This window comes from Hypanus sabinus, chromosome 8, assembly GCF_030144855.1.
Source record: "Hypanus sabinus isolate sHypSab1 chromosome 8, sHypSab1.hap1, whole genome shotgun sequence".
NCBI classification, from domain to species: Eukaryota; Metazoa; Chordata; class Chondrichthyes; order Myliobatiformes; family Dasyatidae; genus Hypanus; species Hypanus sabinus.
In genome coordinates, this window is record NC_082713.1 from 24,565,092 (window position 1) to 24,637,180 (window position 72,089).

Genomic DNA, 72,089 nt, shown 5'->3' on the forward strand with positions numbered 1-72,089 from the left:
AATGCGGGTTTATCGGCACGGAACCCAGAGGCTCTTAGTGAGGGGCAAACAAGCCGGTTTTCCAGAGACGCCCAGTATAAGGGGGTTTCACTATTAAACATTGAAAGACCTAGTGGATGTATACAGAGGCTATTTCTTATAGTAGGGGAGTCTAGGACCTGTGGGTGCTGCCTCAGAATACAAGGATATCCCTTTAGAAAACAGATGAGGTGGAATTTCTTTAGCAGGAGGGTATTGACTCCATTGAATCAATTGTCATAGATGGCAGTGGAGGGCAGGATATCGGGTATATTTAAAGTAGAGTTTGAAAGGTATTAAAGAGTATGAGGAGAAGACAGGAGAATGGGGTTGTGTAGGATAATAAAACATCCATATTGGAATGGCAGAGCAGACTCAATGAGCCATATGGTCCGATTCTGCTCCTAAGTCTTATGGTTCTGTTCAAAATGTCATGTCCCCGTGTGTTCTGTCACTGGAGCAGAAGTCAAAAGTCAAATTTATTGTCATCTGTCCATATACAATTATGCACAGGTGCAATGAAAAACTTACTTACAGCAGCATCACAGGCACATAGCATTAGAAATGCAACATGCACATTTTACTTTCAAGAAACAACACAATGAGAACAAAACTAAACTCAGAAATGTTTCCATTCGTCATCATCATTATGTGCCGTGTCTCATGACGCAAGCGATCAAGGTCTTATGACCATGGTTGCCCTTGGAAAACTTTGCTCCAGAAGTGGCTTGCCATCGCCTTATGGGCAGTGTCTTTACAATCCAGGTGACCCCAGCCATTATCGATACTCTTCAGAAATTGCCTGCCCTGGTATAATGGTCACATAACCAGGACGTGCGATATATACCAGCTGCCCATACGACCATCCACCACCTGCTCCAATGGCTTCACATAACCCTGATTGGGGGGATAAGCAGGTGTTACATCTTGCCCTAGGGTGACCTGCAGCAGAGGGAAAAAGCACCTTACTCCTCCTTTGATAGAGATGTATCTCCACCACCACCCCTTTTCCCCATAGTTTCCATATTGCTGCCAATATCCTGATGGAAGTCTGGGCCCCTGGATTATCATTCCCACAATGAAACAAACGACATGACTGCATCTTGGTTAAATGTCATTGGCATTATCTCATTGACTCTTATCTTCACTCCTGCCACACTGATCACCAGTAGAATCGCTCTACAGCGGGTGCCATGTCATCTGTCATGCTCCTGGCCCTGATGCACCTAGAAATCAAAGACACTTATGACAGAATGCTATTTCTAGATTTCAGTTCGACATTCACCACTACTGTCCCACAGACCATGGTGGACACACTCCTATTCCTGAATACTCCACTGGGTTGGACTTCCTAACCACTGACCTCAGGTAGTCAGGACGCACAACTGCTCCTCCCACTCCATCATTCTCAACATGGGTGCCCACTGCTCTACACTCTGCTCACACTTGACTGCACCGCTAGGCAGCTGAGCAATCGCATTGTAAAGCTCGCTGATGGCACGACAGTTGTGAGGTTTATCACCAACAACTATCAGATGGCCAATAGAGAGGAAGTGCAAGAGCTTGAGGCCAGGTGCCAGACAAATAACCTCTTCTTCAGTGTCAACAAGACAAAGGAGATGGTTATTGACTTCAAGACAACTCACACCCCCTTTACATTGGGCGGCACAGCAGTGGAAACTGCGAGCCTTTTCAAACTCCTGGAAATGCACATCATATACCACCTCTCGTGGTCCCACAACACATCCTACCTACACAGTCAAGAAAGCTCATTAATGCCTCTATTTTGCAAGAAGGCTGAGAGAGCTGGACTTTGCACATTCATAGTCATGAAATTCTATAGGTGCACAGCAGAGGGCATCTTGACCAGCTGTGCCATTGCTCCGTGTGGAAACTGCACCGTGGCAGACAGGAAGCCTCTACAACAAATAGTCAAAACTGCCCACTGACACAAGCCTAACCACTATCAAGGGCAATATACAGAAAGGTGCCAGACAAAGGGCCAGCAACATCATGAAGGATCCCACACACCCTGCTCATGGACAGTACGTTCCGCTCTCATCAGGGAGGAGGCTACATAGCACCTACGCCAGGACAACCAGACTCAAAAAACAGTTACTTACCCCAAAAAGTAAGGCTGATTCAACACCTGCTTTATTATTTCCTGTCAGTCACCTTACACCCTAGTATTGCTTTATGGACATACAATCAGCTTATGTTTATAAGCTATTTTATGTATTTACATTTACTGCCTTTTTTCATTATTCCTGATGTTTTGTAGGTTTTTTTTTGTGTTGCATAGGATCCAGAGTAACAATTATTTTGTTTTCCTTTACACTTGTGTGCAGGAAATGATATTAAACAATGTTGAATCTTGATATAATGGAAGAAAATGTAATTTGCATTTGCTGCCATCTACAGGTAATGCCCATACTGCAGCTTACAACAAAACTGCTCCAGAAATTAATGAGGACTGAGAGCGACAGGGTTTAGGAGGACAGACTAGGAAACATGGGGAATAAGCTCATGAGGGGAAACAAAAACGAAGGTGTGCAAGTGTGTGCTTGTCAACTTGAGTGTCTTCAAATGGGTCCGACCTCAAGTGAGTGCCATGACTTTGTTTGCATAAGACCATAAGGCAGAGGAGCAGAATTAGGCCATATGCTCCAGCGAATGTGCTCTGCCACTCCAGGCTTACATTTGTGAGTGCACGTACTGGAAGACATGGATATGTGTGCATCTGTGTATGTTGGGGGCATCTGCAAGTGTGATGTCTACTAAGGCCATGTAGATGGGCCAGGTCTGTGTACAATAGACAATGGATGCAGAAGTAGACCATTTGGCCCTTCGAGCTTGCACCGCCATTCTGAGATCATGGCTGATCATCTACTATCAATACCCGGTTCCTGCCTTGTCCCCATATCCCTGATTCCCCTATCCATAAGGTACCTATCTAGCTCCTTCTTGAAAACATCTTGGAACCGTTTGCCACTGGGCCCTGACCTTACTTTGTTAAGTACCTGTGGGAGGCGGCATACAGCAATCACCTCAGTCTGGAAGCGCAAACAAGTGATGAACCCCATGGGATTGCCCAAGATGATTTAAGGTGAGATATTTGAAAGAATGTCAGCCAACAGTTCTGAAACACTGACACTGAGGATGATCGATTTATTTTCACATTTTTTGGTTCTAAGTGTGAGGCTCATAAGAATTATTTTGCGATAAAAGATTAGGTCAGACACTGAACTGATGATGAGGCAAAATAGAAATGCTATGTACTCAAAAAAGTCAAAAAGTCAAAAATAGGAGTTCAAAGTTCAAAGTAAATTTATTATCAAAGTATGTATATGTCAACAGAAACAGCAAAACAGAGACAAAGCATTTGATTTATTTAAATTCTGTTACTAGTTAATTGCTACATTAATACATCTAGGATCAACTTTAATCACCACATCCATTTACATGTATTAGTAATTTGCTGTGACATTGTAACCACAAGAGATTCTGCAGATGCTGGAATTCCAGAGCAACACTCATACAAAATTCTGGAGGAACGCAGCAGGTCAGGCAACAACAGTGCAAAGGAATAAGCAGTCGACATTACGATGATGGTGGTTATCAGGACGATGATGCTTTTTTGCCCAAAACATCCATTCCTCTCCAGATACGCTGCCTGAGCTGCCGTGTTCATCCAACATTTTGTGCGCGTCACGCTGTGACATTTTGTCCTTTTCATTTTTGAAGCGTACATGTGAATGCACTACTTGGATAAAAATCACCAAAAGATTTAAGATAAGCAATGTTAGAACATTCAACTTCAGCTGCCTGTAAAGGATAAACACCAGCAAGTTTCTGTTAGACCAGAAAGAGTTGCGATGATGATCTGTGCAGATGTGTTAAAAGTACAAGGATTCATCACAGTGATTACAGAAATGAAGTCATTATGCTAAGAGAGATGCCATCATTGTTTTTAATCGCTAATACCTATTATGTGAAGCAATGGCCTTCTGAACCATGAACACAGAGAGAAGGTTGTTCTTTAGTACCAACATCCATTGTCCTTCGGAAGCCTGCTGACGTGATGCCCTTTGAAACTCTTCAGATGCGAGACTGGATCATTTCACAAGATTCCTGTGAGAGATGACACAGAAAACGTTGAGTTAGTAACAAAGTGGTGTGGGATTCATCTCAAGATGCACCCGGGCTCCGGGATTCTGTCTCTATTTCTTTAAATTCTAGTTTTCACTTCAGAATAGCTTTGGTGAATCTTGGAGCCTAAAGATTCACTTTATTTGTCACACATACATTGAAACATACTGTAAAATACGTCATTTGTGTCAATGATCTGCACAACCCGAGGATGTGCTGTGGGCAACCCGTAAATGTCACCATGCTTTTGGCTTCAACACAGAGCACCCACAATTTATTAATCCATATACTTTGCAATGTGGGCGGAAACCAGAGTCCCCAGAGGAAACCCATGCAGTCACAGGGAGAATGTGCAAATTTCTTACAGGCAGCATCAGGAATTGAACCCCGATTGCTGGTACTGTAAAGCATTATGCTAACATCTCTCCTATCGTGCTGCCTATGAATCTTATCTGAACCAATAAAGCAGCTTTGTTCCAAAATTTGCATTTGAGTGCTTGTAAGTTCAATGGGGATTGTGCAGAAAAAGGACAACCCTTTTTGGAGAGAATGGAAGAATTACAATAGACCCCTCAGAGCACAGAAGCAAGCTCTTTGGCCCAACAGGCTAATGCTGACCCAGGTTCCCCATTTTGCCCATATTCTAAGTCTTTCCTACCATGTACTTGTCCCAACCACTTCATCTGGCTCATTCCATATAAACAATGCACTTCCTGTTAAAATAATTTCCCACTCTCACCTTAAAACAATGCCCTGTAGCTCTTGATTCCCTAAACCTGGGATGAAGACTGAGTTGACCCTAGTTATGTCCTTCATGATTCTAAGATTACCCCAGACTCCTATAGTACCAGAAAGAACAGGCCTAGCTTATCTAACCTCCCTATAGCTTAATCCTTCAAGTACTGGTAACATCATTATAAATCTCTTCTGTACTCTTTCTAGAGAAGGAATTCCCAATCTTCTTTATACCATGGACCAATACCATTAAGCAAGAGGTCCATGGACCCCAGGTTGGGAACCCCTGTTCATGATTAATAAGTACTCCATGCCTTGCCTATGTCCTGTGTCCTGCATCACAATCTCTCAAATTTATACTCAATGCCCTGAACACTGATTCACCTTCTACCTAGTTTTTAACATTCAAGAGAAAACGGTCCTAGACACAATCGTTCATGAGGGATCTTGGGGTACAAGTCCATAGCTCACTGACAGGGGGCATGCAAGTAGAAAGGGTGGCAATGAAGTTTTATGGCATACTTCCCTTCATTGGTTGTGTCACTGAGGGTCAGAGCAAGGAAATCATGTCACAACCATATAAAATGTTGGGTTGGCCACAGTTTGAGCATTGTGTGTAGCTCTGTTGGCCCCATAACAGGAAGGATGTGGATGCTTTGCAAAATGTCCAGAAGAGGTTTTGCCGAGATGCTGCCTCAGTTAGAGGGCATTAACTACAAGAAGAGGTTGGACAATCCTGGAAAGATTTCTCTCAACCATCAAAGGCTGAGGGGAGATATGATCATTTAAAGAATTATCTGAGGCATAGATAAGCGTAGACCAGGAATTCCAAACTTTTTATGCCATGCAACCCCTACCATGGACCTCAGGTTGGGACCCCCTGGTGCAGACAGTCAGAATCTTACCCCCAACCCATGTCAGGTTCTAGAGGACATACATTGAGGCGAGAAGAGGAAAGTTCAACAGAGATCCACATGGTTGTTCTTTACTTAGGAAATGGTGCCTGGAGCAGGTCAGCAGGGAAACAGATATGAAAATGGCAATTAAGAGGCTGCTACATAGACACATGAATATGCAAGGAATGGAGGGATGTGTTTTGTCCAAGCAGAAGCGATTTAGTTTAATTCAGCAGAATCAGAGCATTACAGCAAAGAAGCAGGTCCTTTGGCCCATCTAGTCTGAGCTGAAATAGTAATCTGCCTAGTCCCATCGACTGGCCCCCAGACTATAACCCTCCATACCCTCCCTATCAATGTACCTGTCAAAGTTTCTCTTAAATTTTGAAGTTGAGCCCACATCCACCTTTTCTACTGGCAGCTCATTTCACACTCCCACCACCTTCTGAGTGAAAAAGTTTCCCTTCTAGTTCCCTGTAAGCAGTTCACCTTTCACCCTTAGCCAATGACCTCTGGTTTTAGTCTCACCTAACCTCAGTGGAAAATACCTGCTTGCACTTATCCCATCTACACCACTCATAATTTTGTATTCCTCTATCAAATCTCCCCCACAATCTTCTACGCTCGAGGGAATAAAACCCTAACCGATTCAAACTTTCCCAGGAACTCAAGTCCCCAAGTCCCAACAGCATCCTTGTAAATTTTATTTGCACTCTTTCAATCACATAGATATCTTTCCTGTAGGTAGGTGACCAGAAGTGGGCAGAACACTCCAGACTGAGTGTCACCAACATTTTATACAACGTTAACATAGGTCAGAGTAGACAGTGCTCTGAATATTCTAAGGTATGAAGAGGGCATATCACATTTGCAAAAGATCCATACATGCTGCCAGATATGAGAAGGCTGGAAAATCATTGATATTATTAAAAATATTCAAAATATTTTTTGGAATTATGAATGTCACTCAGACCTTGAGATCCCACTTCTTAACTTTACCATAGGCAGCGCTAAGGGTGTACCCAACCAAATTAACTTCTATTCCTCTGGAATTATAAAAGATGGATTTATAGTAAGTCACATGAATAGAGGGTGACGATACTCCTATCCGTTGTGAACATCCTTGACTGAGTAAGAACTGTTCTATTGACAGATCAATAACCAGACATCACAGATTTAAGGTAAATCACTAAATTTAAGAGGCACTTAAGCAGACAGGGCCTAGATAGATAGAGCCACAATTTTAGCAAATGGGATTAGTGTACATGGGTAAAAAAGCCCGCACAAATGTGATGGGCCTAAGGGCCTGTCCCTGTGGTATATCATCCTATGACTCTGTGACAAAAGAAGCAGAGTGAGGAGCTGCAACCTCAGTTCCCCAATCCCACGTTAAAAGGCCTGTGCACCAAAAGACCACCCCACTTAAACTTAGTAACACACTCAGAATGCCCGAGGTCATGGAGTATCTATAGAAAGGAATAAAGAAGTGATATTTCAGGCTAAGAACCTCGTAAGTCCCGCTGAAGGATCATGGGCCAAAACATTGTCTCTTTATTCCTTTTCATTAATGCTGCCTGGCCTGCTGAGTCCCTCCAGGTGTTGGTGTTGCTGTTACTCTGGATTTCCAGTATCTGCAGAATCTCTTGTGTTCACTTAAACTTGCCTCCCTTTTATTCGACAAAGTTCCCTCTGACTATCCAATCAGTGAGACTTGTCTTTTCAAAGCCCCCACTCTCTCCCCAAGAACCTGGGCCATTAACCCAACCTCTACACTGAATCCTCTCCACTCCTAAACTGGTCCAGTTCAAAATGACCACTCCAGCTGATCCAACCTTCTTTCTATTGGCTGCTAATAATTAATTAGCCAATAACCTATTAACTAATAATTAGTTTCTTGCTGCTTTTAAAGTCCTGTACAGTGAAAATCGCAAGCAAGCACCGAGACTCACCTTTTTTAAAAACCTTTACTTTTCCGCCGGAAATCCTGACACCTGCAAAGAGAAACTCAGAGATAAGTTTATTTGAGCAAATAAAATATAAATATTCCAGTCTTTGGGAATTATGCTTTACATCAGAAAAACAATACTTTCTGAACTTGTGAGAAAATTCAGTTTAAAAAGAAGTTAAACCACATGCAGTAAAACAAAGCAGACACCCTTCAGAACCCGAAATGTCGACTGTCCTTTTTCCCACAGGTGCTACCTGGCCTGCTGAGTGTACGTGTTGATTTGACCACAGCGTCTGCAGTGTACTTTGTGTTTCCTCCAGCATTTTGTGTGTGTTGCTCGGATTTCCAGCATCAGCAGATTTTCTCTTGTTTGTGACCCTTCATAACATATTTAAATATCTAAAGGTTTTAAATGTGCTTGTACTGGAGGGCAGGAAGCCATAAACAGATTGACCACAGTAGTTAGTATATAATCTTAGCTGGGTCATCTTTTTAAATAGGAAATGGCAAAGGTCAGCTGACATAGAAGATTCAACCACAGGTCCTTCATCACACACTGCTGTGCTGACATTTTAACCTACTTCAAGATCAATCTAAATCTTCCCTCCCATACATCTGTCCGTTTGTATTTCATCCATGTGCTAGGTGTTAAATGTCATTAATTTTATGAAGGTGAATTGTAAAATGATTACGTGCCACTGAAATAAAAGTTGAAATTTTCACCTACTTGAGGAGAAGGGATCCTTGGCCATGAAGGAAACAAATACAGACGTATAGAAGAAATAAATTGGAGCAGATATTAAGGAAATACATAATTAGGGGAGGAAGAGTGTTCTATTAGAAACAGGGAGCAGTGGAAGTATACCAGTATTTTAAAGAGAAAAATACAGAGCAGGAACAAAAGATAGTAAATGGAATATAGTGCAGGGAAGCATAAGGTCCTGCACTTTGGTTGAAGATGTGAAGGCGTAGACTATTTTCTCAATGCGAAGTAAATTCGGAATTCAGAGGTGCAGAAGGAACTTGGGATCCCCTAAAGGTTGAATCAACTTGCAGTTGAATCGGTAGTGAGGAAGGCAAATGCTGTGCTAGCATTCATTTCGAGAGGACTAAAACATAAAAGCAAAGATGTAATGCAGAGGCTTCATAAGGCATTGTTCAGACGACACTTCAGAATCAGAATCAGGTTTATTATCACCGGCATGTGATGTGAAATTTGTTAACTTAGCAGCAGCCATTCAATGCAATACATAATCTAGCAAAAAGAAAAAAAACAAGTAAATCAATTATGTATATTGAATAGATTAAAAAACATGCAAGAACAGAAATACTCTATATTAAAAATAAACGGAGGTAGTGTCCAAAGCTTCAATGTCCACTTAGGAATCAGATGGCAGAGGGGAAAAAGCTGTCCTGAATCGCTGACTGTATTGTGAGCAGCAACCCTGGGATTCATTTTCTTGTGGGCATTCATAGTAGATACAAAGAAAGACAATAGAATCAATGAAAAGCCACACACAAAGACAGTGTGCATAAGACAAACTGCAATGACAAAAGAGAACAAATAATAACACCAATAAACAAATATGTAATAAATACTATTGAGAACATGAGTTGAGTCCATGAAAGTGAGTCCATATATTGTGGAGCAGTTCAGTGCAAAGGTGAGTGAAATTACCCACACTGGCTCAGGAGCCTTGATTGCTGAAGTGTAAAAACAGTTCCTGAACCTGGTGGTGTGGGACCTAGGGCTAGTGTACCTACTTCTCAATGGCAGCAGTGAGAAGAGAGTGTGGGGTCCTTTGATGATGGATGCTGCTTTATTGTGGCAGTGCTCCTTGTAGACGTGGAGGCCAGGTTATGAATTTTATGTAATTAATACAATTCTTGGACATCCAACTAAGATGGAGACAAAGGACAAAGTGCTTTGCTGCTGGGCCTTGCATTTTCAATTAAAATTTCCTTATTTTTTTAAGAATTATACTGGTCTAGGAAAAATGTTGAGCAGGACTTAATCAAAACAGACTTATGATTATGAAAAAAATGCCGAAAACAAAATATTTGAGGATCAAGAATAAACTTCATTTGCCATATATGTTTACATGTGTTAGAAATTTGCAGGAGTGTTTTGGGGTAACAAGCAACATCAAACATCATTCAACAATTACAAAGAATTATTTAAAAAATAAAGTTTGAGGTGAAAATATGAATATGAAATAAAATATAATATTCAGCAATTTCCAAGAGGACCACAAACTTGTCGTATGGTTTGGAGGCTAGCTTGCCTCAAAGACCCGGACAGCTAGGGTTTTGTGCTTTGGATCTTGGTAGGGTTACCCATGCCAAACGGGTCAAAAGGTAGAGGCCAGAGTGGTCACATACATAACAGCACATGCAAGAGAAAACTCAGCACCTCTGTACCTTTGGTGAACAGGCTGGACTCAGTCAGCCAGATAGAGACCGAGACCATGACCCTCAATGTAGAATCTCCTTCTCCCGTCAAGGCACATGGTGTTGACAACCAGCACCAGCAGATCCACCTGCCTGGGCTGCATCATTTGGCAAGATGGTGGGACCAAGGACAGCATCCGGAGCAGACTCAGAAAAGATAAAATCTTCTTCAGATCAATGAGCAACATAAGGGGATTGACCAAGTACAGTGTCCACACCAAGGTGAAGCTGTACCAGAGCTGTGTTATGTCCATACCCTTGCATGACAGAGAGTTACCTTGTCAAGCTATTGTCATTCCACACTATGAGTCTCCGGAAGATCCTCCATATTTTCTGGCTAAGAAAGATCTAACCACACCCTACTCCTTCAGTGTCACCAAGAGAACATGGCCACAATCATCATGAGGAAACGTTGGAGATGAATTGGGCACGTGATGAGAAGAGAGGCCAACTCCATCAGCAGAACAGCACTTCATTGGATCCCTGACGGGCAGAGGAAATATTGGAGGCCAATGACAATTTGGTGCTGTGCTGTAGAGGCAGAAATGGGGATGCCTGGGTCACAAAAGAGAAGATGACTAAGGACAGACAGAGATGGAAAAATTTCATTGCTGCCCTAAATGCCAGCAGCATAAGTAAATTCAGCAAGTTATGTATCACCTATGAAAAGTAAAACAGAGTTAGTGCTTCTGACCTAAGGCCCTTTGTCAGAACTGAGTCAGAGCTTGTTTTAACTTGTAAAGTGTATGGAATGAGATAGGACAAAGGAAATACCACCAAAAGGGTGAAATCAGGATTACCTTGGTGATGTAGTTGATGAAGTCATCTGATAGATGGGTTAGTAAGAGTGTGTCAAAAGAGAACATAAAGGAATATGTAAACGCTGTGAAATGTAGATCAAGCATTAGGAAATATAAAGCAGATCAGTGAGAAGAAAAGAACTGAATTAATATTGTACAGATTTGATGGGCCATATGGTCTAATACTGCCCCTATGTCTTCTGGTCTAATATCACTGATAGATGACCACAGGCAGAAACTGACAATTCTGAGATGAAAAAGGGAAGTGAGTTACCCAAAACTGTTGATATTTATGTTAGATCCAGAAAGCTGAAACATATCCATGGAAGATGACAAGATGCTTCTTGGGCTTGTGCTGTGCTTTGTTATGCAAACCCATGTCCCTCTTCTGCTATTGTAACTTGTATTAACATTGCATGTCTTGTACTGGACTGCTGCCACAAAACAACAAATTTTGTGGCATATGTTAGTGGTCATATTTGATACTGCTTCTGACATCCTTTCAAAACTTTTCTATCCATGTACCTGTTCGAATGTCCTTTAAATGTGGTAACCCATCAGCCCTGCAGTAGGTTATTGATCTGTAATACTAGCTGTTTGTCTTTCCACTGAACTGATCTGCCAGACATTTCTTCCCCTTCCCCCTTCTCCTCCCCCTCTCAAATAATTTTTTTTTCACTCAAGCATAGACTGAGCTGATTGAAGCAAAAAGCATTTCACCATGAATCACAGAGAAAAACAACTTGGCACATTAAGTAGTAAGCCAGTGCCTTGTATCACATAAGGAAGCATCACAATATGTAACCATAGTACTAGATCAAATTAAACTTGCACGCACCTTTTATATATTAGGTATGTTATCAATACAAACGTAACCAAAACTGGTACAATGGCAAGTAATTCCAATGGGTTGAAACTTTGCTCATCTTCTGAAAAATAAGAGTCGTCCATTATTTCTTCAGTTTCAACCCAAGGTTCTACCTCAATATGTCTGAATTGAAAACATCGAAATCAAAGTCCAAGTCCAGCTGAATTTTTATGCATGTATGTACAGATGCAATGAAATGTTCACTTGTAGCTTTCACAGACACTAGCATCACATAAGCAGCACTCAGAAGATAAACATTCTGTATATTAAATATAAACTGTACACAATCATTACAAGACAGCATAATGAGAGGAAATCAGTTCATTTTAATCCAAATTGATCAAAGTAGTCCTAGTATTGCTAAACTGTACAGATTAGGGATTTTCTGGCTGGTTCAAGAACTGACTCGTTGAAGGCAAGTAGCTGTTATTAATCCTGGTGGTGTGGGACCACAGGCCTCGCCACCTCCTGACCGCTGGAGCTGCAGAAAGACAACCTGGTCTGGATGGTGAGGATCTTTAATGGTCCTTTGCTGTTGCTGGGTCTAAATCCTGGAAATCCTCACCAAACAACACCAGGCTTTGGATTGGGGGTTTAAACCAGATGAGAGGGTGGCCATGGTTCCTACAAGAGAGCAGAAAGCCTTCCAAAATCGGGACGTGAACTGTGGCCCACGGCCAGACACCGTGTCTTGAGGGAAGCTGTGGAGTCTGAACACATGAGTGTGGTAGTCTCGCGAGCCGACATGAGCTTAGGGAGGGCAATGAAGCAGACAGCCTTGGAGAATCCATCCACAATGACCAAAATGGAGGTGTTTCCATTAGACAGGGGCAGCCCAGTGCTGAAAGCTACTGAGGGGTGCTACCGGGGCAGTGGATACAGCAGACCCCCAGGATGTTGGCGTGACGTCTTGTTCCAAGCGCAGGTGGGACTGATAGATACAAAGCCGTGGACGTAGGTGGCCATCAAAGTTGTCTGTTTATAAACTCTTGGGTCCATTGAATTCCTGGATGTCCAGCCAGACGGGAGGAGTGACCCTATTCCAAAACTTTGGAAAGCACTGCAGCAGGGACAAACAGCCGGTTGGGAGGTCCCCCTCCTGGGACTAGGTCTGATTGTTGGGTAGACCTCATCTCTGCCTCTTTTCCCCAGATCACAGGAGCAGCAATATACGAGTGAGGAAGAACGGGCTCTGGATCGGCATTGTCCTCAGATCCTTCGAACTACCAGCTTTCGTATTCTTGCTGCCGGGACAATAAGTGAGAATGAAATTGAACCATATGAAGAAGAGAGCCCACTGGGCTTGATGTGAGTTGAGTCTCTTTGCAACTTGAACTTGGGAGAGTCTCTCGTGATCTGTCCAGGCCAAGAATGGATGCTCTGCTCCCTCCTGTCAGTGTCACTATTCCTCCAGGGCCTCCTTGACTGCCAGTTCCTGGTTCCCAATGTTGTAATTTCTCTTGGCCGGAGTCAATCAATGGGAAAGAAAGGCACAAGGTGCAGCCAGCTATCCACAGAAGTGCTGAGAGAGGACAGCTCCAGTGCCAACACTGGATGCATCCACCTTGACTATGATGTGTCTGGGTGTTGCAGCAATGGGGCAGTGGTGAACCGTCTCTTTAACTCCGAAAATGCTTGGTCCGCTCTGTCTGTCCAATGCAATCCCACAGAGGCCTTTCTGGTGAGTGCATTGATGGGAGCTGCAATAGAGCTGAAATTCCGAATGAAGAAGTGATAAAAGTTTACAAACTGTGGTGAACTATGTGCCTGTCTGGACACGCCCCCTTCTGACTGCTCCTGTGGCTCCTCCCACAGGCCCCTGTATAAAGGCGATCGAGGTCTGATCATCTGCCTCATTCTCCAGGATGTAATATGATGGTCACTCACTGCTGGTTCCTTCTTCAGTCAATAAAAGCCGATATCTCGCCTTACGTCTCAGAGTGAGTTATTGATGGTGCATCAATTTTATTGACTGAAAGTTTTAAAACATGGAAACCGTTTTACGTCCGGAAAGATTGGATTTGGACCCTCAAGACCCTGAAGCAGCTCTTGCTTTTGAACACTGGCTTGCATGCTTCCAATCATACTTGGCGGAGCTTTGTGCGACTGACCCTGCCGTTATGTACAGAATTCTCCTCTCGAGGGTCACCCCAAAAGTTTATTCCATTATCCGGGACCTGCCGACCTACGAAGGGGCACTGGACGCTCTCAAAAGACAGTACCGGCAGCTGGTGAACACCGTCTACGCAAGACATTGTTTAGCTACCCGGCGACAGTGGCCTGAAGAATCGAGCGCCGAGTTTCTCCGAGCACTACAGACACTCGTCCGAGCTTGTGACTGCAAGACGCTCACGGCAGAACAGCATGCGGAGCTGCTAGTACGAGATGCCTTTGTGACGGGACTGAGGTCAGTGTACATGCGCCAGTGACTGCTGGAACACTCCGATCTTACCTTACGCTCGGCGATCGAGACGGCCAACGCTTTGGAAGCTGCGCTGCACTACGCCGACGCTGTCCAGTCGCGTGATTCCCTGCCGGTTCCGTGGACACCTCAGACCCTGCCACCGCCGGCTCCCGCGAGCGAAATCGCCGCTGCCAGTCGCGATTCCATAAGCTCCCCGAACCCAACCACAGTGGCAGCCCGTCAGAAGCCTGTGCTTTGTTATTTCTGTGGCCATAAAAAACACTCTCGAAAACGCTGTTGTGGTGAACTATGTGCCTGTCGGGACACGCCCCTGCTGACTGCTCCTGTGGCTCCTCCCACAGGCCCCTGTATAAAGGAGACCTGCGGCCTGAAGATCGGCCTCAGTCTCCAGGACCTTGTATGATAGACACTCACTCCTGGTTCCTTCTTCCAGTCAATAAAAGCCGATATCTCGCCTACGTCTCAGTGTGAGTTATTGATGGTGCATCAATTTTATTGACTGGAAGTTTTAAAACATGGAACCCGTTTTGCGTCCGGACCGGTTGGATTTGGACCCTCAAGACCCTGACGCAGCTCTCGCTTTTGAACACTGGCTTGCATGCTTCCAATCGTACTTGGCGGAGCTTCGTGCGACTGAACCCGCCGTTATGCACAGAATCCTACTCTCGAGGGTCTCCTCCAAAGTTTACTCCTTTATCCGGGACCTGCCGACCTACGAAGGGGCACTGGACGCCCTCAAACGACAGTACCTGCGGCCGGTGAACACCGTCTACGCAAGACATCACTTAGCTACCCGGCAACAGCGGCCTGGCGAATCGTGCGCTGAGTTTCTCCGAGCACTACAGACACTCCGAGCTTGTGACTGCAAGACGCTCACGGCAGAACAGCATGCGGAGCTGCTGGTGCGAGACGCCTTTGTGACGGGACTGAGGTCAGTGTACATGCGCCAGCGGCTGCTGGAGAACTCGGATCTTACCTTAAGCTCGGCGATAGAGAAGGCCAACGCTCTAGAAGCTGCGCGGCATAACGCCGACGCTGTCCAGTCGCGCGATTTCCCGCCGGTTTCGTGGACGCCTCAGACCTTGCCACCGCCGGCTCCCGGGAGCGAATTCGCCAACGCCGCCGCCAGTCGCCATTCCACGAGCTCCCCGACCCAGACCACGGCTGTGGCCCGTAAGAAACTCGTGCTTTGTTATTTCTGTGGCCAAAAGAAACATCCTCGACGATGCTGTCCAGCGCGAGAAGCGACCTGCTCCAGCTGCGGAAAGCGGGGCCACTTCGCCAAGGTCTGTAAGTCTCAACCTCGAGCGGAGTGCAGCGCTGCGGGTGAAACATGGGGGCCGCCATCTTGCATGCCGGGATGTGGGCGGCCATCTTTGTCGACGTCAGCACGCCCCGCCCCCGATCCTCGGATGCTGACCGGGTACCCCGGATGTGAGCTGCCATCTTTGTCGGCGTCAGCATGCCCCGCCCCCGACCCTCCGATGCTGACCGGGTACCCCGACGGCGATCCAACTCTGGCCACTGTGACTCTCGACCAAAGCGCCCCACACCAGCTTGCAAGATCCATGATGGACATCCAGGTGGAGGGGCATTGGACTGGATGCCTGTTTGACACGGGCAGCACTGGGAGTTTTATTCACCCGGACACAGTGCAACGCTGCGGACTTGCAACGCGGCCGGTCAGTCGGAGGTTCCATTTGGCCTCTGGGTCGCAGTCCGCAGACATCCGGGCGGGTTGTGTAGCGACTTTGGTGGTGCAAGGCACAGTATATCGGGACTTTGAACTGCTGGTCATGCCTAATCTGTGTGCACCTGTGCTATTGGGGCTGGACTTCCAGAGCCATCTCGAAAGTGTGACCATGGTATACGACGGGCCCCTCCCACCACTCACTGTCAAGAATCCTCAGTTTTGTGGGACTTCTTCACATACCCCGCTACTGACCACACACACACACGGACACACACATCCCATCCAGAACCAGGCCAACAGCTGCGCTACCGACACTTGCAGCCTCTCCACTCTCAAGATCCCTCCCCCACCGCTGTTCGCCAACCTGACCCCCGACTGTAAACCTGTGGCAACCAAAAGCAGGAGGTACAGCGCGGGGGACCGGGCCTTCATTCAGTCGGAGGTGCAGCGGCTGCTCAGGGAGGGGATCATTGAGCCGAGCACAAGCCCTTGGAGGGCCCAGGTGGTTGTTGTTCGGACTGGGCAGAAAAATAGGATGGTGGTGGACTATAGTCAAACCATCAATAGGTTTACGCAGCTTGACGCATACCCCCTACCCCGCATCGCGGATATGGTCAACCAGATTGCTCAGTATAAGGTGTACTCGACAATAGATCTGGAATCCGCTTATCACCAGCTCCCCATCTGCCCAGAGGACCGCCCCTACACCGCCTTCGAGGCGGGCAGCCGGCTCTATCACTTCCTGCGCGTCCCTTTCGGTGTCACGAATGGTGTCTCTGTCTTCCAGAGGGAAATGGACCGGATGGTGGACCAGTACCAACTGCAGGCCACATTTCCCTATCTGGATAACATCACCATCTGTGGTCATGACAGGCCAGATCACGACGCCAACCTCCAACGGTTTCTCCAAGTGGCCGCAGCTCTGAACCTTACTTATAACAGGGACAAGTGTGTTTTTGGTACCACCCGCCTTGCTATACTTGGGTATGTCGTGGAAAACGGGGTTATTGGGCCTGATCCCGAACGTATGCGCCCCCTGTTAGAGCTCCCTCTTCCCACCACTCTCAAGGCCCTCAGACGGTGCCTGGGGTTTTTTTCCTATTACGCCCAATGGGTCCCCCATTACGCAGACAAGGCTCGCCCCCTGGTCAAGTCTACCTCGTTTCCCCTCTCTGCTGAGGCCTGCGCGGCCTTCAACTGCATTAAAGCGGACATTGCCAAAGCTACGATGCATGCAGTGGACGAGACCGCTCCCTTCCAAGTGGAGTGTGATGCCTCCGATTTCGCTCTGGCTGCTACCCTTAATCAGGAAGGCAGACCAGTAGCATTCTTTTCTCGCACCCTCCAAGGCTCTGAAATTCGGCACTCCGCAGTGGAGAAAGAAGCCCAGGCCATAGTGGAGGCTGTTAGGCACTGGAGGCACTATCTTGCTGGCAAAAGATTCACCGTGCTGACCGACCAGCGCTCGGTTGCGTTCCTGTTCAGCAACCAACAGCGGGGCAAGATCAAAAATGATAAGCTTTTGCGGTGGAGGATAGAACTCTCCACCTACACCTATGATATCCTGTACCGGCCTGGCAGACTCAATGAGCCCCCTGATGCCCTATCCCGGGGAACATGTGCTAGCACACAGCTCGACCAGCTGTACGCCCTTCATGCACAACTTTGCCATCCGGGGGTCACCCGATTTTACCATTTTGTGAAAGCTCGGAACCTGCCGTACTCCCTGGAGGACATCAGGACGATGACCAGGGACTGCCAAATTTGTGCCGAGTGCAAACCGCACTTCTACTGTCCTGACACGGCACAACTTGTCAAGGCCACCCGCCCTTTTGAATGCCTGAGTGTTGACTTTAAGGGCCCCCTTCCCTCCACTGACCGCAATGTCTATTTTCTCAGTGTTATTGACGAGTTCTCACGGTTCCCCTTTGCCATCCCCTGCCCCGACACCACTGCCACGTCCGTCATAAAAGCCCTGCGCCAGCTCTTCACTCTGTTCGGGTATCCCTGCTATATCCACAGTGATAGAGGGTCCTCCTTTATGAGTGAGGAGCTGCGCCAGTACTTGCTAGCTAGGGGCATTGCAACCAGTCGGACCACGAGTTATAATCCCCGGGGTAATGGCCAGGTAGAGCGGGAGAATGCCACAGTGTGGAAGGCCACACTTTTAGCCCTCAAGTCCAAAGGGTTGCCGGTCTCTCGATGGCAGGAGGTCCTCCCTGAGGCACTGCACTCTATCCGCTCTCTGTTATGTACGTCCACCAATGCCACCCCTCACGAACGCCTATTCTCTTTTCCCAGGAAGTCTGTCACTGGGACCACCCTACCAGTTTGGCTGACGTCCCCGGGGCCAGTGCTGCTCCGGAAACATGTGAGGAGCAATAAATACTCCCCGCTGGTGGAGAGGGTTCACCTTCTCCATGCGAACCCCCAGTATGCTTACGTGGTCTTACCTGATGGGCGGGAGGACACGGTCTCCATCCGCGACCTGGCACCCGCAGGTGCAGCAGACCACTACCCTGAAGGCTCTCCGGTAACTGTGAACCCTGCACCAGAGGTGACACCGTACTCACCAGGCCCTACACAGACTCCTCCCGACACTTGTATACCGGGCGTTTCGTACACATTTATACCAGGCGCCTCGCACATGCATGAGGGATCACCGGCGCCTAGTGGGCAAGAACACACGCAACCCCCGTCCCCTGTGCAATCGCCAATGTTGCCGGCACCTATGCGGTCACAGCCGGTGCTACGTAGATCGCAGCGACAGATTCGACCGCCTGATCGGCTTGACTTGTAAGAACCTTCGCTACATGAGGACTTTTTCAAACGAAGGGGGGGTGAATGTGGTGAACTATGTGCCTGTCGGGACACGCCCCTGCTGACTGCTCCTGTGGCTCCTCCCACAGGCCCCTGTATAAAGGAGACCTGCGGCCTGAAGATCGGCCTCAGTCTCCAGGACCTTGTATGATAGACACTCACTCCTGGTTCCTTCTTCCAGTCAATAAAAGCCGATATCTCGCCTACGTCTCAGTGTGAGTTATTGATGGTGCATCAGCTGTCCAGCACGAGAAACGACCTTCTCCAGCTGCGGAAAGCGGGGCCATTTCGCCAAGGTCTGTAAGTCTAAACTGCGAGCGGAGTGCAGCGCTGCGGGTGAAACGTGGGGGCCGCCATCTTGCATGCCCGGATGTGGGCGGCCATCTTTGTCGACGTCAGCACGCCCCGCCCCTGACCCTCCTATGCTTACCGGGTACCCCGGATGTGAGCAGCCATCTTTGTCGGCGTCAGCACGCCCCACCCCCGACCCTCCGATGCTTACCGGGTACCCCGACGGCGATTCAATTCTGGCCACTGTGACTCTCGACCAAAGCGCCCCACACCAGCTTGCAAAGTCCATGATGGACATCTGGGTGGAGGGGCACAGGACTAGATGCCTGTTTGACACGGGCAGCACTAAGAGTTTCATTCACCTGGACACAGTGCAACGCTGCGGACTCGCAACACGGCCAGTAAGTCAGAAGATCCATTTGGTTTCTGGGTCGCATTCCGCAGACATCCGGGTGGGTTGTGTAGCGACATTGGTGGTGCAAGGCACAGAATATCGGACCTTTGCGCTACTGGTCATGCCTAATCTGTGCGCACCTGTGCTATTGGGGCTGGACTTCCAGAGCCACCTCGAAAGTGTGACTATGGTATATGACGGGCGCCTCCCACCACTCACTGTCCGGAATCCTCAGTTCTGTGGGACTTCATCACTATTGACCACACACACACAGCGACACACACATCCCATCCAACACGACAGCTGCACTACCGACACCACTTGCAGTGGCTGCTCAGGGAGGGGATCATTGAGCCAAGCACAAGCCCTTGGAGGGCCCAGGTGGTCGGATGGTGGCCCCACCCCCCCCTCACGAACTCCTATTCTCTTTTCCCAGGAAGTCTGTCACTGGGACCGCTCTACCAGTTTGGCTGATGTCCCCGGGGCCAGGGCTGCTCCAGAAACATGTGAGGAGCAATAAATACTCCCCGCTGGTCGAGAGGGTTCACCTTCTGCATGCGAACCCCCAGTATGCTTACGTGGTCTTACCTGATGGGCGGGAGGACACGGTCTCCATCCGCGACCTGGCGCCCGCAGGTGCAGCAGACCACTACCCTGAACACTCTCCGGTAACTATGAACCCTGTACCCGAGGTGACACCGTACTCACCAGGCCCTACATGGACTCCTCATGACACTTATATACCAGGTGCCTCACACATGCGTGAGCTGGAACCAGCACAACCTCAGTCTCCTTTCACAGCCGGTGCTATGTAGATCGCAGCAACAGATTTGACCACCTGATAGACTTGACCTGTAAGAAACTTCGCCACATGGGGACTCTTTCAAACAAAGGGGGGGGTGAATGTGGTGAACTATGTGCCTGTCTGGACACGCCCCCTTCTGACTGCTCCTGTGGCTCCTCCCTCAGGCCCCTGTATAAAGGCGATCGAGGTCTGATCCTCTGCCTCATTCTCCAGGATGTAATATGATGGTCACTCACTGCTGGTTCCTTCTTCAGTCAATAAAAGCCGATATCTCGCCTTACGTCTCAGTGTGAGTTATTGATGGTGCATCACAAACCCCATGAAGCGATGTACCTCTTTGATCGTAGATGGTTTGGGCCACTCTGAAACTGTCTGAACTTTACTAGGGTCCATTTGAACATTTTTTGGGGCAAGCATACAGCCTAAAATGACACCTGGTCTTTGTGGAGCTCACATTTTTTTGAGCTTGACGTACAGGTTATTTTTGAGGAGCCACCTGAGAACTCTCCGGACATGCTGGACGTGTTCCTGATGAGAGCAGCAATAGATAAGGATGTCACCTAAATACACAAACTGGTTCAACATGTCCCTGAGCACATTGTTAACCAAGGCCTAGAATACAGCCAGGCCTAAAGGCATCACCAGCTACTCATAGTGGCCATTAGAGGTGTTGAAAGCTGTCTTCCACTCATGCCCTTCCCTCATGTGAACCGGACTGTAAGCATTGCTCAGATCAATTTTGGAAAACATGGTTGCTCCCTGGAGATGTTTGAAGGCAGACGCCAGTAGGGGAAGAGAGTAGTGGTTCTTCATAGAGAAGTTGTTCCAGGGCCGATAATCGATGCAAGGATGGAGCTTGCAATATTTCCTGATCACAAGAAAAGAAACTTGCTCCTGCCGGCGAGGTTGATGAACTCCACGGCCAATACCTCCATGATGTATTCCTCCATGGCCACCACTCAGGATGAGAGAGGGAAAAGAGCTGGCCCCGGGGAGGACTAGTTACAAGTAAGAGGTCTATGGCACAGTCATATGGCTAATACGGGGGCAGGGTGCTGCTTCCTTTACTGAAAACATCAAGGAGATCGGCATATTCAGCCAGAAACCAAACAGGTAGACAGGTCCACATCCTTAGCTGACACAGGAGGTGATACATGGGATGGAGCTTGAGCTGGACCCAGACAGGTAGACAGGCATGCTGGACCCCATTCTTGGAGTGTTTTCAGAGACCAATTGATCTGTGGGTTATGTCGTGATAACCAGTGGAGACCAAGTACCAGTGGCAGTTCGGGTGACTCAACCAGGTAAAAGGAGATTTCTTCACTATGGTTGCCTTTGAGCACCAGTTGAAGGGGTTGGGTGGAAAGATGGATATGGCCAGAGCCCAGAGGTCGACCATTCTGCACCTTGAAGTTGCTCTTTTCTCTTAATTCATGAGTCAGAATCCCCCATCTTTGAGCTAGAGAGATGTGCACAAGATTCTCAGCTGCACCGGAGTCATGGGCCTTAAGTTGATGGGTCTGAGACCTCCACGACAAGGAAGCTGCAAGCATTACACAATTAGGAGAAGCTGACTGAAGAGAGAACCGACTGTCAGGATTCCCCTCCCTGCTGATGGGTATCCTCTTTTACTGGATGCTTGGGACATGCTGCACCGAAATGTTCTGGATCGCCACAATAGAGACGGGAACCTGTTCTCCTGCACCTCTCTCATACCTTCTGAGACAGGTGCACGCACCCTGCTTGCGTCAGCTCCTCTGTCGACTGGGTGCTGAGGGAGGGGGAGAGGGTGAGGAAAGACGGTGATTAAAAGGCATGTGGGAAGCTTGAAACATTCTTTCCCTGTGCCACTCAGTCACCCGGTGGTCAACTCGAATAGCCAGATTAATCCTGCTCATCCCAGACAGTGATCTAATGCTGGATCCCTGCATTTATTTCACACTGAAGGCAGATCTCTCATTCTAATCCATCTCTACCTGACTGCATAGGCTCTCACCATCCCTCTGCCTTGGTTCAGATCCAAGAGTGGGTGGGCAGCTTTCTGACCCCGTACTGGAAGGTCAAAAACTCCCTTAGCTCTCCAACGAAATGTTGGAATGACTGGGCTGTGGGCATCCTTGCTCCCGTAAAGCGTTGAATAGGTTGAGTGGAGGTCCTTTTAGGACAGTGACCGTGTACATCAGTTTTCACGCATCATCATCACCATAACCAGGCTGGGCTTGAAAAGTAAGCTCATATTGGTCAATAAAATTCCTGGTGGAGTACTCAGTTCCTGTACAGACGCGGGAGTCAGTTCTGGTCTGGGCACCGGAGCTGGAGCATTGGTAGCAAAGATTGTCGGGGCAGCAGAAAAAGAGGACCTGTGAGATGTTGGGAGTGGGACCGATAGGGCCAGAGGCTGCTGAATTGTGTTGATGAGAGCACTAATGGCTGTCAGCTGATGCTGGGTGTCCACAGTGAGCTTGTGGACGGTGGCCATTAGAGAAAAAATTGCAAGACATCCGAGTTCAATTGTCTGTGGTGACCTGTTGTACAGTTGCAGCTAGGGATGATACCTGTTTCTCCAGGTGAGACTGAATCAGCACAAGATTATCTGCCTCATTGCTTCTGTAACTTCACGCAGTACAGGTTCAATTACCTGTAGCTTGTCCCCTACCTGGCCAATGAATCTCACAGCCAAGGTGAGCTGATCTCTCTCTACTGGGTCCATCTTTGTGTGGTCGAGACTTGCTGTCACTATGTTCGGATATGCCCCAAGTGTGGAGCAAAAGACACTTACCCAATTTCCCTCGGGATCAATAAAGTATGTCTGTCTGTCTGTCTGAAGCAGGTCAATAGACTTTAATGCGAATAGAGTTGGAAGTTAACAAAAACAATAAATGCTAGGCCAAATTGGGCCATTAACTATTAATCTCAAATGGAAAATGAAGCCAACACTGTAGCTGAAAGGAATAACTAAATATGGAATAAATACTACTCGTCTTCAGAGTTAGTTGACTCGACAGTCTAATTTCTCAGGCAAGGCTGAATGAAAGTAAGCAGCAAAACATTGCTATGTTTTGCTCAAGTCTCGACAAGTGCTACGATGAAAAGAATGGAGTTAAATACCATCACAATGAAAGAATAATTAGCTGACACATTCATGTTCATGAGTGCAATTTCCGTACTTGCTGCGCTGCTGAATCCGTGGGTGTGATATCTTCTTTCAGAATCCCTATTTCCTGCAAGTTCCCGTAGGATACAGAGTTCAATATCAACAGGTTTATGATCCTCCTGAACTTAACACCCTCACCAAATAATCACCTGTGATTCTGAATCTGTGAACTCAACTTTTCCTGCAGGAACACCAATCACTGTCACCAAGCGGTTGCAGAAGGGCCAGTAACATAATCAGTGCAGATTTACAGGAGTTACAAACAGGTAAAGAGAAAGGATATTTTTCTACATACTGTTCTGGAACTCGGGCCTCCGTACCTTCCTCTGCAACTGGATCCTCAACTTCCTAACCGGAAGATCACAATCTCTACAGATTGGTGATAATATCTCCTCCTCACTGACAATCAACACTGATGCACCCCAGGGGTGTGCGCTTAGCCCACTGCTCTACACTCTCTATACTCATGGCTAGGCATAGTTCAAATACCATCTATAAATTTGCAGATGATGCAACCATTATTGGTAGAATCTTAGATAGATATGAGAGGGTGTACAGGTGCAAGATATACCAACTAGTGGAGTGGTGTCGCAGCAACAACCTGGCACTCAATGTCAGTAAGACGAAAGAGCTGATTGTGGTCTTCAGGGAGGGTAAGACGAAGGAACACATACCAATCCTTATAGAGGGATCAGAAGTGGAGAGAGTGAGCAGCTTCAAGTTCCTGGGTGTCAAGATCTCTGAGGACCGAACTTGTCTTGCCTTCCTTATAGCTGCATTGATACATTGGCAGCTAACCTGGTCCCAACATATCAATGCAGCTATACTTTATTAGGAGTTTGAAGAGATTTGGCATGTCAACAAATACCCTCAAAAACTTCTGTAGATGTATCACGGAGAGCATTCTGACAGGCTGCATCACTGTCTGGTAAGGTGGGGGGGGGGGGGGGGGCGCTACTGCACAAGACCGAAAGAAGCTGCAGAGGATTGTAAATTTAGTTGGTTCCATCTTGGGTACTAGCCTACAAAGTACCCAGGACATCTTTAGGGAGCAGTGTCTCAGAAAGGCAGCATCCATTAATAAGGACCCTTGGCACCCAGGGTATGCCCTTTTCTCATTGTTACCATCAGGTAGGAGGTACAGAAACCTGAAGACACACACTCAGCGATTCAGGAACAGCTTTTTTCCCTCTGCCATCCAATTCCTAAATGGACATTGATCCCTTGAACATGACCTCATTTTTTCAATATATATTTGTTCTGTTTTTGCATGACTTTTAATCTCCAATATTCATATACTAATTTATTTATTTATGCAATGTTATGTATTGCATTGAATTGCTGCTACTAAGTTAACAAATTTCACGACACATGCCGGTGATAACTTGATTCTGATTCTGATTCTGAATGCATTATCTGATTGCAGTTTTCAGGCCTACCAAAAGGAATTGACCAAATAAATAAAGGACAAAAGAAGCAAATGAACTGTGTTGTACGTTTCTACGATTCCAAGATTATACAGTAATGTTGTTTACCTGTGATAAAATTTCCCCAGGAAACAGGGAGGCTCCACTCACTCCACAGCTCAGTTGTGCCACAATATACGTTAATCTTGCTTCTCACTTGAAAGGTGTAGAGCATCATTGGATCCACACTCGCCAAATTAAACCTTGTCTGCACCGTGATCGATACTTTCTACTTGGAGAAATCATGAAAAAGTGGAATGTAGTCAAATGTGATGATGAGTTTAAAATCGAAATACAGTACTTAACAATGTGTCCTCAGTCTCAATGATGCAATATCAATGGCTCTCCACAGGGCTTTAGACCACGACAACACAAACACCTACATCAGGATGCCATTTATCGACTGTAGCTCAGCATTTAATATCATCATTCCCACAATCCTGATTGAGAAGTTACAAAACCTGGGCCTCTGTACCTCCCTCTGCAATTGGATCCTCGACGTCCTAACCGGAAGACCTCAATCTGTGTGAACTGGTGATAGCATATCCTCCTTACTTACGATCAACATTGGCACACCTCAGGGGTGTGTGCTTACCCACTGCTCTACTCTCTATATACACATTACCGTGTGGGCAGGCACAACTCAAATACCATCTATAAATTTGCTGACGATACAACCATTGTTGGTAGAATCTCAGATGGTGACAAGAGGCTGTACAGGAGTGAGATATGCCAACTAGTGGAGTGGTGCTGCAGCAACAACCTGGCACTCAACATCAGTAAGACGAAAGAGCTGATTGTGGACTTCAGGAAGGGTAAGATGAAGGAACACATACCAATCCTCATAGAGGGATCAGAGGTGGAGAGAGTGAGCAGTTTCAAGTTCCTGGGTGTCAAGATATCTGAGGATCTAATCTGGTCCCAACATATTGATGTAGTTATAAAGAAGGTAAGACAGTGGCTATACTTCATTAGGAGTTTGAAGAGTTTTGGCATATTAACAAATACACTCAAAAACTTCCATAAATGTACTGCGGAGAGCGTTCTGACAGGCTGCATCACTGACTGGTATGGGGGGGGGGGTGGTCTACTGCACAGGACCAAAAGAAGCTGCAGAGGGTCGTAAAGTTTGTCAGCTCCATCTTGGGTACTGGCCTACAAAGCAACCAGGACTTTTTCAGGGAACGGTGTCTCAGAAAGGCAGCATCCATTATTAAGGACCTCCAGCACCCAGGGCATGCCCTTTTCTCACTGTTACCATCAGGTAGGAGGTACAGAAGCCTGAAGGCACATACTCAATGATTCAGGAACAGCTTCTTCCCCTCGGTCATCTGATTCCTAAATGAACGCTGAACCCTTGGACACTATCTCACTTTATTTAACATACAGTATTTCTGGTCTTTTGCACATTTTAAAATCTATTCAATATAAGTAATTTATTTATCTATCTATCTATTTATTTATTTATTTATTTATCTATCTATCTATCTATCTATCTATCTATCTATCTATCTATCTATCTATCTATCTATCTATTTATTTATTTATTTATCTATCTATCTATCTATCTATCTATCTATCTATCTATTTATTTATCTATTTATTTATTTATTTATTTATTCATTTATTTATATTTTTATTTCTCTTCTATATTACGTATTGCATTGAATTGCAGCTGCTAAGATAACAAATTTCATGTTACATGCCGGTGATAATAAACCTGACTCTGATGGTATCAGTTATTGTCTGAAGACAAATGAGACAGCCGAAACCTAGAACAAAGCACAGAGTGCTGGAAGAACTCAGCCGGTCAGGTAGCATCTGTGGAGGCAAAAGGTAAAAACTGATGTTTACGATCAAGATCCTACATCAGCTCTGGGATGGAAGAGGAAAGACTGCCAGTGTATAACCATAAGGGGATGGAATGGAGAAGTGGTTCATTAGTCCAAGGGATAGATGCTGGTTGAACCAGGTGGGGATTGGATGATGGGCAGGTGGGATCAGGTGATTGAGGGGATTAGGAAAGGTGAAAAAAGAAATTAGAAAATTAAGATGGATGGACACAACACATAAAATGCTGGAGGGACTCATCAAGTCAGGCAACATCTATGGATGGAAATGGACAACTGATGTTTCAGATCGAGAACCTTCATCATGGATGCATGAGTGTGCATGGGACAAGAACACTAGGACAGCATGGGAGTGAGTAGGGGAGTTAAAACTTTTTGCAGTCAGGAACTCAAGATGCCCATTGCAAAGAACAGGGACTCTGCAAAACAGCTTCTTAGTTAATACCTGGTTTCAGTAAGTTAGGGAAGGCCACATTATGAACACCAATTACAGAAAGCAGTCAACGGGTGACCAGAAAACTACTCACTCACTAACTAGATACCCTGTTTACAGCTTAACTCCATGGTCACCCTAATTTTACCTTATCGGAGACATCTTCCCTCCCTGCTCTTTCCTGCAGCTTAACAAACTTCATTTCTCTCCTTCCCAGGTCTAAGGCAAGGGCTTCTATGTGAAACGGTCCCACAGCGACAGCCTGTCCTTCTAAGAAGTTCCAGCATTTTCTTTTATTTTCATTGCCAGCTCATACAGTTTTTTTTTAAATCTTCATGGGTCAAAATTTGTTTGATAACATTTATGTTACATATTTTAATGCCATTCTGCAATGACAAGCTGTTGAAAGAAAGTTAATAATCAAGTGCTCCAAGTCAAATTGGGAAGCTGGATGTAGAATAAATCTCCCTTCATCCAAACTCAACTTTGGGAGTATTCTTACGTACTTGCATTTTGAAAATAATTGGAAAATACTTCATTTCTAAACCCTTATGACTGAGCAGATAATGACATTATGGAAATGCATTGTTTTTAAGGATAAATGGGACTTAAGGAAGTGATAAAATACCTTTGAGAACTACTGAAAACTCAATCAATCCATATGCGGTGTATAAGAAAATAGAAAACGCTACTGGAAATAGCACAAGGAAATTTGAAAAAAAAATCATGAACAGGTGAAATGCTAAAATGGGACAACCAGTTCAGACATATATAGATGCAGACGATCCTTTCAGTTTCATGGAGTAATGTGGTGATTCCAGGCAGAGAGACCAGGATATCAAGATCTTTCCCTAAGTCATTTTGTTTCTATGAAACAGCTTTAAACTGATATCATTTCAGTTGGAACAGGGGCAAGATTTTCACACAGAGGGTGGTGGATATATGGAATGAGCTTCCACAGAAAGTGGGGGAGGCAGGAACAATTACAACAGTTGGAAGTCATTTGGATAGGTTTATACGTGTATAGGAAAGTTGTAAAGGGATATGGCCGAAATGCAGGCATATGGAACCAGCTTAGGAAGATATCTTGGTTGCCATGTACAAGCTGAGCCAAAAGACTTTAAGATATGGGAACAGAGCTAGGCCATTCACCCATTGAACCTGCTCCACCATTCCATCATGGCTGATTTACGTGCATTATTCTAAAGCTCTATGTCTATTTTACCAGCTGTAAAGCAGATGGCCTTCAGTGTGCGGAAAGACCAACAGAGATCCAATCCAGTTGCCCGAGGGAGGAACCCTTCATCTTAATTGATAGTGGCAGGTGTTACACCACTTCTGCTGCTCTAACCCACTCTCCAGAGTTAGTTATTAGCCTCGACAGGAAACTCATGTTCATGGCATAGTCACTGCCACTCTGTACCTGCCACTCCTTGTCCTTATTATTCCGGTGCCTGATTTCATATTCCAAACATCTCTCTGTGCGCATTGGAGCGTCCCATTTCAGGAGGAGACCATTGTTTTCTGTAGTATTGACTCTCAGGTTTCCAGGTGGAAAGGGTTGCACTGAAATGTAGCAAAGAATTTTAGTCCTGTTAGAAAAGGAGCTTAATCCAAGCTTTTCAGAGTGGAGCTTCATCAGAAGAATTTTGGCATCAGTTCAAATTCAATCCAAAGATTGGATATTGCAATTTCCTCATCTGTAGGATATGAAAGAAAACTTCCCACATCATTAACTATCTAGACACATTGGCTACAGATCTGTACATGTGTTTGATTGCATACTGTCCAGATGATATGAATTAATCTGAAATAAAAAGCTGGAGTCAACAATCGTGATCATGAAACTTTCAAAAGATAAAAGATTAGCTTTATTTGTCACCTGTAAGTGCAAAACACAAAGTGAAATGTGTACTGCACACCGAATCAAATCAGCGAGGAGTGTGCAGGGCAGCCTCCAAGTCTCTCCATGATTCTGGTGCCAAGGTAGCATGCCCACAACTCACTAACCCTAACCATATGTCTTTGGAAAGTGGGAGGAAAGCAGAGCACCTGGAGGAAATCCAAACAGTCACAGAATAAATATACAGACTCTTCCAGCCAGTGGAGGAAAGTATATGTGGGTTGTTAGCCCTCTAAAGTCTTATGTTGAGCACTACGCTACCATCCCATCTGAAACTTTCAAACTAAATGTTGGTCTCTCTTTGATCAGAGATTTAAAACTCAAAATTAACTTGCCTAAGACATTTCTTTGAAGCTTTTTCTCAAAGATTCATTTCTTCACCTGGTTATTAAAGTATGTGTAACTATTCGTTTATCATTTATATTAAAGTTTAATTTCTTACTAAATAAATTACAGACTTACTTTTTGATTGTAAGTTAATGATTATAACGCTAAGGTCATTGCTGGGGTTGGACCCAGTGCTGCAACTCAGTCACAATAACAAATCAGAAACCATTGATAAAGAGAATTGGGTAGAATCAAGTTAACTGGCAAATCAGCCAAATATTGAAATCCAAATGAGCAAAAAATCTAGCTTTGCAACTGAGCTCACCATTGATCTTTTGAGGATAGATTGCCTTAAAATTCAAAGCAAACCATTACATAATTGAATGCTATCAGCAGAAATGAACATGATGATATGCAAGTCAACAACATCTCAGATTCAGATTCAGTTTATTGTCATTTAGAAACCACAAATGCAATGCAGTTAAAAAATGAGACAACGTTCCTCCAGAATGATATCACAACAGCATATGACAAAGCAGACTACACCAGGAAATCCACATAACGTTTGGCAATCCCCAATCCAGAGTCCGGAGAGGCTGCTACGTATTAATATCGTGCTATCGTCTCAGCGCATTCTACGGAAAGGAGCTCCAAATCCACCAGACAAAAACAAGACCAAAAACTAAAACTACAAGACTTGCACAAAACCACGTAGTTACAACAGTGCAAACAATAGCATAATTGATAAAGAAACAGACTATGGGCACAGTAAAAATAGTCCAAAGATATTAAAGGACTACAAGTTCAAAAGAAATCACCACAAAGTTTCCACAAGTCCCCAGGTTCCCGACAGACTCGCCATCCCACGCCGGCGGTAGAAGGTAATACCCCCGCTATGAACTTCCATGGCACTGCCCGACTCAGCCTCGCAGATGCAGCGCACAACCAACACTCTGTTGAACCCAGCCTCGCAGAGCCAGCACACACCGAAAGCGACCTGACCGCAGTGAACTCCGAGTCCGTCGAACCTCCGGCACAGCTTCTCCGTGCACCATCCTCTGACAAGCGTATTAAGACGGCCCCTCCAATGGCCATCGGTAACACAACACCAAGGACTGGGGGCCTGTTCTTACCGGCAGAATCCCGGACCTCACAGCAGCAGCAGCAACAAAGAAGGTCTTCCTGGAGATTTCCAAAAGTTTTTCCATGCTCCCACATCCGTTTTCAATCGATTATGATTGCGCACGGCACCCCACTACACAAATAGCAGATAATCAGCTCCGGAGTGGCCGCTGTAAGCTGTGTCGCGCCACCATCTTGGAATCTATGATCACTTTTGAAGATTTATGAGTTATATGCCCAACTAACTCAATCTACAATATCTTTAACTGCACCATTCCCAACTGCCAGGACCTAAGTTCTTTATGGAAGCTCATCTGTTAACCTACACTGACATCACTAGCTCCCAGTGTTTTACTAGTTCTGAGTTCTCTCAGCATTGACCTGAGCTGGAAATTTTTTTGACACTTCTTCAGTCACTGGACATTAATATAAATAAATGGAATAATCTTCCCTAAAGATTGTGATTTTGGCTTTACCAATCTCAGCCAGAGTTTCGTTAACAAATACTCTTACCCTGGTCTTGAAGCTGAAACTTTCCGTTTTTTGTTGTAACGTTTCCTGAATCACTGGATCCATTTATGAAAACGTGGAAGTCTTTGAATTGTATAATGTCACTGGCTGAGAAATTACATCCAACGTTATAGCCACCCTGCTGAATGTAGTTCCTACATTCCACTGCTGGTTGTGCGACATACCTGCAAAGAAAAGCAAATAGCCATATTTTCTGTTATGAGTGGGAAATTAAACATTGTAAAAGTTATACTTACGAAACGATAAGAAGAAAGAAAGATAGTCTAAAAATTCATACGCATAGTACTGTTTATTTATCAGTGCTACTTATTTGAAAAACAAGTATTTTCAGAATGGAACTTGATGAGATAAATTCCCTGCTGAATCATCTCCACTTTGAAGCGTTAATTGAAAGCAGCATCTGATTGTCTGGTAACATTCTGAGGAAACTGATTAATCTGAAACACAGGAGTTCCTGCAGATGCTTCTTCTTCAGCCATTCACTTTTTCCACTTATCACCTCCCAGCTCTCATTTCATCTCCTCTTCCCCACCCATCTACGTCCCCCCTCACCTGCTTTCACCTATCACCTTCTGGCTTGTACTCCTTGCCCTGCCTCCACCTGCTTATTCTGACTTCTTTCACCGTCCTGATGCAAGGTTTCTTCCTGAAACATTAGCTCTTTATGCTGCTCCATAGATGCAACCTGACCTGCTGAGTTTCTCCAGGATTTTGCATGTGTTACTGTAGGTTAATCTCAGTTGTGATGCAAGGTTTCAACCTGAAATGTTGATAATTCTTTGTTCTTCACAGATGCTGCTTGGCTCACTGGGTTTCTGTGGCACACTATCATTGCTCCAGATTCCAGTGCCTTCAGTCTCTTCAAATTCAAGTTCAAGTTTAATTATCATTCAACAGTACATGAATATAGCCAAATGAAACAGCGTTCTTTCAGGACCAAAGTACGAAACACATTACCAACAGCACAAAGTATAAATAGCAAAAATGGTTATGATTTCAGAAAAAAACATACAGTCAGAAAGAAAATCAAATATAGACCCAGTAACTAAGTGGCATGACTGTAGATAGTCCTGGTCAAGCTAGTTCATCCTCTGGGTGAACACTGGAGGGCAGGACCAACAGGAGTGGCCAACTCCCTACCCTGCAAGGAATCTAGTGTGTACTGCAGAGACTCTCGCAGAGCATGTCGGTATCTTGTCTCCTAGTCAATGGCAACGCAGCTCCCAAGCCATTGAATTTGCCAATGAACCAGTGAACCGGACATGCGGCATTGTGAATTACCAATGTCCATCTGGTCTGTGATACCAGTAAAAACATACAAGACAATCACTCGCTAAATTTATTGGCAACGTGGCGTAAACACAACAACTGCACGCAATAAATCCAGCTCCATCACTATTGAGCAACTCACTGATGGGATAGTACTGCAGTACTTACATTAGTACCATCCAGCACTAACTTGCAATTGTGAGAAAGACATAAGGGACAAACAAATGCACCTTTGATTGGGCCTGGTTTGGTCAATGTGTCCAAGTACATCATCATCTTCCTGGATTTTTATATCAAGATTAACCTGCACTTGGAGATTTGGGGATTTTTCAAGGACAGTTAAAATGGCTTAGTCAAATTGGCATTCCTAATTTGAAATTTTGGAAGAGATAATTTAGTATGTTGATGAGGATATTGCAGTTGATGTTTTCTATGTGGGCTTTAGTAAGGTCCTGCATGGGAGGAACCTATCTAATCCAGGGCAATTTAGCGCATTGGATTTAAAATTAGTTGGGTAATAGGGGATAAGGGGTTGTCTTTGCAATTAAAGCCTGTGACCTATGGTTGATCAAGGAGGTCAATGCTGGAGCACTCACTTACTAAGTACTTTATCAATCTGGACAACATATCACCTACAGCACCAGGGGTCCGAACATGCTTGACCACTACTATACCATGATTAGGAATGCCTACCGTTCCATGCTCAGGGTGTATTTCAGGAAATCTGATCACTTGGCTGTCCTCTTCCTAGCTATATACAGGCAGAGGCTAAAGAGCAAGGCACCAGACATCAGAGCAACAAAGATGCGGTTACAGGAGACAGAGGAGCAGCTGTGGAATTGCTTCGAATTGGTGGATTGGGCTGTGTTTAAGGATTCATCAGAGGATCTGAATTAATACACCACAGTTGTCACGGATTTTATAAAAACAGCCACCTCACACAAAGTGAAACCAAGTGACATTGCTGACAACAGGCCTTGCTCCCAAAAAACAGGCCTTTTTATGCTCCCTTTGACCATCAAAACATGGAAGAAACTTCACAAACTAACTCCCATTGGCCCCAATGACCCTGTTATTTCAGTCTTTGAGGCTGACGTGAAAGTATCCTTCAGGAGGTTGATCCACGGGAAGCATCTGGCCCAGACAGAGTACTTGGCTGAGTACTGAAGACCTGATCTGATCAACTGGCCGGAGTGTTCTCCAATATCTTTAACTTCTCGCTTTGGCTGTCGGAGTACCCACCTGCTTCAAGAAGGCTTTAATTATACCGGTGTCTAAGAAGAATGTGGCAACTTGCCTCAAGTGTCTGTAGCACTTACATCCACGGTGCTGAAGTGCTTTGAGAGGTTGATGATGAAATATGTCATCTCCTGCCCGAGAAGTGACTTTGACCTGCTCCAATTTTCCTACCATCACAACAAGGCAACAGGAGGAGCCATTTCATTGGCTCTTCACTCAACCATGGAACACATGGACAGTGGAGATGCGTACATCAGGATGCTGTTCATTGACTACAGATCAGCATTCTATACCATCATCCCCTCCAAACTAATCAATATGCTCCAAGACCTTGGCCTCTATACCCCTTTGAGCAGCTGGATTCTCGATTTCTTCACTTGCAGACTTCAATCAGTTCGGATTAACAACAAAATCCCCTCCACAATCTCCATCAGTTCGGGTACATCACAAGGGTGTGTGCCTAGCCCCCTGCTCTACTAGCTTTACACTTATGACTGCGAGGCTAATTACAGCTCCAATTCCATACTTTAGTTTGCTGATGACATCATTCTCATTGATTTAATCAAAGGTGGTGAAGAATCAAAGGTGGTAGGAAGGAGATTGAAAACCTGGCTGAATGGTGCCCCAACAACATCATCTCATACAGTACGACAAGGCCAAGAAGCTTATTATTGTCTTCAGGAGGAGGAAACCAGAGGTCCTCATCTGACGATCAGAGGTGGAGAGGGACAGCAACTTTAAGTTCCTCAGTATAATCACTTCAGAGGAGTTCTCCTGGGTCCAGCACATAGCTGTTGTTATAAAGAAAGCACGCCAGCACCGCCACTATCATAGAAGTTTGCAAAGATTTGGCATGTTTGATAAACTTCTATAGATGTATAGTGGAGAGTATATTGACTGATTGCATCACAGCCTGGTATGGAAACACTTATGCTCCTGAATGGAGGAGCCTACAAAACTTAGTGGATACTGCCCTTCCAACCACTGAGCACATCTACATGGAGTGCTGTTGCAGGAAAGCAGCATCCACCTTCTAGGACCCCACCATCCAGGCCACGCTCCCTTCTTGCTGCTCCCATCAGAAAGAAGGTACAAGAGCCTCAGGACCCACACCACTAGGTTAAGGAATAGTTATTAACCCTCAACCAGCATGCTTTTGAACCAGTTGGGATAACTTCACTTGCCCCATCACTGAAATGATCTCACAACCCATGGACTCACTTTCACCTTCGTCTCATGTCCATGACATTTATTGCTGATTTATTTAGTATTTTTGTATTTGCACAGTTTGTTATCTTTGCACATTGGCTGTTTGTCCTGTTGGGTGTGGTCCTTCATTGATTCTATTGTGTTTCTTGTTTTTACTGTGAATACCTTCAAGAAAATGAATCTCAGAAGCCTGAAGGTACATATTCAGCGACTCAAGAACAGCTTCTTCCCCTCTGCCATCCGATTCCTAAATGGACATTGAACCCGTGAGCACGACCTCACTTTTTTTAAATGTACAATATTATTTCTGTTCTTGCATGATTTTTAATCTATTCAATATATGTATACTGTAATTGATTGATTAATTTATTATTCTTCTTCTAGATTATGTATTGCATTGAACTGCTGCTGCTCAGTGAACAAATTCATTACGCATGCTGGTGATAATAAACCTGATTCTGATTCTGATTCTGAGTGTATATTGACATATATTTACTTTCAAAATAAATTTACTTTGAACTTGTAGAAAAGTTACCTCTCAGCCACCAGTCCAACCTCTCCCTATATCTATAGTCCTTCAGTCCAGGCAACATCTTGGTGAATCTCCACTGTGTCCATGCCATTCCTGTAGGGTGGCAACCAGACTGTACACAATACTCCAAGTCCAGTCAATAAGACAATGAGACCATACGACATAGCAGCAGAGTTGGGCCACTCAGCCCATCGAGCCTGCTCCACCTTTCCATCCTTGTTAATTTATTATCCCTCTCAACCTCTTTCTCTTGCATTCTCCCCCTAACCTTTGACACCCTGATGAATCAAGAACCTGTCAACCTCCGCTTTAAATATATTCAATGACCCAGCCTCCATAGTCAACCGTGGCAATGAATTCCACAGATACATCACCCTCTGGTTGAATAAATTCCTCCTAATTTCTGTTCTAAATGGATATCCCCCTCTTCTATGATTGTGCCCTTTGGTCCTAGACTCACCCACGATAGGGAATATCCTCTCTAACTAGGCGTTTCAAAATATGCTAGGTTGCAATGAGATCCCACTCATTCTGCTAAACTCCAGGGAGTACAGGCCCAGAGCAATCAAATGCTCCTATATGTTAACCCTTTCCTTCCTGGGATCATTCTCATTAGCCTGCTCTAGTCCTCTCCAATGCCAGTACATCATTTTGTAGATAAGAGGGTCCAAAACTGCTGACAATATTCCATGTGCGGTCTGGCCAATGCCTTATAAAGCTTCAGCATCAAATCCTTGCTGTTTGTCTGCTTCTAATGAATCTTAACATTGCATTTGCCTTCTTTGCCATCGATTCAGAGCCAAGTTAACCTCTAGGTAATCCTGTATATGTACTTTCATTTCCCTTTGCAGCTTTTTAATTTTAAATCTACTTCAAAAATAGTGTGTGCCTTTTTTCCTTTTACCAGAGTGCATGACCATACAATTCCTGACACGATATTCCATCTGCTGCTTCTTTGCCTCCTGCCAGTCAGCAACTCTTCTATCTATGGTAGTAGCTTTACTGTAATACCATGGCTCTTATTAAGCAAACTCACTTCCAAGTAAACAACATCCACTGACTCTCTTTTGCTAATCTACTTGTTATTTTCTCAAATAATTCCAACAGATTAGTCAGACAAGATTTACCCTTATGGAAACAGTGCTGACTTTGACCTGTTTTATCATATCACTCCCAAGTACCCTGAAACCTCATCCTTAATAATAAACACCAACATCGTCCCAAACACTGAAGTCAGGCTAACTTGCCTATAATTTCTTTTCTTCTGCCTCCCTCACTTCTTACAGAGTACACCGACATTTTCAATTTCCAGTTCTCCAGAACCATTCCATAATCATTACTAATGCCTCCACAATCTCTTCAGCTATCTCTTTCAAAACCCTGGAGTGTTGTCCATCTGGTCTTGGGGACCTATCTACCACAGTGAAGACTGACACAAAATATTTATTAAGTTTGTCCATTATTACTTTGTCCCCCATTACTATTTCTCCAGCATCATTTTTTAGCTGTTTAATGTCCACTCTCATCTCTCTTTTACTCTTTATATATATATATGAAAGAACTTTTGGTATCCTCTTTTGTATTTTTGGCTAACTTACCTTCACATTTCATCTTATTTCTCCTTATTTATTTTTTAGTTGCCTTCGGTTGATTTTTAAAAGTATCCCAATCCTCTAACTTCCCACTAATATTTGCTCTGTGATATGCCCTCTCATTTACTTTTATTCTGTCTTTGACTTCCCTTGTCAGCTATGGGGGCCTCATCCTCCCTTTACAATACCTCTTGGTCTTTGAGATGTTTTCATCCTGCCCCTTCATCATTGGCCCCACAAACTCCAGCTATTGCTGTCCTGTCTTCATCCATCCAAGTTTGGCCAGTTCCTCTCTCATGAGTGTGTAATTCCCCTTACTCCACTGTAATACTAATACATCTAACTTTATCTTCTCCCTCTCAAACTACAGGGTGAATTCTATCACATTATGATCACTGACTCCTAAGGGTTCCTTTACCTTAAGCTCCCTAATCAAATCTGGTTCATTGCACAACACCCAGTCCAGAATTGCCTTTCCTCTAGTGGGCTCAACCAGGTGCTACCCTAAAAATCCAAGTCAAAGACTTTCAACAAATTCTCTCTCTTGGAATTCAACACCAACCAGATAAACCAGAGTACTGTAAATATTCAACATAATGTCCCAAATCTTTATATTCAATGCCCTGATCTACAAGAGCACACATGCCCTATGCCTTTTTACCACTCTGTTGTCCATATTGACACTTCCAGAAGATAATAGATTGAACCTCAAGGTCTTTCAGTTCATCAGCATTGTTCAGTGTTGCCGTTTGCTGTATGTGTCCTAACCCAGGTTTTGAGATGTCAGAAACAGCTGGGAGTGAAAATAAAAGGGTTTCACCACTTCAATAATTTGGGAACTATGAAGAATTTGAAGGTATTGACAAACATCTTGAATGAGACAATGAGAATGAAGATTTTCAGAATACAATCATCAGTAGCATTCTATGAAGGCAGTCCTAGGTGGCTACGCTGATTTTGTTCATTTGGTAGTGGTTGTACATATCCAATGATGACAGGGAAAGCTGTGCAGGGGTTTTTAAAGTGAAAAAGCTGTTTCACTGCAGCAGTTCCACTCTCTCAACTTTAGAAGTCCTGATCCAGTGGTATTATTCACAACTGGGATCTTCCTTGGTTGCAGAGTTGACCATAACTTCCTCTGTGTCACGTCATGCCCTTTGCTCTCCATGGAGCATTGCAGAACTGCCTTCTTGGCCATTGGATCACATTGTAGATCTCACTTGCTCTGTCCACTGGAGCTAACTTCGTTTACAAAAAATCATAAGAACACCACAACATACACTAGATGAATTCCTCCCATGAAAACTATTAGAAACTAATGCACAGTTTATAGTACTGTAGAGGTATTGATAGTCTTCTAACTTGCTCTGTATTTCATTTAAATACATAAATTTTTACTCAGGTGTATGGCAGTTTGTCTTTTTTATACTATTTCCATGAAACTTCAGCTAATTTGGGCAACCACTTTATTGAGCCAAAATAACTGATCCCAATATGTCCCAATAAACTGGAATCCACTGTAATTAACATTATGAACAGTATAGAAAGGACAGACTGCTGGAAAGTTTTCCCCGTTTGGAGGTGGATAAGACATAGATTTGTGTAAGAGATTTAGAAGGGATTTGAGGGGAAGCTTTTTCGCCAAGAGTGATGAACACCTAGGATGCACTACGGGGCAGAGTGGTGGAAGCAGAGCCACTAAGAGCATTAAGGAGGTGTCTAGATGAGTATTTGAATTGCCTGGACATTAAAAGTCCTGGGTTAAATACTGAAAGGTGGGATCACAGATGGGTGATCATTGGTCAGCATTGACCGGTTGAGTTCAGCAGACTATTTCCAACCTCTATGAAACTAATACTCACATGCAATTCTTATTTGAGATTTGGTTCTTGGCATAAATACTAGTCGAGGTCTATGGAAAAGTAATCCTAACCTTACACAAAATACTACTCGGTGTTCAATCCAAAATAATGGGTCCTTTGTGATGTTTGAAGTGGCTACATCAGGAATTCTTATTGTGTCTATTTTATTTGTGAACAGAATAGTTTATAGGGAATTAGATGGCCTTGTGAGATTAACAGGATTGGTCTGATAATTTCCATGGACTTGATGGGAAGAATGGTCTCCTTCTACATCTGGAAGAACTATGAAATATGAAAATAGCAGATATATGGATCATTGTGGATTGAATACTCATGCTCGGGCTGGATTTCTTAAGGGTTAATTTGCAGGTTTGAATTGGTGGTGAGGAAGGCAAATACAACGTAAGCATTAATTTCAAGAGGACTAGAATACAAAAGCGAGGATGTAATGCTGAGGCTCAATTAAGCACTGGTGAAGCCTGTCTTGGAGTATTGTGAGCAGTTTTGGGCCCCTTATCTAAGAAAGGATGTGCTGACATTGGAGAATATTCAAAGGAGGTTCATAAAAATGATTCCAGGATTGGAAGAATTGTCATATGGAGAGATTCTAGTGTCTCTGGGCCTGTATTCACTGGAATTCAGAAGAATGAGGGGGACCTCACTAAAATATATTGAACGTTGAAGGGCCTTAGTAGAGTAGATGTGGAGAGGATGTTTCCTATGCTGGGGGAGATGGTTCCAGAGATGAGGGGTTAGACTATGAGGAGAGACGGTACTCGCTGGAATTCAGAAGAATGAGAGGAGTCTTATAAAAACATAAAACTATGAAAGAGATAAGTAAGATGGAGGCAGGAAAGTTGTTTACACTGATAGGTGAGACTACAACTAAGAGACATAGTTATGTAAGAGACATAACGAAGATTCAGGGAAGTAGATTTAGGAGGGAGATGAGGAGGAACTGCTTTTCCCAGAGAGTGGTGAATCTGTGGAATTCTCTGCCCAGTGAAGCAGTGGAGGCTACCTCAGGAAATATATTTAAGACAAGGTTGGATAGATTTTTGCATAGTAGGGGGAATTAAGGGTTCTGGGGAAAAGGCAGCTAGGTGGAGGAGAGTCCATGGCCAGATCAGCCATCATCTTATTGAATGGCAGAGCAGGCTCAATGGGCCAGATAGCCTACTCCTGCTCCTATTTTTTACATTCTTATCTGCTTATGTTCTTATGGGAGTCAAAGACCAGAAGGCACAGCCTCAGATAGAGGGATATCCATTTAGAATGGAGGTGAGGAGGAATTTCTTTAACCAGACAGTAGTGAATCTGTGAAATTCGTTGCCACAGGTGTCTGTGGAGACCAAGTCATTGGGTGCATTTAAGGTGGAGGTTGATAGGTTCTTGGTTAGTCAGTTATGAGGAGAAGGCTGGAGAATGGGGTTGAGAAGGAAATGGATCAGCCAAGGTAAAATGGCAGAGTGGACTCGATGGGCCAAATGGCCTAGTTCTGCTCCTCTGTCTTATGGTCTTCTGGTAAGTAGTAGGTAGCCAAGCACACAGTTGGTAGAGCTACAGATCTAGAGTTACAATGATCCAGGAGCTGTATAGTCTCCTTTTGGGTTTCCTCTTGATGCTCTCATTTTCTCCATCAGCCCTAAAGATATGCAGACTGGCACTTTAGTTAACTTTTCTTAAGGTGCAGCCAGTGAGTAGGTGAACGATAGAATTTGGGGGGAGTTGATGGAAAAATGGGGAGAATAAAATGAGCAAATACGAGGAAATCTGCAGATGCTGGAAATTCAAACAATAACACACACAAAATGCTGGTGGAACACAGCAGGCCAGGCAGCATCTATAGGGAGAAGCGCTGTCGACGTTTTGGGCCGAGACCCTTCATCAGGACTAACCGAAAGGAAAGATAGTAAGAGATTTGAAAGTAGTGGGGGGAGTGGGATATGCGAAATGATAGGAGAAGACTGGAGGGGGTAGGATGAAGCTAAGAGCTGGAAAGGTGATTGGCAAAAGTGATACAGAGCTGGAGAAGGGAAAGGATCATGGGACGGGAGGCCTCAGGAGAAAGAAAGGAGGGGGGGAACGCCAGACGGAGGTGGAGAACAGGCAAACAACTGTCAGGGATGGTGTAAGAAGGGGAGGAGGGGCATTAACAGAAGTTAGAGAAGTCAATGTTCATGCCATCAGGTTGGAGGCTACCCAGCCGGTATATAAGTTGTTGTTCCTCCAATCTGAGTTTGGATTCATTTTGACAGTAGAGGAGGCCATGGATAGACATATCAGAATGGGAATGGAACGTGGAATTAAAATGTGTGGCCACTGGGAGATCCTGCTTTTCTGGCGGACCGAGCGTAGGTGTTCAGCGAAATGGTCTCCCAATATATAAAAGACCACACCAGGAGCACCGGACACAGTATACCACACCAGCCGACTCACAGGTGAAGTGTCGCCTCACCTGGAAGGACTGCCTGTGGCCCTGAATGGTGGTGAGGGAGGAAGTGTAAGGGCAGGTGTAGCACTTGTTCTGTTTATAAGGATAAGTGCCAGGAGGGAGACCGGTGGGAAGGGATGGGCGGGGACGAGTGGACAAGGGAGTCGCGTAGGGAGCGATCCCTGCAAAAAGCAGAAGGGTGGGGGGGAGGGAAAAATGTGCTTGGTAATGGGATCCCGTTGGAGGTGGCGGAAGTTATGGAGAATAATACGTTGGACCTGGATGCTGGTGGGGTGGTAGGTAAGGACAAAGGGAACCCTATCCCAAGTGGGGTGGTGGGTGGAAATGGTGAGGGCAGATGTGCAGGAAATGGGAGAGATGCGTTTGAGAGCAGAGTTGATGGTGGATGAAGGGAAGCCCCTTTGTTTAAAAAAGGAAGACATCTCTTTCATCCTGGAATGAAAAGCCTCATCCTGAGAGCAGATGCAGTGGAGGTGGAGGAATTGTGAGAAGGGGATAGCATTTTTGCAAGACACAGGGTGGGAAAGGGAATAGTCCAGGTAGCTGTAAGAGACTGTAGGCTTATAGTAGATATCAGTAGATAGGCCGTCTCCAGAGATGGAGACCGAAAGATCAAAAAAGGGGAGGGAGGTGTCGGAAATGGACCAGGTAAATTTGACTGCAGGGTGAAAGTTGGAGGCAAAGTTAATGAAGTTAACGAACTTAGTATGTGTGCAGGAGGCAGTGCCAATGAAGTCGTTGATGTAGCGAAGGAAAAGAAGGGGTACTGTGCTCAGTTCTGGTCGACTCACTACAGGAAGGATGTGGAAACCATCGAAAGGGTGCAGAGGAGATTTACAAGGATGTTGCCTGGATTGGGGAGCATGCCTTATGAGAATAGGTTGAGTGAGCTTGGCCTTTTCTCCTTGGAGCGATGGAGGATGAGAGGTGACCTGACAGAGGTGTATAAGATGATGAGAGGGATTGATTGTGCAAATAGTCAGAGGTTTTTTCCCAGGGCTGAAATGGTTGCCACAAGAGGACACAGGTTTAAGGTTGGGGAGTAGGTACAGAGGAGACATCAGGGGTAAGTTTTTTACTCAGAAGGTGGTGAGTGTGTGGAATGGGCTTCCGGCAATGGTGCTGGAGGTGGAAATGACAGGGTCTTTTAAGAGACTTTTGGATAGGTACATGGAGCTTAGAAAAATAGAGGGCTATGGGTAAGCCTAGTAATTTCTAAGGTAGGGACATGTTGGGCTCAACATTGTGGGCCAAAAGGCCTGTATTGTGTTTTTCTATGTTTCTATGCTTTCTATGATGAAATGACAATCCTCGTTGATCTGGTGCCAAGGTAGCATGCCCACAACTCACTAACCCTAACCATATGTCTTTGGAAAGTGGGAGGAAAGCAGAGCACCTGGAGGAAATCCAAACAGTCACAGAATAAATATACAGACTCTTCCAGCCAGTGGAGGAAAGTATATGTGGGTTGTTAGCCCTCTAAAGTCTTATGTTGAGCACTACGCTACCATCCCACCTGAAACTTTCAAACTAAGTGTTGGTCTCTCTTTGATCAGAGATTTAAAACCCAAAATTAACTTGCCTAAGACATTTCTTTGAAGCTTTTTCTCAAAGATTCATTTCTTCACCTGGTTATTAAAGTATGTGTAACTATTCGTTTATCATTTATATTAAAGTTTATTTTCTTACTAAATAAATTATGGACTTACTTTTTGATTGTAAATTAATGGTTATAACGCTAAGGTCATTGCTGGGGTCGGAGCCAGTGCAGCAACTCAAAGTCACAATAACAAATCCGAAACCATTGATAAAATTAAGAGAATTGGGTAGAATCAAGTTAACTGGCAAATCAGCCAAATATTGAAATCCCAACGAGCAAAAAATCTAGCTTCTCTGGATCCACACTTGCCAAATTAAACTTCGTTTGCATCATGACCAATGCTTTCTACATGGAGAAATCATGAAAAAGTGGAATTTAGTCAAATGTAATGATGAGTTTAAAATCAAAATACAGAATTTAACAATGTGTCCCCAATGTATTCAGTTATAGTCTGAAGACAAATGAGACTGCTGAAGCCTAGAACAAAGAACAGAATGCTGGAAGAACTCAGTATTTGTATCACGAACGTTGTTTTTTGCGTGGAGAAAATCATTAAATCTAGAGTTTAATAAACATGATGGCAGACCTATATTGACCTAAATCTGGATAATAGCAGCATCGAGAGCAATATTTAAATAGACTTGTCATCTGTAGTGAATGGTGGGAAATTTACTTCAAATCAGCGTTCTAGTAATATGGAAACATAGAAACATAGAAAATAGGTGCAGGAGTAGGCCATTTGGTCCTTTGAGCCTGCACCGCCATTCAGTATGATCATGGCTGATCATCCAACTCAGAACCCTGTACCTACTTTCTCTCCATACCCCCCGATCCCTTTAGCCACAAGGGCCATATCTAATTTCCTCTTAAATATAGCCAATGAACCAGCCTCAACTGTTTCCTGTGGCAGAGAATTCCACAGATTCACCACTCTCTGTGTTTTTCCTCGTCTCGGTCCTAAAATGCTTCCCCTTTATCCTTAAACTGCGACCCCTCGTTCTGGACTTCCCCAACATCGGAAACAATTTTCCTGCATCTAGCCTGTCCAATCCCTTTAGAATTTTATACATTTCAATAAGATCCCCCCTCAATCTTCTAAATTCCAGTGAGTATAAGCCTAGTCGATCCAGACTTTCTTCATATGAAAGTCCTGTCATCCCAGGAATCAATCTGGTGAACCTTCTCTGTACTCCCTCTATGGCAAGAATGTCTTTCCTCAGATTAGGGGACCAAAACTGCACACAATATTCTCGGTGCGGTCTCACCAAGACCTTGTACAACTGCAGTAGAACCTCCCAGATCCTGTACTCAAATCCTTTTGCTAAGAATGCCAACATACCATTTCCCTTTTTCACTGCCTGCTGTACCTGCATGCCCACCTTCAATGACTGGTGTACAATGACACCCAGGTCTCGTTGCATCTCCCCTTTTCCTAATCAGCTACCGTTCAGATAATAATCTGTTTTCCTGTTCGTGCAACCGAAGTGGATAACCTCACATTTATCCACATTAAATTGCATCTGCCATGAATTTGCCCACTCACCCAACCTATCCAAGTCACCCTGCATCCTCTTAGCATCCTCCTCACAGCTAACACTGCCGCCCAGCTTCGTATTATCCGCAAACTTGGAGATGCTAAATTTAATTCCCTCGTCTAAATCATTAATATATATTGTAAACAACTGGGGTCCCAGCACTGAGCCTTGTGGTACCTCTCAGTGCTGGGACCCCAGTTGTTGCCCAGTAGTTGCACTGCACACAAACTGCTGTTGTACAAATGAGTTCTGCTGTTTGCAGAAATATTTAGAGGAAATATGCTGGATTAAAAGCAAGAGCGTCATGGTGGCATAATGGTTAGTGTAACACTTTGCAGTGTCTGTGAGAGGAAAATTGGGGTTCGATTCCTACCGCTGTCTGTAAGGAGTTTGTATGTTTTCCCCATGACTCTGTGGGTTCGGGTTAGTGAGTCATGTGCAAGCTGTTTGCAGGAGGAAAGGGTTGCACTGAAAAGTAGCAATTGATTTTTTTGTCCTGTTACAGAAATGTATTACCTCAGGCATATCGGAGTGTGATTGTTTCAGAAAAGAATGATAGCTCGGCTGATCTGGATCAGAATCGGGTTTATTGTCACTGACATACATCGTGAAATGTGTTGCTTTGCAGCCACAGTACAGTGCAATACATAGAATATATGTAAGCCTGAAATTTGAAAGTGACGGGGGCAGAAGTGAGTGCAGTTGCTATTTCTAAGGAGAAGGTGCTTGAGAAACTGAAAGGTCCAAAGTAGATATGTCACCTGGACCAGATGAACTGCACTCCAACCCTCTGATAGAGGTTGCTGAGGAAACTGTAGAGGCATTCGTAATAATCTTTTAAGAATCACCATATTCTGGAATGGTTCCAGAGGAAAATTGCAAATGTACTTCACTCTTTTGGAAAGGAGGGAGGCAGAAGAAAGGAAACCATAGGGCAATTAGCCTGACTTCAGTAGCTGGGAAAAATGTTAAGAGTCCATTATTAAAAATTAGGTTTTGGGGTACTAGGAGGCACATGAATAAGTAAGACAAAGTCAGCATGGTTTTGTAGGATAATGTAATGGGTGAAAATATATGCACAATTCACAACCACCAACATTGAGCTGGGGTTCACTTTAAGAGCATGATGACGTAATGACATGGAGTTTTTACCGCACTTTGTGTTCAGTGTTTAGTTGAGAAAAAAGGAGTTGTTACAATTTCCCTTAAATTTAAAAACCCTCTGCCATTTTATTTATGCTTTGAAACAGCCAGAGTTTTGGGAGTAAAAATGCTGTCACTTGGTTTGTACAAGCTGAGGCCTAATTCACGCTGTGAGAAATCTCCACCGATAACGCCAAATATTGCAATGTAGTAGCATCACTCAGTAGTTTCACAGCAGCGAGAATAGTGAGTCTGCTTGAACAACCTCTTAAATGTAAAAGTTATCATATGCTGAAGACTCACCTATTACAGATTTTTGGAATATTGGAGTCAAAGTTGCTCTCCTTGCCTAGCCTAAGGGATGCTAAGCCATCAGAGTTAATGGAGCACATCCCATCTCTCCTGTGAAATCACCACTCTTGTTTTATTTTTAAAGAACTCTTTACGCAGCTAATGCCTGATAAATTTCACATAGCCCTCGCTAATAGACCTGTGAAGGACTAGAGGGAGCTTGCTAAAATGGCTGATAGTCTACAATTAGCTAGGCAAAGGTGCTTACTTCCTCCTGCTTTCCCAGTCTGCAGGGCCTCCAACACACGCACATCCATGGCTGCGAAATTAGACAATGCTGGTTCTGTGCTTTTAACCACACTGACTTTGGAACTAACTCCAGGAAGTGCCGACTTTGACAGTGCCAGCGCATCAAGACATCAGAGGTCTGTGAACTCTGCGGTTTCCAGCTGCCAGGGTGATCTGCTTTTCATTATAGACACCCTTTCAGGGAGATGCTTCCTGTGTGATATAGGTGCTCAAGTGAGTGTGCTCCCAGAATTGCTCATGGATCAGAAGGCAAAGAGGGATGAGGTCGCCAGTGACAGCAGGATCCAGACTTACTGGACATGACAAGTGATGCTCTGCTTCAGTGGGCAATGTTACACATGGGAAGTCGTCCTGCCTAAAGTGGCTAGACCTTTGCTCGGCACAGATTTCCTGTGTGCCCAAGGACGGTTAGCCAGCTTGTGGATGACAAGGACTTTGGGCCATTACCTTGCTCCTCAGTAAGTTCCCCACAATGATTTCATCAAGCACATGCACCACTGCATATGAGTTTATTCGACTGCTGAGCAAAGTCCCTATCCTCACCAAGCCGTCATTCTCCATGACAGTCACAAGACATGGGGCCGAGAACCATATACCCACAACTGGCTCGTCAATCCATGCCTGCGCGTGCAGACTGGACCCAGAAAGCTGATAACCGCGAAGGCTGAGTTTGACGATATGGAAAGACTCAGTACTGTATGCTGGATAAACAGCCCCTTGGCTTCACCATAATGGTTGCCGATATTATGGATTTCCCATTTCCCTGAGCGACTTAAAAACTACAAGCGGTTTTAGGTACGGAGGTGTTCTATCACTACTTTGTTCAGCGAGCTGCTGAATCTACGCTCCCTCTGCATGTGACTTTAAAGGGAATACCCCTCATCATGTGCTTGACTGGTCAGCGGACATGACCAAAACATTTAACAACACCAAACAAGCTGTTTCCAACATGACCCTACTGACGTGCTGACTGCCCATAGCCGTTGCTACCGATGCTTCAGACTGTGCTGTGGGCGCTGTGCACAAACAGTTGACTGGGGGCGTGTGGCTGCCGCTCACCTTCTCCAGCTAGCAGCTCCCTCCCTCTAAAAGGAAGTACAGCGCTTTTTACTGAGAGATTCTTGGTCTCTATCTGGCTGTTTGCCACTTCTGTTTTTGACTGGAGGGTTGCCATTTCACAGCGTTTGTTGACCACAAACCCCCTCATGCGCACGATGGCCAAAGTATCAGACCCTTAGTCTGCATGGCAACAAAGTCAAGTGTCCTACATATCAGAGTGCACAACTGATATAGAACATAGCGAGGGGAAGAATAATGCAGTGGCCGATTGCCTCTCAGGGCCCTCCATTGAAGCCATACACGTAGGGGTTGACTATGCCAGCATAACAACTGACCAAGCTACTGACCCAGAGGCCCAAGCTTACAGAATAGCAGGTGGCTGACATTAAGTTCAGAGAAGCTGGGGTTTCTTTCTGTGTGATGTATCAACTAGTTGTTTTCACCCATTGTGCCTGCAAACTGGAGGCGGACTGATTTTAACTCCATTCATGGCTCCCTGTTTTTGGCTGGAAGGCTTCACGGAAACTGGTTGCGCTAAAGTTAGTGTGGTGCAGCCTTTAATAAAGGACGTGCATGATTGGATCGCAGCCCATGCTGAGGGCCAGTGGACAAAAACTAACCGTCATGTTCAGGCACCATTGGCATCTTTTGAGATCCCTGAGTGATGGTTTGACATGTGTCAACATGGACCTTGTTGGACCTCTTCCCCCCCACCCCCCGCCCGCAGTTTCACGCACCTCCTTATCACGGTAGACCATACCACCAGGTGGCAATGTTCGTCCCTCTAACATCAATGATGGCCGCAGACGTGGCTCGGGCATTCATCAGCAGCCGGGTTTGCTCAGCAGCTTGGTACTCTGACTGCGGTCCCCATTTTACATCGAACCTCTGTGCTGAGATGGCCCAGAACCTTGATGTTAAGCCATACCAGGGCTTATCACCCACAGCCCAATGGCCTCTGCGAGTGATTTCACCACTCTGAGGTCTTACCTGACTGATGAATGTTAGCATGATCGTCTCCCTTGGTTCCTGCTGAGGCTCAGAAACGAGAACCTGCAATCATCTGTGGCTGAGTTGGTACGCGGACAACCTTTACAAGTGCCGCGTGATTTTATTCCTAACATCACTACCGCCTTGTTGCCTTCTTCAGTAAACTCAATTCTCTGCACCTATTCCTACCTCCCTTCATAGCATACAGCACTCTTGGGTTCCTGTTGACCTACATTCCACCTTGTTCGTTCTCATCCACCATGATGCACACCAACATCCCCTTAAGCTCACTTATGAGGTTTTGGAATGGAGAGAAAAGACTTTTATCATAGATAGGAGAGGTAAACCTGAATGTATTTTGGTAGATCACCTTATAGCAGCCTACCAAGATTTGGAGGAATCCGCTGCCATGCCCCTGGTGTAACAGCATGACCACGATCGTGTCAACACACCACAGGATGATCCAGAGGAACCTGCTGCTCCTCCACCCAGGGAACGTAGGACCCAAGCCAGCTGGCTCATCTGAGCTCACAGGCTCACAGCAGCAGTTTTAGTGAATTCTTGGGGAGGAGGGGGTGGCCTGAGGAGGTTAATATAATTGGTAGAAACATATGCATAATTTACAAACACCGACATTGAGTGCACTTAATTTACTTCACTTAATTTTTCTTCACTTTAAGAGGCTGGTCTGACGTAACGATGCGAAGTTTTTACTGCACTTTATGCTCAATGTTTTGGTTGACAGTAGAGGAGTTTTGCAGTTTCTCTTTAACATAAAATGCCTCTGCCATTTTATCTATGAAAACCTGCAGTTTCCTTAAGGGGAAATATAGCCTGACAAATCTGTTTGAATTCTTTGAGCAGGATAGACAAAGGAGAGTCAGTGCATGTCGTTTACGTGGATTTTCAGAAGGTCTTTGACAATGTGGTGCACATGAGGCTGCTTAACAAGATAAGAGCCCATAGTATCACAGGACGATACTAGCATGGATGTCTGATTGGCAGGAGGAAACGAATCAGAATAATGGGGCCTATTCATGGCTGCTGGGGACTAGTGGTGTAACCACTACTGTATGACAGTGTACCCAAGAGAACTGATGTAGTTTTAAAGGCAAAAGGAGGTCACACCACATATTGATTTGATTTAGTTTCTTACTGTTTACTGCTTTTCATTGTAATTTTTTTGATATTAGAAACTTTTCATTATTTTTGAAAGCATCTTTGCTTTACAGATTTTTTTTACACAGTACTATAATTTGTAAAGATAATTGACTTCTAATAGTTGTGTTTCTTAGTACCTGTTCTTTGATCAGAGGACTACAGTGAAGTCAGTTCACTGACTGAAATTCCCCAAGGCTGAAGTTTTCAATAATACTCCACTATTTATTTGACAAGTAGTAATAATCTCTCCTCTATAACAACCTAAAATAGAAATATTAATTTGCCTTTTTTACTGAATTATGTTGAATAAAATGTTATCAGTTTCCACTTGCATTAATTATTCTCAAATATAAATGAAGCTTTATCGATTTAAAATAATATCTGAAGCAAAATTCAGTTATTGTTTTATTTCTCTTGATTGAGTCTTCTGGAAAATATGTTACACTATCCTTTTATTCTATACATTCAAGTAATTTATCTCAATAGAATAACAAGCCCTGCTATTAAAACTAATCAATAAGAACTCCCTTTGGTGTCTCTGATATGAATAAAAATAAATCTCATTATGCTTTCAAATTCTAAAATGTCTCTATCAATGAAGCCAATATCAACTCTTCTAGAAATGACACACTTACATATGTAGTAGAATATACACTCAGTGGCCACATTATTAGGTAATTCCTGTATGTATTTAGTGTACGTTTGTGTTCTTCTGCTGCTGTAGTCCATCCATTTCAACATTCAATGTGTTGTTCATTTAGAGATGCTCTTCTGCACACCACTGTTGTAACACATGCTTATTTGAGTTACTGTTCCCTTCCTGTCAACTTGAACCAATCTCTTCCATTAACAAGGCACTTTTACCCACAGTACTGCTGCTCACTGGGTGTTTTGTGCACAAAAATCCCAGGAGATCAGCCTTTCCTGAGACATTCAAACCATCCCATCTGGCCTCAACAATCATTCCATGGTCAAAGTCAGTTATATCACATTTCCACATTCTGATCATTGGTCACAAGCTTTTTAACCATGTCTGCATACTTTTATGGGTTGATTTGCTGCCAGATAGCTGGCTGATTAGATGCTTACATTAATGAGCAGGTGTGCAGATGTATCTAATAAAGTGGCCACAGAGTTTATATATTTACTGAGACAAATGTTCTTGCACTAAGACCTCAAAAGTTGAAGTCAGATTTTGAGAAGATAAAGGTGGATTTAATTAAACATGAAAACCAGCAATGAGAGGGTTAACCAATCTCTCCTATTCTGTACTTTGAAAAATATGTCCGGCTTTCAAAAACTTCACCTCAAAGTATTTGGAAGCAATTGTGTTGTTGTTTGTTCAACTATCTATCATCTTTCTGCCAATAAATAATGATAACTTTTTAACTGTGAAATGATATATAGAAGAAACTAATTCTTAAGGGCATGGCGCTCTGAGCCTGAAGAGATTGGGAGATAACGGCACTGTGGGATGGGAAACAGAAGAAAGGTTTGGTAGGTCAATACTCTGATGCATTCACGAAGAGGCATTTTTTTAACCAGCTAAATGTTGAATAGTGATTAAGGTCTGTCTCGTAGCGAGAGGAATTTTCCATTCTATACCACTGCATAAACAACAATTTCACGATTCTCCCAATTGAAATCAATATCTCTTTAGTTACTGTTAGGTTTCATGTATGTTTGAACAAAGTATTTTTATGGCAGAAATTACCTTCATTTAATGTTGGAGGGTTCTTTAACCACATGCAAAATTTTCCAGCCGTGCACTGTTTTAAATGACACAGCAAATTTAGTATGATGGAGATTTTGCATTATTTTGAGCAAAACATTAATTTAAACAACTGATGGAAGACACACTCACTGGTCCATTTCACTTAAAAGGCAAAGATTTCAGTGGTTTTAGTGTCTGTTGCTACAGCATTCATTTCCCCCATATGCATCTTCTAGATTTCAAAATAAAGCTTTTAATTCTCATGGTACTTTGGTGGTCTTTACAGTAATACTTTGGATTACAAAGGTGAAATAAGAGGATAGCAGGTCAATTCAGCAAAAGAAAATTTTAGGAACTACACCAGAAAATTAGCTCTTCAGTCAAAGATTTGCTTCTGCATGGGCTGGCTGAGATAGAGCTGAAGTAAGAAGAAAATGAATATTGAAGAGTCAGAATTTTACAGCGATCCTGAGTATCAGCTTAGATGAAGGGTGGGATGGTAATGTAACGGTTACCGTATCGCTTTACACCACTAGCAGTACGATCAGGGTTCAATTCCCACTACTGAATGTAAGTTCTCTGCTAGTCCAAATGAGTTGCCTCCAAGTGCTCTGGTTTCCTCCCATTTTCCAAATATGTATGGGTTAGGGTTATTAAGTTATTGGCATGCTATGCAGATGGCTGTCCCGGCACGCTGTCAATGCAAACAAAGCTTTTCACTTTACGTTTCAATGTTTCGATGTACGTGTAAGAAATAAAGCTAAAACTAAGCTAATCTCTTTCGTCTGTTTTAAATGTTCCCACCGTAGCTGGTGCCTTATTGACATACACTCTTACCTTGGTCCTGGAGCCTAAAACATTTGACTTTTGTTGTACCATTTCCTGAGTCACTGGATCCATTTATGAAAACAAAAATTTTTGAACTGTATAATGTCAGTGGCCAAGAAATGGCATCCAATGTTACAGCCACCCTGCTGAATGTAGTTCTTACATTCCTGTGCTGGGTTTAAGGCATACCATTAAGAAGTGAAAAATAGATACTATTTAATTTTTATCAAATATTCTCAAAGGAAGATGTCATTGTTGAAATGTTACTCAGTAACACTGTGCTTTCAAATTCTTCATTGTTAGACAAGAGAAAAAACTTCATCACTTTGGTCACACTAAAGGTGCATTTTGTCTTGTGACATTACTTCCTGATGGCTGCAAACTTTTGAAACGAAGAGGTAGATCATGCTTCAAGCAGTAGTGCAAAATGATACAAGTCAGAAGGTGAAGGAATTTCGAGACACTGTGTTTGTTGGTTACCTTGTTGAGTAACTCTAGAAGTGCTTCTGATTCAAGTCTGAGAGTTTGCCAGGCAAATCTAGAAAGCAGTTTAGAGTCAGGAACAATCGTGTGCAATCAGGTGCATGCACAGACAAGACTAGGTAAAGACATTATGTTTCCCTTCTTGAAGAAGATTTCTGAAGCAGCTGAGTTTATGTAGCATTCTTTGACCTCAGTGCTTGGCGGAGTAACACATGATGATGATTGATTTGTTGTGAAATCACTTTAGAAGAATTAAATACTTTGAACATAAGACGTTAAGACACAGGAGCAGAATTAGGCCATTCAGCCCACCAAGTCTGCTCCGCCAATCCATCATGGCTGGCTATTATCTCTTTCAACCCCAATATCCCACCTTTTCCCCGTATCTTTTGATACCCCTTCTAATCAAGAGCTTATCAACCTCTGGTTTAAATATATCCAATGACTTCACCTCTATAACTGTCCATGGCAATGAATTTCACAGATTCATCTTCCTCTAGCCAAAGAAATTCCTCCTCATGTCTGTTCTAAAGGGATATTCTGATATTCTGAGGCTGTGCCCTTTAATCCTAGACTTCCCTGCTCGTCTCCACATCCACTCTGTCTCAGCCTTACAATATTTGATAGGGTTCAATGGGATCCCTCATATTCTTCTAATACTTCAGTGAATGCAGATCCACAACAATCAAACACCCCCCCCCCAGTTATTAACCCTTTCATTCCTGGGATCATTCTTGTGAACTTTCTCTGGACCCTCTCCTTTGGAATTGAATTAAAGTAATATTTAACCCTAAATATCTGATATTTTGCTATTGATCTTTCTGCTCCAAGTATCTTAGATGTAAAAAAAAACAAGAAGGTGAGCAGGGTTAAACAATAATATATGAATAAATTCTTAATATTAAAACTTAAAGAAGTACAGGAGTCCCAAATAGTTGTATCTGACCAGCAGACTCACCAGTAATACAGGGTACAATTTGTTTCCCCTTCACTGTGTTTCCATGTACACTCCATGAATTCCTCATTGTAGACAATGCAATTTATATCTACAGGAAGAGTGGGAGACAGGATTACATGTTGTAGTTCATCAAGATGTTTATTAGGTGCCCACCATACCAGAGCAATGAAAAAATATAATATTGGTGAAAGTTAGAGATATTAGGTAGATATCTGCCTGTGGCAGATAGGAAAGCAGAAGAATAAACAAAAGTGATGGTTTAAGTTAAAAGAGGCAGATACAGTGACTCATTTCAGCCTTTAGGACTTACTGTTGAGTTCAGAATTCTTTAAGTGATGACTTAGCTATTTCCGTTTACCTCAATGTTTTGTTTTCTCATTCTACAACCATGAAAGAGTTAAGTTCATAGATTAACATCCAGATGCCCTGCCATTTCACCCAGAGACACGAGATGGAATCCTACCATCTCGCTGGGCATTTTAAATTTCGGTAATTAAATATATTTGGAAATAAAAGCTAAGATCAGTGAGAATCCTTCAAGATAATTGATCAGTTTAACAGCCTATCTTGGAGAAAGCCTGCCTTTCCCCTTCTTGCTTTCGACCCTCCAAAGGAGTTGACTTTTAACAGCCCTCTGGAGATTCCCTAGCAAGCCATTCATTTGATTGAACAGTTCAAGCTTAGCATTAAGTATTTGTCTTGTCAGCAACAATCACATCCTGTGAACGAATTAAAGAAATCTTCTTTCATTTTGCACGTACACCTTACACTTCACTTAATGTCTTGGGAACTGTTCTCAATAACAGATATTGGATGCCAGCATTGTGGAACTAATACTTACAAAGTGGAATTTTTTTTAAAATTTTGCCAAACTTCTATAGTAGTATGGTGGAGAATATATTGACTGGCTGCATCACTGCCTGGTACAGAAACACCAGTGCTGTTGAATGGAAAACTCTACAAACAAGCCCTTCCAACCATTGGGCACTTGTACATGGTGTATTTTCGCAGGGCTGCAGTATCCACCATTGGGGACTTCTACCACCCAGGCTCGTTTCTTACTGCTGCCATCAGGAAGAAGGTACAGGAGCCTCAGGACTCACACCATCTGGTTATTACTCCTCCACCATCAAGCTCCTGAACCAAAGGTGAAAACAATTCAAGTTCATTTACCCCATCAAATGAACTGTTCCCACAACCTATGAACTCACTTTCAAGGACTCTTCATCTCATGTTTTCAATATATTTTGGTTATTTATTATTATTAGTAGTAATATTTCTTTAATTATTTATGCATTTCACAGTCTGTTGCCTTTTGCACATATGTTGTCCACCCTGTTGGTGGGGTCTATCATTGAACCTATTATGGTTATTGGATTTTTTGAGTATGCCCATAAGAAAATGAATCTCAGGGTTGAATATGGTGATATATATGTACAGTACTTTGATAATAAATTTACTTGAACTTTGAACTTTTTGAACTTTGATTTCTCCTACAGTCTTTTTCTTGATCAAATCAAAGGAGCAGATGAAGCAATCTCTTTTCCTGTATGTTTTTCATACCCTGAGAGGGGAAAATACAATTTTCATGAAAAGATTGCCAGCAATTTGATTCTATTCTTCTAGGACTGGCATTCAAGCAAAGAATTAATCATGTTCACTCAGAATGCAGAAGGAAATTAGAGATTAAGGTAAAAGAACCCTTGGGGTAAGTGATCATAATATGATCAAATTTGAAATTTGAGAAGGAGACACTAAAGTCAGATGTATCAGTATTACAGTAGGGTAAAGGGAATTACAGAGACATGAGGAAGAAGCTGGCCAACATTGGAAAAGAACACTGGCAGGGATGATGGCAGAGCAGCACTGGCTGGAATTTCAGGAAGCAATTTGGAAGGCACAGGATACTGAGCAATTATTTTGCATCGGCCTTCACTGTGGAGGGCACTAGCAATATGGTGGAAGTGTGAGATGTCAGAGGTCAGGAAGGGTGTGAAGGGAGAAAGTTCTTGGGAAACTGAAAGGTCTGAAGGTAGAGAAGTCATCTGGACCAAATGGTGTACATCCCAGGGTTATGAAGGAGGTGGCTGAAGAGACTGTGGAGGCATTAGTAATGACCTTTTAAGCATCACTAGATTCTGGAATGGTTCCACAAGACTGGAAAATTTCAAATGTCACTTCACACCTCAAGAAGGGAGAGAGGCAGAAAAAGGAAACTATAGGCCAGTTAGTCTGACCTCAGAGGTTGGGAAGATGTTGTAGTCAATTATTAAGGATGTGACTTTGGGGTACCTGGAGGCACATAAGAAAATAGACCATAGGGAATAAAATAGACCATAGTCAGCATGGTTTCCTCAAGGGAAAAATCTTGCCTGAAAAATCTGTTGGAATTCTTTGAAGAAGTAACAAGCAGGATAGATAAAGGAGAATCAGTTGATGGTATGTACTGGATTTTCAAAAGGCCTTTTACAGGGTGCCACACATGAGCCTGCTTAACAGGCTGCAAGCCCATGGTATAACAGGAAAGATTCAAGCTTAGATAAAGTAATGGCTGATTGGCAGGAGGCAAAGAATGGGAATAAAGGGAGTCTTTTCTGATTGGCTGATGGTGACTAGAGCTGTTCCACAGTGGTCTGTGATGGGACCGATTCTTTATACGTTCTATGTCAATGATTTGGATGTTGGAATTGATGGCTTTGTTCCAAAGTTTGCAGATGATATGAAAATAGGTGGAGGTGCAGGTAGTTTTGAGGAAATAGGGGGGCTACAGAAAGACTTCAACAGATTAGGTGAACGTGCAATGAAGTGACAGATGGAATACAGTGTCAGGAAGTGTATGGTCATACACTTTGGTAGGAGAAATGAAATGGTTGACTATTTTCTAAATAGAGCAAAGATACAAATATCTAAGGTGATCAGGGATGTTGGAGTCTTTGTGCAGGATTCCTGAAAGGTAAGTTTGCAGGTTGAGTCTGAGGTGAGGAAGGCAAATGTGGTTGGTATTCATTTCAAGAGGACTAGAATATAAAAGCAAGGATGTAATGTTGAGACTTTATAAAGCACTGGTGAGGCCTCATTTGGAGTATTGTGAGCAGTTTTGGGCCCTTTATCTAAGAAAGGATGTGCTGAAGCTGAAGCGGGTTCAACAGAGATTCATGAATTTGATTCTAGGTTTAAACGGCTCATCATATGAAAATCATTTGATGGCTCTGGCCCTGTATGCACTGGAATTCAGAAGACTGAGTGATGACCTAATTGAAACCTATCCAATGATGAAAGGTCTTGATAGAGTGGATGAGGAACCACTCCAGAGTCCTCTGGGTGTGGGGCAAGTCTAAGACCAGAGGACACAGCCTCAGAATAAAGGTGTATTCTTTTAGAATGATGAGGGACTTCTTTAGCCAGAGAGTGGTGAATCTGTGGAATTTGCTGTGGAGACCAAATCTTTATGTATATTTAAGACAGAGGTTGATAGTTTCTTGATTGTTCAGGATATGAAGGGATAAGAAGGCAGGGTGTTGAGGCTGAGTGGAAATGTGGATCAGCCATGCTGAAATGGTAGAGCAGACTCGATGGGCCAAATGGCCTAATTCTGCTCCCATATCTTATGGCAAGAGATTTCCATAAGATCATTAGAGCAGTTCAGTTTAACGTACAGCTCTTGCAATCAATGTGATGATGAAAGCATTTGATTAGAACGTGTAATGAACCAGACATGTAAGGAAGCAGGACTTTAGGTAAACATGAAACCACTGAACAAACAGATGTAAAACACGGGGAACCACTGGTTTAGAAAGAAATACCACTTTTTCACTTCCTGTGGAAGCAATCACTCAACTCATGATTCACAATTAAATCGACATCAGTGTTTAAAATTATTGGTTTACAGGACCCAAACTGGATAAATCTGTGACTCATTTATAAACTTTATGATGTGAAATAACTCAACATGTACAACTTTGTACTATTGTCATTATTCAGTAATGATATTAATATACAGATGACCAAAGTTAGTTATAGAGTATGGAATGAATAGCTACACAATATTGTTTCTGTTACATGGAATTGGGACTTCATAGATCTGATTGTAGACAAAAGTCATTATAATGTTAACCTAAATCCCAAATATCCAATATTATTATGCGCAATGTTTCATGTAGTCTCTCCAGTTTGATTCAAACTTGGGTTCACTCATGTCACGAGGTGGGGACAAGGGTACTGGGAGAGGACCCACAAGCAGGACACAAACACGTTTTTCTTAGGTACAATAAAATAGCGTTTATTACTCGCTACACAGAAGATCGGGAAATCAAGGAGGACAAACAGGAACGCAGACCTTGGACTTGGACCTTGGGGATTGGGACCACCACGGCCCTTGGACTTGGAAACTGGGACCTTGATTCACCACTGCCAGACACTTGGATACCATGGATTGCTGCAGCCAGAAACGTAGACACCAAAACACAGGACAAGGAATCTTGAACTAGGCCTCCTCTTTCAGACTCAGGCACCGAGCCAGGACTTTTCGAAGGGTAGACATGGACAAGGGGCATGAACGTCAAGTCAGGACTCCGCCTTCATCTCACCCCTGGTAGATTGACCTTGCCCGGACCCACTCTGGCGATGGAAGGCGAATTGCTGGTACTCCGATGCGGGCTGGATCACTCTGGCTTGTCGTAGTGGCGGCGGCTTGTAAAGGTTTCTTTAACGCTCTCAGAGCAAACGGCTAAAGCCAGGGGCTTATAAGCTGCCAGTTCGGGTCAAGGGTAGATTACCTTGATTGCCAGCTCAAGGGACGCGTGAAACGGAATTAGAAGGGAACAAGGAGTCAATGGTCCGGATCACAACCTAACTAAATTTAAAGAGAAACCGATCCGGACCATGACAACTCATGGACCCATTACTTTACATATAAACCATTTGAGCCAAGTCTATACTTAATCCACATGTACCTATTATTCTATATTTAAGCCATCAGGATCCCATGATAAAACAAGCCGGGCAGCATCTAATCAATGGATTACAAATATTCCAATAACACAGAACTGATCAACTGAGAAACTGTCACTTGAGGCTAAACGCAAAACTTTTGCTGTAATCTCATGTGATAATAAGCTCTTGTGATTATATTAATGATTAAATAGAAACAAAGCTACAATTATTGTTCAGCAATGAATATCAAAAGATACACTGAAATTTCTAATCCATAAAAACAAAGTTGCTGAAAGATTTAACTGTTTCCTTTAATTGCAGGCAGGGAATCATTTCTTTCCTATTTGGCTTTATCAGGTACCTCCTGTATCTAATAAAGTGGCCTCTGAACATATGTTCGTGGTCTTATACTGCCTATCCACTTCAAGGTTTTGACATGTTGTGCATTCAGAGATACTCTTCTGCACACACACAAATATAGTTATTTGAATTGCTCTTGCCTTACTGTTACCTTGAACCAGTCTGGCTATTCTCCTCAACTGCTCTCATTTACAAGGCATTTTCAACCACAGAACTGCAGCTAACTGGATGTTTTTTGGTTTCTCGCACCATTCTCTGTAAACTCCAGCGATTACTGTGCATATAAATCAGCAGTTCCTGAGATACTCAAACCATCCCATCTGGCACGAACAATCATTCCACGGTCAAAGGCATTTAGATCACACTTCTTTCCTATTCTTGTGCTTGTTTGAACAACAACTGAATCTTTTGATCATGTCTGCAGGGTTTTCAGCATTGAGTTTCTACCATGACTGTCCGATTAGATATTTGCATTAACAAGCAATAAAGTGAGCACTGAGTGTAGTTACAAGCAATAGATTACAATATAATCAACTGTATTATCATGAGGAATGAATTCAAGATTATGTAATTCTTTGTAAGTTTTGACGACATTGAAATTTTTAAAAACTTTTCTCCTTAGGTAAGAAGCAAAACTGTGTGAAAGTCTAAAGCAAGGAGCAAAATTTATCTTTAGTTTTGGCCAAAAGAAGTGATCAATTACTGTTTCAGGTACAAACGATCCTTTGTCTGAATGTTTAAGAAGTCAGCTAGTTGTGTGCTGTGTTGACCAGGTCAGATTTCTTCTTTCCTGTCAAAAAGTGGGTTAAATACACAAGAAAATTGTCAAAAAAAAAGAATTGCTCACCTGATAACAATGCTCTTGGTTCCACATTGTGTAAAATCATTACTGAGAGAAGAAAAAAGATCTTCTGCCACTTTTGAGTTTTCCATAAGCATTCCGCTCCCATTCTGAAGCTGTTTTTATCTTAACGAAATGTTTCTTTCATAGGTCAGTGGCCTTATGTTGTTTTTTGTTTCATAATATCTTCTTCCCCTTTCAATATAACTCATGGTTCTGCTGACTTGGAAAATTTTGTTTCTTTAGAATCTGAATTGGAATCAGATTTATTATCACTGATGAATGATGCAAAATATGTTGTTTTGCAGCAACAGTGTACTGTAAAGACAAAAAAATCTACAAATTACAAAAGTTAATACATTCAGTGGCCACTATATTAGATACCTCCTGTACCTAGTAAAGTGGCCACTAGGTTTATGTTCATGGTCTTCTGCTGTTGTAGCCTATCCACTTCAAGGTTCAACGTGACGTGCACTCATTGATGCTCTTATGCACACTACTGTGGTAACACATAGCTATTTGACTTACTGCCACCTTCATGTCAGCCTGAACCAGTCTATCCATTCCCCTCTGAGCTCTCTCATAAATAAGACATTCTCACCTAGAGAACTGTCACTCACTGGATGGTTTTTGTTTTTCTCACCAATCTCTGTAAGCTTTAGAGAGTGCTGTGCATGAAAATCCCAGGACATACTCAAATCACCCCATCTGGCACCAACAATTATCCCATGATCAAAGTTGCTTAAATCACATTTCTTTCTCATTCTGTTGTTTGAACAACATCTGAACCTCTTGACCATGTCTGCATGCTTTTGTGCATTGAGTTGCTGCCACATGATTGGCTGATTACATATTTGCATTAATGAGCAGGTGTACAGGTGTACCTATTAAAGCAGGGAGAATGAGGGAGGGAATCTCTTTGAAACCTATTGAATACTGAAAGGCCTGGAGAGAGTGGATGTGGGGAGGTTGTTTCTTATAGTGGGAGACTAGGACCAGAGGGTACAGCCTTAAAGTACAAAGATGTTCCTTTAGAACAGAGATGAGGAGGGATTTTGGTTTTGGTAGCCAAATCAATGGCTACAGTTGAAGCAAAGATTGATATGTTCCTGATTAGTAAGGGCATCAAATATTACTGGCAGAAAGCATGGGAACGGCTTTGAGAGAGATAATAAATCAGCCATGATGATGATAATAAGGGTCAGACTCGATGAGCTGAATGGCCCATTCTGCTCCTGTGTTTTATGGTCTTATGATTTTACAATTGGTAAAATTACCAACCTGATCTTTATAAGCCTACAGATAACTTTACTACAAAAATCACTTCAAGGAATTCTTCCTTCTTCATTTACAAATAAGATAATTGCAGAAAGATTCAGTTGAGCTGATTCTCCACGTGCACAGTGGTTCATTTCAGTTTCACTTTATTAATTCCCTTTTTTCTTACATGAATTAAGAGCAACTTCCAGTAAACTCCCGAACATTTGTTCAACCTGATCTTGGTCAGAATAATTTAGTGCTGAGCTTCCTGAGAAAAGAGAAGTCATCTGAATGTGGGAAAAGTTACACATGACATCCCTTCAATCATCAGATTGGCCAGTTATTTACTGTCAGCGCTGATGGTTCTATGAAATTCACACAAAGGATAAATTAAAAGTGTATTTTCAAAGTTCAAAGTAAATTTTATTATCAAAATATGTGTACGTCAACAAATACTTTCCTGAGATTCATTTTCTTGCAGGCATTCATAGCAGAACAAGTACAATAGAATCAATAAAAACCTAAAGATAAATGAAAAACAGTACAAGTACAAAAATTAGCAAGTAATAATAACTTCACTAAACTTCACTTGCCCTGTCACCGAACTGTTCCCACAACCTACACACTCACTTTCAAGGACACTTCATCTCATCTTGACATTTATTGCATATTTATTTATACATTGTTATTTCTTTGCTTTCTTTTTCTTTTTGTATTTGTACACCTTGTTGTCCTTGCACATTGGCTGTTTGTCCTGTTGGGTGAGGTCTTTCATTCGATTCTATTGTGTTTCTTGTATTTGCTGTGAATGCTCACAAGAAAATAAATTTTAGGGTTATATATGATTAAAGGTACTGCATGTACTTAGATAGTAAATTTATTTTGAACTTTAGTAAAGAAATAAGTGAGTAGATAAAACTGAGAACATGAGTTGTAGAATCCTCGAGAGTCCAAAGGTTGTGCTCAATAACCAGATCAGGTTGTGGTGAGTACAGATGTTCAGGCCGGTTCAATAGGACAGTAACTGTTCCTGGACCTTGTGGTATGGGACCTAAGGCTCCTGTACTTCCTTCCTGTTGGCAGCAGTGAGAAGTTTTCAAATTTAAGATTCAAATCAGACTATTCTATTGGATGTTTAGAATTTCGATAGATATTTGTGATCATAAGAGGTTGTGATTACAGACATGGTGGGGACAATTGTACACCTGATCATTATATATTGAAAACTGCAAACATTTTCCTATGTACTATGAAGGATCTAAACCATATTCAACGTGATCCTACCACCAAATATATCTTTACCTCCGCCCCCTCTCCGCTTTCCACAGGGTTCACTCCCTCTGTGTTTCCCTTGTCCATTTGTCCTTCCCACTAATCTCCCTCCCGTGACATATCGCTAGAAATGGCCCATTTGTTACACCTACCTATACACCTCCTGCCTCATCTCCATTCTGGTCCCCAAGCGGTCTGTCCAGGTGAGACTACGCTTCACCTGCAGATCTGCTGGGGTTGTCTATTGTGTTCGATGTTCCTGATGCGGCCTCCTCTACATTGGTGAGACCCGTTGTAAACTGGGGGACCGCTTCGTTGAGCACCTCTGCTCCATTCGCCAAAAGCTGAACTTCTCGGTGGACCAGCATTTTATTTCCCATTTCCATTCCCTTTCCAACATGTCGGTCCATGGTCTCCACATATGCCATGATGAGGCCACCTTCAGAGTGGAAGAGCAGCACCTTCATATTCCATCTGAGTAGTCTCCAACCTGATGGCATAAATATTGATTTCTCCTTCTGGTAGAAAATTTCCCTTTCCCTTCCCTTTTCTTCTATTCTGCACTCTCACCTCTTACTTGTTGTCATCTGCCTATCACATCCCCCTGGTGCCACTCCTCCTGCCCTTTCTCCTATGGTCCACTCTCCTCTCCACTCGGATTCCTTCATCTCCAGCCCTTGACCTTTTCCATACATTTTTCCAGCTCTCCTTCCCCACCCCCACCTTTTTATTCTGGCATCTTCCCCCTTCCTATCCAGTCCTGACGAAGGATCTTGTTTAGAAACTTCAACTGTTTGTTCATTTCCATTGATGCTGCCTGACCTGCTGAGTTCCTCCAGCATTGTGTGTGAACGGCCATGAAAGAAAGAATTGAGAGGGGAGATACCGGGGAATTCAAACATTTTAGTTAGCCACCCCACCCCCCTCTGTCTATTACCTCAGTCATTGCACTGTAGAAACACTTTAAACCACTTTTTATAATGCTGTTTACTTCGTAAATATTTGCTTGATTTATGCATTTATGCACATTTTATTCCATATCAGTACTTTAACTATGTTTATTTCTTGTATAATTTGTTTTTCTTATATTTGTTGAATGCTATTGATTTTTGTGGATGTCGCATCAACACTCCACAGAGAATTCTAATAGAGTGCGTTCCAGTTAATTGAGACAGAATGGTACCAGCCCAATTAATCGGGTGCCCCAGTTAGCTGAAGTTTCATGGAAATAGTTAAAAAAGTATGAAAAAAGACTAACTCCTGTTTAATGAAGTAACAATTCTGCATTTAAATGAAATACAGAACAAATTAGAACACAACCCATACCTTTACAGTACGATAAAGCTGTGTATTATTTCCTTATTTTATCGATGGAGGAATTCATCCAGTGTACACTGCTGTATTCTTTTGATTGACTGTAAATGAAGAAAATCAGTGCAGACACCTAGTGCCTTACTAGTACCTAGACACCTAATGGACCACCTTCATAAAATTCTTTCAATGATTGCATCCTCCAAATCTTCATTTTCATTGTGCTGTACATCTCCAGGTGACTTCTGATACTTTAAAATTATTTGTAGTTCCTAACTTGAAGTAGTGAATTCAATTGACTTTTACTTTTGGCCATTACTGGGATCTCCAAGTCTGAACGTTTGAAATTGCAGTGAGCAAAGCAGTTCTGAATTGTCTTACTGCCTTTTTTTTCTCACCAACCATCAGTGACAAAAATCACTGCTTTTGAACACAAACACACAAAACTGATGCTACTTAAGAACTGTTTGCTCTAAGCATGGTGCAGCGTCTAGTGGCCGCACAAGTGTGTACAACTGATGCTAGTTAGAATCTGTTCAGCAAGTCTCCTGTCCCAATAAAATGGCAAAGTCCCAAGTAAACAAAGGGAATCCCAATTATTTTCTCAATTTTTTTTTGTTCTTTAAGAGACGTCTCAAATAAGTGGCTGCCCCAATTAACTAATGGCCCAATTGACTGGAATCCACTGTACATGTAAATATATGTGGTAAATACATGGTAACTCCTTGATGCTTGATCTTTCATGGAGGAAAGCAGAGGAGACCAACACAACTCTGGGATCAAGACCACACTCCAGTTAGTTTAGGTAAAAAGGAAGTCTGAGACCATAGTTGCAGAGTTGAACAGATCTGAAAGAAGCAAGTTAAATCTTAAGCACATGATCCAATGCATCATAGATAATAAATGTTTATTTATTTATGCTAATTTTATAAAAGAATGTTTATGCTAATTTGCATAATTCCCATCAATGGAAAAGTCATTTTTCATTTGCGTTGATTTAAACAGTCAAGCTGATTATTGTTCCAACAAATATGAAATGCAAGTCTAAAGACAGATGAGAGAAGGTTAACAGTGATGTAATTCACAAAGGAGAGTTATTAAAATATATGAAATATTCATATTAGGGGTTTTAATTTCATTTTATTGTAAATTTTAACACAGGTATTAAAACTGAATTTGAAGGCTCATAACTTACATGTAAGTTGCATTAAAAGTGTTATTATGGTATTTGCATACGATAAACTTAGTAACATTTCCTCACAGAACTTCACCACCCACACATAAATCTTAGAAATTTTCATAGTTCAAAGTAAATTTATTATCAAGACTACATATATATATATATATCACCATACACTACCCTGAGATTCATTTTCTTGCAGGCATCCACAGTAGAACAAAGAAACACAATAGAATGAATGAATGACTACACAAAAACACTGACAAACAACAAATGCGCAGAAGAAGAGAATCTGCGTAGATACAATAAAAAGGCAAATAATAATACCAACAGTAAATAAAGAAAGAAAGAAATAATACTGAATACTTGAAAGTGAGTCCATAGGTTGTTTCATGAAATGTTTCATCAACAACTTACAGAAGCTCCAGTAAGTACGTAGATGGGAGGAAGTAACATAAGAAAGGTTAATGATAGTGTTGAAGATAAGGTAGCTGGTTTACAAACAGAAGCAATGTGTAGTGAAGAGAGGCTGTTGTTAGGGCAAAATTGCCATCAACAGGATGAGTTGCAACATAAAAGGCAGACAAAATTGAAAAGGGTGAAAGCAGGACTGAAGGTGTTGTTTCTGAACGCGCGCAGTATATGGAATAAGATTATCACTGGCATGTGTCGTGAAATTTGTTATCTTAGCAGCAGCAGTTCAATGCCATATATAATATAGAAGAAGAAAAAAATAAAATAATAATAATAATAAATAAATAAATAAATAAATAAATAAATAAATAAATTTATAGTATACATATATTGAACAGATTAAACTCGTGCAATAAACAGAAAGAATGTATATTTAAAAAGAGAAGTAGTGTTCATGGGTTCAATATCCACTTAGGAAAAAGATGGCAGAGGGGAAGAAGCTGTTCCTGAATCACTGACTGTGTGCCTTCAGGCTTCTGTATCTCCTACCTGATGGTAACAATGAGAAAAAGGCATGCCCTGGGTGCTGGTGGTCCTTAATAATGGACACTGCCTTTCTGAGACACTGCTTCCTTGAAGGTGTCCCTGGTACTTTGTAGGCTAGTACCCAAGGTGGAGCCAACTAAAGTTACAACCCTCTGCAGTTTCTTTTGGTCCTGTGCAGTAGCCATTCCCACCCCCCCCCCCCCACCCCACCAATACCAGATAGTGAGGTAGCCTGTCAAAATGCTCTCCACGGTACATCTATAGAATTTTTTGAGTGTATTTGTTGACATACCAAAGCACTTCAATTCCTAATGAAACACAGAAACATAGAAAATAGGTGCAGGAGTAGGCCATTCAGCCCTTCGAGCCTGCACCGCCATTCAGTATGATCATGGCTGATCATCCAACTCAGAACCCTGTACCTGCTTTCTCTCCATACCCCCTGATCCCTTTAGCCACAAGGGCCATATCTAACTTCCTCTTAAATATAGCCAATGAACCGGCCTCAACTGTTTCCTGTGGCAGAGAATTCCACAGGTTCACCACTCTCTGTGTTTTTCCTCATCTCGGTCCTAAAATGCTTCCCCTTTATCCTTAAACTGTGACCCCTCGTTCTGGACTTCCCCAACATCGGAAACAACCTTCCTGCATCTAGCCTGTCCAATCCCTTCAGAAATTTATATGTTTCAATAAGATCCCCCCTCCTCAATCTTCTAAATTCCAGTGAGTATAAGCCTAGTTGATCCAGTCTTTCTTCATATGAAAGTCCTGCCATCTCAGGAATCAATCTGGTGAACCTTCTTTGTACTCCATCTATGGCAAGAATGTCTTTCCTCAGATTAGGGGACCAAAACTGCACACAATATTCTAGTTGTGGTCTCACCAAGGCCTTGTACAACTGCAGTGAAGTATATTTGCTGTCTTGCCTTCTTTATAATTGCATTGATATAACCATATAACAATCACAGCACGGAAACAGGCCATCTTGGCCCTCCTAGTCCGTGCCGAACTCTTAATCTCACCTAGTCCCACCTACCCGCACTCAGCCTATAACCCTCCATTCCTTTCCTGTCCATATACCTATCCAATTTTACCTTAAATGACACAACTGAACTGGCCTCTACTACTTCTACAGGAAGCTCATTCCACACAGCTATCACTCTCTGAGTAAAGAAATACCCCCTCGTGTTTCCCTTAAACTTCTGCCCCCTAACTCTCAAATCATGTCCTCTCATTTGAATCCCCCCTACTCTCAATGGAAACAGCCTATTCACGTCAACTCTATCTATCCCTCTCAAAATTTTAAATACCTTGATCAAATCCCCCCTCAACCTTCTACGCTCCAATGAATAGAGACCTAACTTGTTCAACCTTTCTCTGTAACTTAAGTGCTGAAACCCAGGTAACATCCTAGTAAATCTTCTCTGCACTCTCTCTAATTTATTGATATCTTTCCTATAATTCGGTGACCAGAAATGCACACAATATTCTAAATTTGGCCTTACCAATGCCTTGTACAATTTTAACATTACATTCCAACTTCTGTACTCAATGCTTTGATTTATAAAGGCCAGCATTCCAAAAGCCTTCTTCACCACCCTATCTACATGAGACTCCACCTTCAGGGAACTATGCACTGTTATTCCTAGATCTCTCTGTTCCTCTGCATTCCTCAATGCCCTACCATTTACCCTGTATGTTCTATTTGGATTATTCCTGCCAAAATGTAGAACCTCACACTTCTCAGCATTAAACTCCATCTGCCAACGTTCAGCCCATTCTTCTAACCGGCATAAATCTCCCTGCAAGCTTTGAAAACCCACCAAATTATCCACAACACCTTCTACCTTAGTATCATCGGCATACTTACTAATCCAATTTACCACCCCATCATCCAGATCATTTATGTATATTACAAACAACATTGGGCCCAAAACAGATCCCTGAGGCACCCCGCTAGTCACCGGCCTCCATCCCGATAAACAATTATCCACCACTACTCTCTGGCATCTCCCATCTAGCCACTGTTGAATCCATTTTATTACTCCAGCATCAATACCTAACGACTTAACCTTCTTAACTAACCTTCCATGTGGAACTTTGTCAAAGGCCTTGCTGAAGTCCATATAGACTACATCCACTGCCTTACCCTCGTCAACATTCCTCGTAACTTCTTCAAAACATTCAATAAGGTTTGTCAAACATGACCTTCCACACACAAATCCATGCTGGCTACTCCTAATCAGATCCTGTCTATCCAGATAATTATTAATACTATCTCTAAGAATACTTTCCATTAACTTACCCACCACTGATGTCAAACTGACAGGTCTATAATTGCTAGGCTTACTTCTAGAACCCATTTTAAACAATGAAACCACATGAGCAATACGCCAATCCTCCGGCACAATCCCCATTTCTAATGACATCTTAAAGATCTCCGTCAGAGCTCCTGCTATTTCTACACAAACTTCCCTCAAGGTCCTGGGGAATATCCTGTCAGGACCCGGAGATTTATCCACTTTTAAATTTCTTAAAAGCGCCAGTACTTCCACCTCTTTAATTGTCATAGGTTCCATAACTTCCTTACTTGTTTCCACACCTTACACAATTCAATATCCTTCTCCTTAGTGAATACCGAAGAGAAGAAATCGTTCAAAATCTCTCCCATCTCCCTCGGCTCCACACATAGCTGACCACTCTGATTCTCTAAGGGGCCAATTTTATCCCTCACTATCCTCTTGCTTTTAATATAACTGTAGAAACCTTTTGGATTTCCTTTCACCTTATTTGCCAAACCAACCTCGTATCTTCTTTTAGCTTTTCTAATCTCTTTCTTAAGATTCCTTTTACATTCTTTATATTCCTCGAGCAATTCCTTTACTCCATGCTGCCTATATCTATTGTAGACATCCCTCTTTTTCCGAACCAAATTTCTAATATCCCTTGAAAACCATGGTGCTTTCAAACCTTTAACCTTTCCTTTCAACCTAACAGGAACATAAAGATTCTGTACCCTCATAATTTCACCCTTAAATGACCTCCATTTCTCTATTACATCCTTCCTATAAAACAACTTGACCCAATCCACTCTCTCTAAATCCCTTCACATCTCCTCAAAGTTAGCCTTTCTCCAATCAAAAATCTCAACTCTAGGTCCTGTCCTGTCCTTCTCCATAATTATATTGAAGCTAATGCTATTCTGATCACTGGACCCGAAGTGCTCCCCAACACATTCATCTGTCAGCTGACCTATTGCATTCCCTAACAGGAGATCCAACACTGCCCCATCTCTAGTCGGTACTTCTATGTATTGTTGCAAAAAACTATCCTGCACACATTTCACAAACTCTAAACCATCCAGCCCTTTTACCGAATGAGCTTCCCAGTCTACATGTGGAAAAGTAAAATCTCTCACAATCACCACCTTGTGTTTACTACAAATATCTGCTATCTCCTTACACATTTGCTCTTCCAACTCACGCTCCCCATTAGGTGGCCTATAATACACTCCTATCAGTGTTACTACACCTTTCCCATTCCTCAATTCCACCCAAATAGTCTCCCTAGAGGAGCTCTCTAATCTATCCTTCCAAAGCACCGCCATAAGATTTTCTTGGATAAGCAATGCAACACCTCCTCCTCTGGCCCCTCCTACTCTATCACACCTAAAGCAACTAAATTCAGGAATATTTAGTTGCCAATCACACCCTTCCTGCAACCATGTTTCACTAATAGCTACAACATCATATTTCCAGGTATCAATCCACGCTTTAAGCTCATCCACCTTTCTTACAATGCTCCTAGCATTTAAATAGATACATTTAAGATACTCTCCACCCCCTCCTCTCTTTTCATCCCTAACAATGCATTCAAATTTATTATCCTTTTCTTTCTTCTCCCCTACATCTTCGGGCTGAGTGCATCCCTTCTCCATCACTTGCCTTTCCTCCCTCACACACTGTCTATTTACTTGCTCTACTGGTGAACTAAACTCCTCTCCCATGATTTCCTCAAATTGATTCCCACCCCCCCCATCTTACTAGTTTAAAGTCTGCCCTGTAGCCCTAGCAAACCTCCCCGCTAGGATATTGGTCCCCCCAGGATTCAAGTATAACCCGTCCTTCTTGAATAGGTCACGCCTGCCCCAGAAGCGGTCCCAATGATCCAGAAACTTGAATCCCTGCCCCCTGCTCCAATCCCACAGCCACGCATTCATCCTCCACCTAATTCTATTCCTACTCTCACTGTCGTGTGGCACAGGCAGTAATCCCGAGATTACTACCTTTGCGGTCCTTCTTCTTAACTGCCTTCCTAACTCCCTATACTCTCGTTTGAGGACCTCTTCCCCTTTCCTACCTATGTCATTGGTACCTACATGTACCACGACCTCTGGCTCCTCACCCTCCCACTCCAGGATATCTTGGATGCGAGCAGAAACGTCCCGAACCCTGGCACCAGGGAGGCAAATTACCATCCGGGACACCCGATCACCTCCACAGAACCACCTGTCTGAACCCCTGACTATCGAGTCCCCTATTACTATGGTCCTCTTTCTTCTATCCATACCCTTCTGAGCTACAGGGCCATCCTCTGTGCCGGAGGCCCGGCCACTGTCACTTCCACCAGGAAGGCTGTCCCCCCCAACAGTACTCAAACATGAGTACTTATTGTCAAGGGGTACAGCCACCGGGGAACTCTCTAGCACCTGCCTCTTCCCCTTCCTGACCGTGACCCACCTATCTGCTTCCCGTGGCCCCGGAGTGACCACCTGCCTGTAGCTTCTCTCAATCACCTCCTCACTCTCCCTGACCAGGCGAAGGTCATCGAGCTGCATCTCCAGTTCCCTAACTCGGTCCCTCAGGAGCTGCAGTTCGGTGCACCTGGTGCAGATGTGGACGTCCGGGAGGCTCGGAGACTCCAGGACCTCCCACATCCGACACCGAGAACAACAAGCTGCCCTCACACTCATACTTCCTGAAAAACTGAAAAATAACAAGAACTAAAAGATAAGCCTACTGTGCCCTCTTCCGCGTAAGCCCTCTGAGCCCAAGCCCTACACTCTGCTCCCGGCTCACTCCGCTGCCCACAAATGAAGCTGCCCGCTTCTTAAGGCTGCATTCTTTTTATATCTTCCCTCCTTCCCAGGCCTCCTTCACGCGCCTGCGTAGTCCCGCCTCTCAGAACTCCGATCTGAGACGCAATTGGACAATTTGAAAATGGCCGCCGCCGCACTTCCTCTCAAAGCCTCGCTGTCCTCTTCCAAAAGAGGAAGCTGTTGCCACAGACGGTATGTTGGGACCAGGTTAGATCCTCAGAGATCTTGACACCCAGGAACTTGAAACTGTTCGGTCTCTCCACTTCTGATCCCTCTATGAGGATTGGTGTGTGTTCTTTCGTCTTACCCTTCCTGAAGTCCACAATCAGCTCTTTCATCTTACTGACATTGAGTGCCAGGTTGTTGCTGTGATATCACTCCACTAGTTGGCATTTCTCGCTTCTGTATGCCCTCTCGTGTCCATCTAAGATTCTACCAACAATAGTTGTATCATCAGCAAATTTATAGATGGTATTTGAACTATGCCGAGCTACACAGTCATGAGTACAGAAAGTGTAGAGCAGTGAGCTAAGCACACACCCCTGAGGTATGCCAGTGTTGGTCAGTGTTAAGCTAGTCAATAATATTAAATAGGATACCAAACGCTACTTCAGATACATCATGTAAAAGAGAGGTGAGATTGGATTTTGGACCACAAGAAAATGATTCTGGAGAGGTAGCAACAGAGGACATTGAAATAGCGGATGAACTGAACGAGTATTTTGCATCGGTCTTCACGGGGGAAGACACTAGCAGTATGGTGAAAGTTCCAGGTATCAGGTGGCATGAAGTGCGTGAATTTACCATAGAGACGGAGAAGATTCTTGAGAAACTGAAAGGTCTGAAGGTAGATAAGTCACCTAGACCAGATGGTATTCAACCCAGAGTTATGAAAGAGGTGGCTGAAGAGATCTTTAGTAATGATCTTTCAAGAATCTCTAGATTCTGGAATGATTCTGGAGGACTGGAAAGTTGCAAACATCACTCCACTCTTCCAGAAGGGAGAGAGTCAGAAGAAAGGAAACTGTAGACCAGTTAGTCTGACCTCAGTGGCTGGGAAGATGTTGGGGTCAATTATTAAGGATATGATCTCAGGATACGTGGAGGCACATGATAAAATAGGCCATAGTCAGCATGGTTTCCTCAAGGGAAAATCTTGCCTGACCAATCTGTTGGAATGCTTTAAAGAAAGGAGAATTGGTTGATGTTATGTATTTGGATTTTCAGAAAGCCTTTCACAAGGTGACACAAATGAAGCTACTTAACAAGCTACGTGGTATTACAGAAGAAATTCTAGCATGGATAAAGCAGAGGCTGGTTGGCAGGAGGCAAAGAGTGGGGGCAAAGGGAGCCTTTTCTGACTGGCTGCCAGTGACTAGTGGTGTTCCACAGGGCTCTGTGTGGGGACTAATTCTTTTTATGTTATATGTCACTGTTTTGGATGATGGAATTGATGGTTTTGTTGCAAAGTTTGCAGATGATATGAAGATAGGTGGAGGGGCAGGTAGTTCTGAGAGGCTACAGAAGGACTTAGATGGATTAGGAGAATGGGGAAAGAAATGGGAGA

At 43.3% G+C, this 72,089-nt stretch overlaps 1 protein-coding gene across 2 annotated transcripts; it reads right to left on the reverse strand.

Annotated features, from left to right (window-relative positions):
- Window positions 1-3,328: 3,328 nt before the first annotated feature.
- Window positions 3,329-59,583, reverse strand: LOC132397709 (cytokine receptor common subunit gamma-like). Of its 2 annotated transcripts, XM_059976480.1 has the most exons (8): window positions 59,448-59,583; window positions 53,309-53,396; window positions 31,062-31,243; window positions 28,620-28,762; window positions 24,983-25,142; window positions 11,836-11,926; window positions 7,748-7,789; window positions 3,329-4,149 (listed from the first exon to the last, which is right to left on the reverse strand). In XM_059976480.1, exons 1-7 carry the CDS (start codon window positions 59,548-59,550, stop codon window positions 7,753-7,755), a joined length of 804 nt encoding a protein of 267 aa, XP_059832463.1. In that variant the 5' UTR covers window positions 59,551-59,583; the 3' UTR covers window positions 3,329-4,149; window positions 7,748-7,752. The 2 variants fall into 2 exon arrangements, with proteins under 2 accessions (XP_059832463.1, XP_059832464.1); XM_059976481.1 differs by lacking the exon at window positions 11,836-11,926.
- Between the last annotated feature and the right edge of the window lie 12,506 nt (window positions 59,584-72,089).

Coding starts and splice junctions, on each gene's coding strand:
- LOC132397709 (XM_059976480.1), bottom strand. CDS start 59,550: ATGGGAGCGGAATGCTTATGGAAAACTCAAAAGTGGCAGAAGATCTTT. Junction 31,244..53,308: donor AATTGTACCCTGTATTACTG/GTGAGTCTGCTG, acceptor TTTTCTTTGCAG/GTATGTCGCACAACCAGCAG. Junction 25,143..28,619: donor ATAAGGACAAGGAGTGGCAG/GTACAGAGTGGC, acceptor TTCTCCAAGTAG/AAAGTATCGATCACGGTGCA.